Genomic DNA, 72,089 nt, shown 5'->3' with positions numbered 1-72,089 from the left:
CTAAAATTGCTTACAATCTAACGAGACCAAAACAACCCACTAGCTGCAGGATAAAAGTTCAGGAGAGGGTAAGGGGATTGCTAATGATGATGAGAAGGAACTGCTCACAGAAGTGCATATTAAATATGATTTGAAGGACAGAGAGGGTACTTGGGGAATGAGGACAAGTCTGTTCAATGGGTTAGGGCAGTAGGAGAGTAAGCACAAAACTGAGAATGGAAGATGGCAAAGAAGAGAATAAGGAAGACAAGAGGTGATGGAAAAGTGGTGGGATGGGATGGGAAGGGCCAAGGAGAGAAGAGAGGGACATATGAAACATTCCCAAAAGCTATGAACATGGTTCCTTATATCTTTGTCTTGTCAATTTTATGAATGTTTTGTTTTGTAAGACTTATGCATAAAATATCATCATTGTCCATTGGGATTTGGTCCATGAGGTGGGATTTACATTTTCCATGATGGTTAGCACTATTACCCTTCCACTTTTTCTGGAAAAAGTTTGTGATTCGTTTCTCTTTCCCAATTTAGCCTCATTTTTCTTGTTTTCTTTAAGAGGCAGACTGCTATTGCTAGTGCTAACTCCATCCATGAGAGGAAGTTTAATGAGGGTTCAGGGAGTTAAGAGTCTAGTACTGCTGGGTTCTGTTCTTAACAAGGCCATGGACTTGGTCAATCAAGGTCTGATTGTGTGCAATTCACTGACATTTTCCAACTTGCCTTTAATTTTGGCTGTCTCACTTTTTTATATCTAACTTGAAACACGCTGGGCTTGATTTTCAGAGGTGCTGAATAACTGCAGCTCCCATTGACTTCAGTTGAGGTTACTCTAAACTCCTGAAGATGAGGTCCGGCAGCCCAGATCCTACAAAGGTATTTAGGCTCCCAACTTCCACTGAAATCAATGGGAAACAGGTGTCTAGATAAGCTTTGAGGATCTGGGCAATAGTGTCTCTAGTCAGGCCCCAAGAAACTCTGCTGCTCATGAACAGGGATCACTTTTGGAAAACTTGGCCTTAATCTCTCTGTTCTTCAGTTTATTTCTTTGTAGTAGTTTTCTACTGAGTGTTGAGACATTTAATTAATTATTGTGAAGGCTGGAAAACTGTAAGTATGTTCCCCAAAAATAATGTTTACAAATTAATTTTCTCAACAATTTTCATGCAAAAATTCACTTTTTCCAGTATTTTGATAAAAAGAAACCAAATGCTTTGTGATGTTTTCCCCCCACCCTGACCTTTTTACCATTTTTCTATTGTGCCACTGAGAAAAAAGTGGGAAAGGAAAATAGGAAGAGAAAGGAGGAAAAAAGAACAGAAAAAAAACAAAGATCTATTCAAAAATTTTTACAATGTGTACATTTTCAGAAGTCATCACCAAATCTGAAAATTAAAAAATAATAATTATATTCTGCAAAAGTTTTTCATTTGTGAAAAAGGGCATTTTCATCCAAGAAGCAAGTTTTTAATTAAAAATATCAAGCATCTTTAATGATAAAGTACTTTGACATTCTCATGACAAAGCAAATGTTACAAGAACCATTTTAGGAGACCTCTAGATGTAACAGCATGCAGTATGCTAGCTTGAGCTAAATCTCTATAACTAAGGCCTGTAACACTTCATATCCTCTGTGGACCAGTACAGAAGAGGCTGACCTGTAACTCACTCACCAGTAGGTATACAAAGTGTTACTAAGCTCTATTTTCAATTGGTCCTCTGGATCAAGGACAGTGATCAAAACTTCCTGATCTACTATCCCCAAAAGTTCATAAAAATTCAAAAAAACATTTTTTTTTAAATTTATTGTTTTGCTTTAGCTTTGCTATACATGTAATGTTTCTGTTCCCTTATTTGGTGAACAGGTAAGTGTCATCACTATTATCTCGGCTGTCCTTTGAGAATGACCCCAGAACTTCATGCTTCTCGCTAGGCTTGGGAGGAGCCCTTGTAAACAGCCACAAAGCTACCTCCTTATGCTCTTTCGAAATGCTCCTTAAAGCACTCCTTTGCTACCATGACTACCAAAAATGTGACAATTGTTAGGCTGTTGATGCGATGATACCACTGCCTGTCAGTCTCACCAATACTGTTGCACTGTTTCCTTGTACTTCACTGTTTGACTGTATCCATCTGTTGTCTCTTGTCCTATACTTAGACTGTAAACCATTTGGGGTAGGGACCATCTTTTTATACTGTGTTTGTACAGCCCACAGTACAATGGGATTCAGATCCATGAAAAAATGGTATTATGGGCATTATGGTAAATAAGTCATGGTAAATGAATAATAACAACAGTGTGAGTTAAAGGACTAATCCCCAAGTCTGCATAGATCAGGCACAGGATGGATGTGTAACGCACACTGAACAGCTGGCTACATAAGAACTCGGTGTGCAACAACTTGAAATTCACTTTCACCAAATATCTGCGCCCCAAAATTGGATGGCTTGAATATTCACAGGAAGTCAACACAGAAAGGGCACAGACGTGGCTGAAGGGCAATTCATTTATAACTTCAAACAAACGTTTGTGAGAAAACCTCTACATTATTGCCCAGCTCCAGTTAGGAAGTGCAGTGCATCATTTCATTATGTAAATGTATCACTAAATACTGTGAGCACTTTGCAATCCATCTGAGTAATGGAAGCACATAACTGCCCCTGCATTAGGAGCAGGACAGAAAACATACTGGAATTCTGAGTCAAAATGCTCCTCTCTTACTCCACTGGGCAAAAAAGTCTACATTAGCCCTTTTGTGGCATAGCTTAGTTTCCCTTCTGCATGAGCAGGCAGGCCTTAAATTCAGACAGAGCTGTCCTGAGCAGAGCTACAGTAAATATTTTTTAAACCACAGGGCAGAAGCCCTGACTCCCAGCACACCCCATGGAGCTGAAGCCCTGAGCCCTGGTATGCCCTCCTGGGCTGGAGACCCAAGCCCCAGTGCCCTCCAGCCCTACCCCGTAGGACCAAAGCCCCAAGCACCAGCACACACACCCCCACACACCATGGGGCTAATGCCCCGAGACCCCCCCCCACACCAGCTGAAGCCCAGAGCCCCAAATGAGAGTTATGAGGGGGGCTCCAGGAACTATTGTATGAGAATTAAAGTCCTGCTGACAGGAACACTGGGAAAATGGAGACAAAGCTCTATCCATTCCCCTTCCCTACCCTCTCCCCATTCACTTTTGTGAGAAGAGTAACAGCCCAGGAGGCTATGGGTAAGCACCCCTTCAGGGTGCTGCCCAGTCCCTCCTTCCCCCTGCCCGACCATGGGCAGAACAGGGGAAACACCATACTACTGACAGCCGCTCTTCTTCTCTTCTCCCCCCCCTCCCGCCCCCATTCCGCGTGCAGGCTCTGGAGATAGAGGTAGCTCCACAGAGGAATACAGGGGCTCCTTACAGCTGATCAATCCCAAACATACAGTCACTGAGCCTTGACTGTGGAAATACAGAACGACTTTCTAAAACTAATAGCTAGTGCCTTGCACCCAGTCTTGTGAATCATTTTTTATTCTGCTGACTATTTTAGTGACGTTAATTATATATCATTTTCAATTGTTTAAATCACTCTGAAGGCTTGCTTCAACATAGATAAAAGTGTGTCCTGAATTATTAAATGATTTGGTCTTTTTCATGTAGATTAGAAGAAATACAATGACTAGTTAGCAGTACTTGAGAATTGCACTCATGTGGTCTGTCCTGTATTATATAAAGGGTAATCTAGGTGAAAAGAGGGAGACACAAAAAAGGAAATGAAAATAAAAAACAATGGAAATAGTCCATTTGATTTGATTTTCAGGGGTTAGATTAAAATAAATTCCACATAGTTCTTGTCCCACTCAGGCTTCCAAAATAATGATGGGTATCCATGATGGAAAGTTATTGAGCCCAGTAACAAGGTGAAATACTATGGCCTGTGCTATATAGGTCAGAGTAGATGATGAAATGGTCCCTTCATATCTATGAATCTCTTAAAAAAGCATGGAAAATTTTTACTGAGTTTTGCTATTAAGGGTTGTCAGCAATGAGCCCTTCTCCAGTTCAGGCTCCTGGTTGATGTCTCACTATGAAAAAGGTGTGTTCCTAATTTGTGTTAGCTAAAATGTGGTAACTAATAGGAGGTACAATCCTAGAGAAGACAAATTAAGTTCATATTTTCACACGTTAGCAGATAGAGTTAAAGACCTATGGTAGCCCAGGGTTTATTTAATGTAGCATATTTTATATTATGTTTTGACATTATTGAAACAAAACATTTAGATGTGTCCAAATCAAGATGTTTGAAAAATCTGGTAAGCAATGTTAGCAGGATCACACCAAGAGTTCACAATCTTTGTGGATCTTTGGGACTCTGGGTCCAAGCCACCCCTCTCCCTATCAAACTAGCTTCCAGCTGTGTAAGGGAGCAAGCCTCCGCACATAAACACCTTTGGGAAGGCCTGATCAAGATTCAGATCTGAACTTTGTGGGTCATGTCCATCCCTCCTTAAACTTTTTATTTAAAGTGGGATTTATTTAGAGCTTGAATAGTTTGTTCTTCCATGAGTAATTCCACTGACTTTGTCGGGACTACTCATGGTGTTAAGGTACTATTCCAAGTGAGTAACATCGTAAACAGGCCCTCAGTGGAGGTATACAATGTTCAGGAAGGACTAAAGGTGAGAAGATAGAGATTTGGACATTACTATCTCTATAAGAGGTATTGTAAAATCTTACAGCTGAAACAACTGAGTTACATAGATTATTTCATTTTTTGCATGTCATTAAAGTTACATACTAATGTTGTTCAGTGAGTATTTTAGAAAGACTTGCCTTGCCAGCTTTTTTCCCTCTTTCATTATTATAGTTAAACAATATACTTGCATTAATTTTCCTTTCATTTTCTCATGTCATCAATGTTGTGTCAATATTTGTGTGTGCTTGTCTTTACCTTAACTGTACACATGAGATTTAAAGCCCATGACAAGTGACAGCAGCTTCCCAAGCCACCCCACATGAATAGATTTAATTGCTTGTGACTGATGAAGACCCTACACATAAATGTGTTGTAGACCCACAACCAAACCTCACTCTGAAGCCTCCAGAGGATAGGGCATTAGACGGTGAATCAGGAGACCCCTGGGTTTAGATCACTGTTAGAACCAGGAACAAATGTGTGACCTTAGTCACTTCATCTCTCTGGACCTCAGTATCTCCATCTGAGATCTACAGATGAAAAGAGCTAATATTATTATTGCTCTTCATCTCAACCATCCAAGAAAAAGCCTGGGAAAACAGATGTGCCTTGATGCATGTCCTGAGCTCTGCTTAACCATGCAAGGAGTTGACCTCCCTCGTCAGACCCCTCATAGAATATAACCTGCCAGTCGCCTCTTCTCTATTATGCCAACTGAGCTCTAGTGTTAGTGCCTCCAAAGACTAAAATTGCTAAAGCATGATCCGGTGAGAAAAGTGGCAGTCCATTTAATAGGTCCAAACCCAATCCCTTAAACTCAACCTGGAACTGATGCAACAAATATTATACAACTCATTCTTTCTTCTACATCAGTGTGACATAGTGAAGGGGCCCTAGTTGAGCATTGACAGGCAGGAATTTAACTCAAGCATCAGATGTAACAGGATAGTTATAGAACCAGAGCTGGAGAATGGAGGCAAATCTATGGCCATTCTATAGTTACATAAAATCCTTCTGTGCCCACTAAAGCTGTCGAACAAAGCCTGGGAGTAAACCTTCACTTGGTGAGATAACAATTTTGTTGCTGGATTAGGTGGCCCCTCGCCCCGGTTTTAAAGTCATGTTCAGCTATCTTCAGTATTATATTTAATTTTGATTACTTCTTCACTTCCAACTCATCTATGACAGGAGAAAATCTGTGTGAGAGTTGGATGCTGTGGTAACAGTGTCTGTGTCCTTTTCCCTCCCCACCTCTAGCCCCTTTCACTCCATTTTATAATAGGCTCACATTTGTGAAAGCTCAATTTGGATTCAGTGTGCGTATTCACAAGAGTGGGAATGCACCTTGCATAACAGATGGCCAGTGTGTTTGTACTACAACTACAAGGGGAAATCTTTTTCCAGCACTCGGTGCACATCTGGAGAAGCCTTGTGGGTTTATGACCTACATTCTAAGTGAAAACTCGTGAAAGAGGACAGGTCCTTGTTCAGGAACTATAACAGGTAGACTTTATTAACAATACAGCACAAGAATTCTCCCGGTCCTCTTTATTCCCCTTTTTAAATATAGATACTATGTTTGCCCTTCTATGTCCCCTGGGATCTCCCCCAGCCTCTGAGTTTTCAAAGATAATCATTAAGGTTTCCAAGATTGCTTCAGCTAGTTCCTTACGTATTCTTGGGCAAACTTCATCAGACCCTGCCGACTTGAATACATGTAACTTACTTATTATAATCTTTAACCCGTTCTTTCCCTAATTTAGCTTTTAGTGTTAATGTATGACTTATGCTGAGTATCTACTTTCCATTAACCCTTTTAGCAAAGACTGATGCAAAATAGGTCTTAAACGTATTAAACCTGAGTATTATTGATGTAATCTATTATTAGCTTTCCTTCCTTACTAAATAGAGGACGTACACTTTCCTTCATCTTTCTTTTGGTCCTAATGTATTTCTAGAACTTATTGCCTTTTACATCCCTTGCTAGGTGTAACTCATTTGTGCCTCAGCCTTTCTGGTTTTGTCCCTACATGCTTGTGCTATTCTTTTGTGTTCCTCCTTAGTAATCTGTCAATATTTCTACTTTTTATAGCATTCCTTTTTTGATTTTTAGATCATTAAATAGCTCCTGATTGATCCATAATGGACTCTTGCTATTCTTCCTATCTTTCAGTCAGATGGCAATAGTTTGATGTTGCACCTTTAATATTTTCTGTCTGAGAAACTGCCAGCTCACCTCACCTCCTTTATCACTTAGATTTTCTTCCCATGGAATCTTATCCATCAATTATCTGAATTATTAAAGTCAGCTTTTTTAAAATCCATTGTCCTTATTCTACTGCTCTCACTCCTTCCTTTCCTTAGAATCATGAAATCTATCATTGTACGATCATTGTCACTCAAGTTGCCTTCCACTTTCAGATTGAGAAGCAATTCCTCCACATTAGTCAGACTCAAGTCTAAAATGGCTGCTCTCCTGGTTACTTCCTCCACCTTCCAAACCAAAATTGTACATTCCAAGAACTTATTGAACAATTTTGTGTTTTGCCATATTACTTTTCTAATACATCTGGGTAGTTAAAATCTCCATTACCATCACGTCTTGTGTTTTGGATATTTCTGTTATTCGTTCTAGGTGTGTCTCAGCCACCTCCTCATCCTGATTTGGTGGTTTGTAGTAGACCCCTGCTATGACATCACCTCTGTTTTTCCCCCTTTTATCTTCACCAGAAATATTCAACAGGTCTGCCTCTCCCCTTTTTATGGACCTCAGAACGAAAGTGTATGTTCTTGATGTATAACACCTTTTCTCTCAGTCATGAGATGTCTCTCACCCATTCTCTGTGATGCCAATGAAGTCTTAATTTAGCTTATTGCTTATTACTAATACTTCCAGTTTTTCCTGTGTATTTTCATAGCCCTTAATTTTTTGTATAAAGACATCTAAGCTGTTGAGCAGATTTCCCCCACCCCCACAGTTATCCCTCTTTTTGCCCTTTGACTGTAGTGTAATATTCCAACCCCTCCCCCAAAATCTAGTCCTCTATTATGGTCACCATTTTAGTACCTACCTGTGGTCTTTTGTCACATACCCCCTTTGAACCTAGTTTAAAGACTGTCTAGGTTGTAACAGAACCACAATTACCTTTATCATTTAAACTGTTACATTTCCTCCATACACTGTGGATATTGACAGCATTTAGTGATGCAAATACATATTACAAGACTGACAGTAAGCAGCAATATCTAAAGAGAAATGTATGTATAACTGACTATAGAACATTCATTTTGTTGCACAAAATGAATCAGCCAAATCTTTCCTAGAGGGGATATGTACAGAAATGTTTCTTTTTTATGAATTGCACAAAGCAATGCGCTTAGATATTTGTTTATCTTAACTGAATCCTGCCATATTAATTAATTTTAAAATTAAAATTAGGTAGTTACAGTTTTCACATTTCCGAGAAGGCAAAAATCAATCCTTAACATTGAAGCAAGGCACCAAGGCAAGTTCATTCCCTCTAACTTCCACACAGATTCCTTGTCTTCTGTATGCACAATGGCTGAAGCAGAGGACTTCTTTCAAATTAAGATTAACTGAGAGATCCTATAGACTTGAGGTGCCATCACACGTCCTGAATGAAAGATATCAGTCTATCTGCAGGAGTTAATAGAAAACTAGAAATACTTCATTGAATGTGATGAGTCAACAAGATAGATTCTCAGTATTGAGGGCAAAATTCTCCTCAGACATCTGCATGTTGGATCTCATCTTTGATATTCTGTTTCCTCAGAGAATTCAGATTTGGCACATGCAGGAGAGAAGACTTTCAGACATGAGATCCATCACTCGTTGTCTTGAAGCATTTGTGGGCTGGTTAGTGCATCCAGCCTCCTTCCATGGCACCATAGAGGCAGGACAGTATGGGGCGTAGCACATGAAGACACAGGAGGCACATTACTCATTTCTGAAGCCCCCTAAGTTTGACTGCTGGGTGGGCTCCATAAGCCATTCTGCATAGCCATTCTAGCAATCCCTATTCAGTTGTAACTCCCCCATCCAGTGATGCTCCCAAGGGAAGCATATGATTTTGCCCCTGAAATTTTCTCCATATTTGCATGAAGGGCATGATCCCCAATTGCATTACTCTACTGAAATCAATGAAGTTACACCCGCTTTAACTGGAGTGACTCTGGCCCATATGTCCAATTATTTCTGCATGCAAATAATTATTGTGAGTTGTGCATATGTTACAATCCCCACAACTGCTTTCACCTCCACTTCCTCACTAGGCTCTTTTTATTACCCAACCCTCACTTCATCCATATATACTATTTCAAAATTACTCATGGTACTACGATTGCCAGTTTATTTTTGCTGTAATTATGCTAATTTTCACTTCACTATGCTTTCCTAGGCTGAAAGAGGGACAGAGAATAAGGCTTTTTAAACTTAATCAATAAAAGCAATAGTAATGGAAGTCACATAGAGTGCTCCCTTCTGTTACAGCTCCCTTTGAAATATTGACATTGTAGTAGTTGTTTATATCTTTCTCTGCTTTCTGAAAATATAGATAATATAAATTCTCCCATTAGTAAGAAATATGTTACATCAAAATTAATGATATTCAACCAACAACGATGCAACTCTCTCGCTTTCACATTAATTCAATATAAATTTAGCAGGGCCACTCTGTCATCGAAATCACAGCTACAGACAGATGAATGAAGGAGCTTTTCATAGGCTGTATACACATGGAAAATGTGCCCTGGATTTGAACTATAACTTGTGAGTATTTTTGCTTTCTTCCCCCACCTGCACAGTAGGAGGCCAGATTCTGATCTCAGCTACAGCACTGCAAATCTGCAATAACTCTTGAACTCCAGTACAAACTGGAGTAACTGTAATGGAGTTACTCCATATTTGCACGAGTGTAGTTGAGATCAAAGTCTGTCTCACAGTTGTAGGGTCATGAAATCTTGTTGTTAAACTTTCTGCTTGTAATGGTGACGACATCTTCAAAATTGTGCTTGACTCAAGCACTGAGAAACTCACCTCTTCATTGACATATTCAACAGGAAAGCAAAATAGTTGTTGGACCAGATCAGATCAAAAACATTTTTTTGGATTTTTTATAAGTGTTCCTGGCAAAGATTAAAACATGTTTTGGCAGTTTTACCACAGACAAGCTAAAATGCTGATATCTCTGGCAACCCATGAACATAATTATATGTATAGATGAATTAAACCTTTATGACAAAGAAAAAACTATACAGTCCTATTCTCAAAAGCATTTAAGTTATTAAGGCATATAAGTCCCACTAACCAGATTTAAGTGCCTAAAGATGCTGTAGATGCCTACTGGCCCTTGGGTCTGCTGTACATAGGGAATTTTTACCAGCTATGTACATGTAGTTGCACAGGTATAACCCCTCACGAGGGCTCTGTTTTTTGGTATAAAAGTGGCTTTTTTTTTCTTGTTTAGCTTAAACCCTTTCACCAGAGAAAGTATGCCGAAGTCACTCTTATACCAGAATTAGAATGTCCACATGTAGTATTATCCCAGAATAACTATATTGGTTTAAATTCACACCTTAAATTATTGCAGGGGGGGAATAGACAGTGCATACAAGGCCTTAGTCACTTTTGAGCATCGCTCTCTGTGAAGGAAACACTCACAGCCAGTGCCCCATAGTGGTTGGGTAGGGGTATGGCATGTTGTCTTCCGCCAAGACATCCCCCTTTATTACTACTACTCCACCCTGCAGTGGTCTGACCCCTCAGTAACTCACCAGACATCTCATTTTTATACATACACCAAAAGGGGCAGATTTGAAGAGTCCAACTCCTCAGGATTAAACAAGAAATTCAGGGCTTCCCCCTTGGGTTGGAGTATCATGCTCCAAAACCTTGTATCTTCAGGGTCTTCCCTCAACTAGGTTCCCCACCAAGGGAGATTTTGGCAGTTGTCCCCTTTTTAGGGGTTGGGAGAGGAACCCATGTCCACCCTCTCCAACTGGCTCCAATCCAGGGCTCAACAGTAGATAGCTACGTTCTGCACCCTGGAGTACTGTGCAGCTGGCCCCAGCCCCCGATCACCAGGTAAAGAAGTGGACACAAAGATAAAGGCTAACCTCAGAGAGGCACAGGTCTCAGAGAGAAAGAGGTCCTGTGGTGCTCCTCTCTAGGAGCTCAAAGCTACCCTCTACAGCCTGCCAGCTACTGAGCTACTCTACTCCCCTTTTTAACCTCCTCCCCAGCCTGTGCATGCTTTGCAGGTGCAGTGGGGCAGGGGTACCTGGGCCCATCACAGCTCTTTAACACTTTCCTTTCCAATGTGCAGTTTGTACACCCCATCACACTCTCTACTTATCTTCAAAGTTTATTTGCATCTCCATTGTTCCTGGGAACTCTTGATGGCTCCACTGGGTGTTCATTTAGCACCTTCTTCAATGCTTCCATGAGTCAGTTTTAAAAGGTCAGTTGGAACTGAATGACTTGGGATACAATAAAATACCCCATCTGGTGCCCCCAAACAGCAGTTAAGTATATTGATGCTGTAAAGGTGCAAGCAGTCCCTGCCCACCCCCTTGCAGCCCAGCATAGTGCTTCTGGTGTTTCCCCTGGTTGGGACAGCAATAGGTTCGCTTTACCAGCACTGCAGAGAGGAAGGGAAGGAGAAGCCAACACAGGCTAACAAAATAGCATGTTCTCTTTTAATAGGGTTTCAGGACAGGAGTAATTCATATTAACCATTCAGAAAGTCCTCACCTCAGAGTCCAGGTTTAGTCCCTAAACCTAGGGTCTACAAACAAAGCCTCTGGTTAGCCAGCACGTGGGGCACACCTAAGCTACATAACTTCTACTTTCTCCTGGTGACTAGCTCCCTCTTCCTATTTATATAGCAGGGCAAGGCCTCCTTGATTACAGCCCAAGCTATGCCAGCTGTAGGATCCGGCTCGTCCCCTAAAGGGGCAGCACATTCCTTCACAGAGGCCAAGGTTAAACAAAGCTGTTCCTACTTCGTCACCACCTTACATGTTTTTATCCATGTTTAAGAAATGTCAGTAGAAAAAGCTGCAGCAATGTATTTATTTTTTATCTTGAATAACTCTCATTTTTTGTATGTAGTTTACTGAAATAGTGACTATATTCCCTTCCCTGGACATAGATGTTGCTTTTTCTCTACACTGTAACTGTAGGCCCAAGTCAGCTCGATTATTGCAGTGTAAATCTGGAGTGACTTCTTTGAAACCAGTGGAGCTTACTCCAGATTTATGCCAGTGTAACTAAGAACAGCAGCATCTAGTCTTATATAATTAACTTCTGGCTGTCACAAAGCCTGGAAATGAAGTAGAGCTTTTCCCCTGGGCAAAGTGAAAGCCTGGACTCTAAGAAGCAGTGCCATTCAAATCTCTAAGGATAGGGGCTTTTCATAACGAGAATGTCACAAAGAAGAGAGTTAAGAAAGATAAATTTGAAACTAATTAATTAGAAAGTAATAGACAAAATATGTATTGCAGATAATATTTTATAGCCAGAGGAATATGCCTGAGAAGGGCACCATTTATTAATCATAATATAGAAAAGATTAATGGTAGAAAGAGCTATATTCCATCAGTATTATACAGTTACAGTGCAAAGTTTACTTTCTTATCAATAAATACTGAAGAAATGTGTGGCATATTCAGACTTAGGTTCTATAAATGGCTTTCTAAGGGGGGGCCATTATGCTGATAATATGCACATGTAACACGTGGTAATATTAATGAGAATTACATACATCTATTAATGGGAATTACATGCATGGGGTTATGGGGGATTATTGTGGAATTTGCTTGTAACATGCAAAGAAAAGCTGTAAAGTTCAACTCTGCTGAGCAGCTTACACAATTTGGACTTGTCCTGCTCCCGATAAAAATACTCTCAGTGAAATCAGACTTCTCCATGTGAGTAAGAGAAGCAGGATTTGGTCTTTGTGGAGAGAGTTAAAGTGCAACCAGAGGCCTGAACTCAGCAAAGCATTTATAAACCTTTGTAAATGCTTTACTGCTTTGGGGCTAGAATATATTTTTATTATGAATATAAACAGTCATAAGTTTGCATTCTTTTCACTAAAGAACACCAAACAGCCTTTAGCCTGTTTCAAAAGGGAAAGGTGACAAGGGGTGTCAATTGTTGCGCACTCCAAAGTGTTGTGTTCTAACTGCTCCACGTAGACCTTACTGGTGCGCTGTAAAAGGTACCCAGTACACACTGATGTTTGAAACAGTGTTATGTTCATGCACATTAGTGCATCAGCAGGGTCAGAGGGCAACATTTTAGAGTTCACAACAATTTACACCCCTTTAGAATGAATAGATGTGCCCTGTAGACAACCCCTTAGGTAAGCATAAAAAGAGTTTCAAGGCTGTATAAATAAAAGAGTTTCAACAGCTTGGCAATGAGCACTCAGCTTAAACTGCTTTCCACAATAAATAAAAGGAACAGATTCTCTCAAACAATAAGTTTGGCTTTGCTATGGCAGAGGCCCACGTGACCTGAGAAAAATAGTCTTTGGGGCTTCAACAGCACAGAATGCAATATCTATCTGTTAACGACAAAGTCCTTGTCCCATTTAAGTCCATGGCAAAACTCCCGCTGACTTCAATAAAACCCAGAATTTGACAAATTTTAGGGCAGCCACAAGTTGTGTGTCAATGAGATGACAAAGGCAGCTGTGCTGTCCAGGGAAGAAATGCAGAAGCACTGAGCCCCCCCCCCCCACCCCCGCACCACCCCCTGCCCCCACACGCCCCAACCCTCTGCAGTTGGCCCATGATCTTTAGGATTTCTCTGCAATTCTCAGGCTATCCACAGGTTCTGAGGGCCAAATCTCCTGCAGTCTTTACAGCGAAAGAAAACATACACTGCTCATTCCCGCGCACCTCACTAACACACAGAGATCTGTACGAAACAGCATGAAATTTGACATTCCTCCCTAACATGTGGGATTTTCCCCTGGGCTGACCATGTCAAGTGAAAAGGTCTCTCTCTGCAGGTCACTAGGGCCTATAGCATCAGGAGCATCCTTTGTTTCTCCAGCAGTTGGAACCATTCCAATAGTGAAGGCATTTTAAATGAGACGCAGGCAGTAACATGTAGCACTGTGCCTAGTAGCTTAAAGCTAATATTCCTTTAGATCGGCTCCTGCTCCCATTGAATATTCCTATTATGTTCAGTAGTAGCAGGACTGGGCTAAGGACTCGTATAGGAATGGATTTAGTGCTAGACTGTGGCTTTAGGCATGTCCTGAGTCACAATGCCTCCTGTGGAGGGGTCATGTCAGGGGTCACGTGCCCGCCCTCAGATTTGCTACTTGGCTTGTACTGAGCATGCTCACACAGACTGAGCATGCTCAGTAACACTACTGAAGCCGGCTCCCCTCACTCCGCCCCCCAGCACCCACTATTGGCAGCCACAGGTTGTCTCTGGTGGCCAGGCAGCTCTGCTGTCTAGCATGGGAGGCGCAGCTATGGCTCTTGCTACTCCCCATCCACTCCTTGCCCCTTCTCCCTACCCAGCTGCTCTTGGGTAGAGAACATCCCAGATGCAGCCCCGCATTCCCTTAAGTGATGGGAACTATAACTTACCTAACGCTGACTGCAGAAGTGTTGGGGGACGGCGCAGTGAGTGCTTACTCTCTCCTATTCCCCTGCTTGGCCACATAAGGCCAGGGCACAACCTAGTTCTTAAAGACTAGGGGTGGATGACCAGTTTTGGGGAAACACAAGTGCTGACCAAATTGGAACACATTGGGAGAAATCTTAGTCCCATTGAAGTCAAAGGAAATTTGCCATTGACTTCAGTGGGGCCAGGATTTGACCCATTTTGAGGTTAAATACACTATATTTCCTAATTTTTCATGACTCTGCACTTTCTTGTTCCATCCAGAAATGGAACTACAAGAATACCATGAAAAACTTCCTGAGTTATCCAGGACAACTTAGTCAGCTCAAGAGGTTCAGAAATCTTCACTAAGAATCAATCCAAGCCTTCAGTACTGAGGTTCTTATTTGAACGGAACCTCTAGAACTTCCAGGGCTTCCCCATTACTGCTAGTCATGTATCCCACTGTTTTCCTATTTGTTGTGCAACCAACCTCCACCCTCAGCCCCATCCTCCCCCCACACACACACACACCCTAGCTCTGCTGTTCATTACAGATTTGAACAAAACACATCAATGGTTGTCAACTTCAGAAGTTCATTGCATACTGCTAAGAACTTATGAGACCCTAACACAAACAAATAATAAAAGGACCAGAGATCTGTCAACCCACAATGCCTGTTTGGCTTCAGCTAGACACCAGCTGAGGTCCTATAGCAATGGAAATCAAAAGTTAACTAGCACTGATTTTGGTTTTCAAACTTGATGAAAGCTTCATCTTAGACTTTTTTTTTTTAAATCTAAGCTTTACATTAGATCTATTGTCAGCCTTGGTGTACGTGTGTGTTTACTGGGGGTGTGGGTGGGGATATATTTAGGACTAGGTTCTGCCACTCTTGAGTAGCACTTAATTCCATGTGTAGTTCCTCTGCAATCTGCAGAGGTCTGCTGCTGTTCAGATCACATGTTTAATATTTTGTGGAATTCTCAGAAAGATCCATCCTCCCTGCTCCCTTTTACCTCCCTTCCTCCTTTCATTTTTTCTTAAAATAAGCAATACAATTTTTAAAAGAAAGTATATGTCTTTTAACTGCATTATTTCTGTCGGTTGTGAAATGCAGTGGGGCTATTGTGAAATCCTCACTCACGCTGATGAGCACTTCCTGCACTAGTAGTCCAACTAGGCCAGATTTTGATCCTCTTGCTCATGCTGAGTGCCATGTACTTCTTCTACATGGTGACTGCTACAAGCAGGTCAGGTTCTTGTACCGAATATAGACTGGCGACAGAGCTTCTGTTATAGAGAGAGGTACTAGAGATGTGTTTTCAATGAGATCCTTTAATGCACGGCCAGGTATGCCTGTTGTGAGCTTAAGTAAAGTATGTTACACATGGCACCTCCTAGTGGCAGAAGTGTATAAACTAGGTTTGATGAAGGCAGGAGACAAAAGCCCACAGATAAATCAAAAACATGGAGACCTGGGAAAAGAGTTGAAATCTGGGGGGAACATGGGCCATTATAGCAGCGATAAGGGAGAGATGAGAAAACATAGGGGAGAAATCAAATCAGTATCTTAGATGTCTATACACTAACGCAAGGCATATGAGGAATAAGCAGAAAGAACTAGAAATTCTAGTCAATAAAAACAACTATGACATAGTTGGATTCACAGAGACTTGGTGGGATAATACATAACTGGAATATTGTTATGGAAGGATACAGCTTGCTCAGGAAAAAGAGGGATGAGGTGTTGCCTTATATATCAAAAATGTATACACTTGAACTGAGTTTGAAATGGAAATAGGAGACAGGCTTTTTGCAAATCTCTGGGTAAGAATAAAAGGGATAATAAACAAGGGTGATGTCATGGTAGGGATCTATTACAGACCAACTAAACAGGAAGAACAATTGGATGAAGCTTTTTATAAGCAATTAACAAAATTATCCAAAGCACAGGACTTGGTGGTGATGGGGGACTTCAGTTATCCAGGCTTCTGTTGGGAAAATAACACAGCAGGGCACAGAATATTCAACAAGCTATTAGAATGTATTGGAGACAAACAAATTATTTCAGAATGTGGAGAAAGCCACTAAAGGAGAGGGCTGGTCTAGATTTGATTTTGACAAATAGGGAGGAACTGGTTGAGAATTTGAAAGTGGAAGGCAGCTTAGGTAAAAGTGATCATGACATGATAGAGTTCATGATTCTAAGGAATGGTAGGAGGGAAAACATCACAATAAATATATTGGATTTCAAGAAGGGAGAGTTTAGCAAACTCAGGGAGCTGGTAGGTAAGATCCCATGGGAAGCAAGTCTAAGGAGAAAAGAAGCTCAAGAGAGTTGGCAGTTTGTCAAAGAGACATCATTAAGGGTACAAGAGCAAACTATCCCACTGTATAGGAAAGATAGGAAGTATGTCAAGAGACCATCCCAGTTTAACCAGGAGATCTTCAATGATCTGAAAGTCAAAAAAGAGTCCTACAAAAAGTGGAAAATAGGTCAAATTACAAAGGATAAATAAAAACAAATAACATGTAGGGACAAAATTAGAAAGGCCAAGGCACAAAATGAGATTAAACTAGCTAGAGATATAAAGGGTAACAAGAAAACATTCTACAAATACAGTAGGAAAAAAAGGAAGACCAAGGAGAGAGTAGGCTGTTACTCAATGAGGGGGAAAACAATAACAGAAAAAGCATAAATGGCAGAAGTGCTAAATAACTTCTTCGTTTCAGTTTTCACGAAAACGTTTAGTAGCAATTGGACATCTAACTTAATGAATGCCAGTGAAAATGAGGTAGGATCAGAGACTAAAATAGGGAACAAACAAGTTAAAAAGTACTTAGACAAGTTAGCTGACTTCAAGTCACCAGGGCCTGGTGAAATACATCCTAGAATACCCAAATTGCTGACTGAGGAGATAGCTAAGCCATTATTGATTATCTTCGAAAAGTCATGGAAGACAGGAGAGATTCCAGAGAAGTGGAAAATGGCAAATATAGTGCCAATTTATAAAGAGAGGAATAAGGACGACCCTAAGAATTACAGACCAGTCAGCTTAATGTCAGTAATCAGAAAGATAATGGAGTAAATATTTAAGCAATCAGTTTGCAAACACCTAAAAGATAATAAGGTGATAAGTAACAGTTAGCATGGATCTGTCAAGAACAAATCATTTCAAACCAATCTAATACCTTTCTTTGACAGGGAAACAAGCCTTGTGGATAGGGGGAAGTGATAGATGTGGTATATCTTCACTTTAGTAAGGCTTTTGAAACTGCTTCGCATGACCTTCTCATAAACAATCTAGGGAAATACAACCTAGATGGAGCTACTATAAGGTGGGGGAATAACTGGTTGAAAAACCATTCCCAGAGAGTTGTTATCAGTGGTTCACAGTCAAGCTGGAAGGACATATCAAGTGGGGTCCCACAGGGATCAGTTCTGGGTCAGTCCCAGTTCTGTTCAATATCTTCATCAATGATTTAGATAATGACATAAAGAGTAAACTTATAAAGTTTGTGGATACCAAGCTGGGAGGGCTTGCAAGTGCTGTGGAAGATAGGATTAAAATTCAAAATGATCTGGACAAACTGGAGAAATGGTCTGAAGTAAATAGAATGTAAGTACTGGAATAAATTGCCCAGGGAGGTTGTGGAGTCTCCAATATTTTTACTGTCAGCATATGTCCCACTGGGACTATTCACATGAGTATGTGCTCACCGATGTGAGTAAAGGGTGCAGAATCAGGCACACGATAGGGCAATAATGTCCCCAAAACAGCAGGATGGGGGGAGGGCATCCCACACAGCATGATATCCCCAGCTATTGAAACGACCTATACACCAGCTACGCGATGACAGCCTTGGGGCTGGGCAGGGTCTCAGCGGGGGAGAAACTGGGTTGCAGTCACCCTCCACAACATATTCTCCGTTGGAGAGCACAAAGGCATAAGCTACTGCTGCTCAAAGGAGTGCTACTTTTATTTCGGCATCAGCACTCCTCTGGTCAGAGGTTACAGCACTGGTTCTGAGTGAGGAGCTAGCAGCAGTAAGGCTCCTTAGGAAGCAGTGCTGAATGAACACACATAACCCGCAATTGTATAATAAATATTTCTCCTAATGGAAGGTCAGATTGCCCAGGGTTATGTGATCACGCAATCAAAGGCCACATCATGATGCCTACAGGCAAGGAAGCAAAGACAAAGGTAGCCTGGGGAAAGGGAAGAGGGAGCAACAAGGATCATGGAAGGAGGAGAACAGAGAGAACGGACACAAGGGCAGACGAGCAGACAATCAGGCAACTTTCTTTTTTTAGTTACTTTGACTTTGTGGGTTTAAATCTCAAGTTTAATATTCCCTCTCCAGTTTATATTCAACCCAGGGTCTGATTATATATAGCAGGCAGTTCTTAAAAACATGTACGTTCTAATATATAAAATATTTCTACTGTGGCTGTTCCTCTTAAAAAGAAGAGATCTTCATTACCTAAAACAACCTAAATCACTTGCTACTGAACCTCCCCTTCCATCCTCTGACCCAAAACAGACAGAGCTAGATTGAGAGTCCTTGTATTGTCTTCCATCATATTTTACTCCTGGGGGAAATTTCCGCCAAATAACTAAAAATTCTGTGCACAATATTTTAAAATTCTGCAAAAGTCTGCACATTTTATTTGTCAAAATAACACTACATAATCACATCAGTTTCAATTATTTTGGTAATTTATTTCAGAATACCTGTCAGCAAATATGTCTGTAACAATACAAACACATGCAAAAATTCCCCCAGGAGCAGAGAGTTAAAGAAACTCCTAAGACAACCCAGTTCCTGTTTCTCTACCCCTTCCCCCCAACCAGAGCACAGCCAGGGGCCAGACGAGCACAGCCAAGGGGGCAGACACCCACACCCCCTCCATCCCAGAGCCAGACACCAGCCTCCCCTCCCCACAGAGCCAGCCGTGACCCCCCCAGCCCAGACACCAGCCCCTCTCTCTGCCAGGACCCCCCCCAGCTCAGACACCCATCTGCCTCCTGCCCAGAGCCCAGCCATGGCCCTCCCAGCCCAGACACCCATCCCCCTCCCTCCCAGAGTCCAACCATGCCCGTCCCCCAACCCAGACACCCGCCCAGGGATCCAGAGAGAGAAACAGTCTGTTGCTGGGTCCCAGGCTTGTGTGGAGTTTCCTGCAAGCCACCATCTCCTTCCCTCAGGGCAGGCAGGGAACTGCAGCTGCTAGGAACTCTCTAGTCTCTCCCTCTGTCCTCCCGACCCCAGCAGTGTCTTCTATGTGAGAACTGGGCTCTGTCGGGTCCAACTGCCCCTAGTGGCAGCCAGCAGCACTGCAGTCCATTTCTGTGGCGGAAAGGAAATTATGAGCAAAAAACATTAATTTCTGCATTGCGCAGTGGCGCAAAATTCTCCCAGAAGTAATGTTTATGACCTTCCTTTATCCTTCTCTGGTCTAGTCACCTAACCAATTGATTATGGCCACATTGTCAGCATTTCCCAATGGCAAATTACACCATAGGATGCAGATCTGAGAGCTGCAGCTTTAGTATTTTTTCCCCTACAGACTCAAAGCATCTTTTGTTGATGTTCTCCAACTCTGTTGATGCAAGCCAGGAGGTAATTCCATTGAATTGAGCTAACTCTTGGTTTACTCCAGCGTAACGGAGATCAAAATGGTCTCTATAACTTTCCTTTTCATACACACAACACAAGAAAATGCTACTGTTTTATTTAGGAAAAAATTTGCCCCAGCAGGGCATGCGAATGGGAGTGAAAATACTGAAAAGAAATAAGCAATGAGTCACAGTAGGGAAAAAATTAACTAGATGTAGGATATTATTGCAGTCTGCTTTTAAGTTTTTATTGACAACAACCAACAGAGAATAAGAATCTAAAACAATGGAAATACCAGAAAACTCCAAGAGCACTATTTTCCTCTTGTTGAATATTTGGAAAAAGAAAAATACTTTTGATTACTCAGCTCTGTAGGAATCCACATTGTTGGTTTATTCCCCCCTTTCTTTTCTGGTAATACAAATATACTGCATTCAAAGACTGAAAATCCAATCATCCGTGGAACAAGTCCAAATAATAGCATGCGTCAGTGAAATAACCTCAGATGCCAATAGATAACATGAGAGGGATAAATGTATACCGAATACCTACCAGCTCAACACCTGGGGTTCAATATATTGAAAGTCTAAGTGAAATTGAATCATAATTTCATTCAGGTGGGGACACTGAAGGACAACACTGATTTTTACTTAGAAGAGTGCACAAAATAATAAAAGTCAGGCAGATGCTGTGTTTTGTTAGTAATGATCATGGAACAGGAAACAGTGACTCTACACTGCCCTTGGCTAAGCTTTTTTGGCGCCATTTGAGTGCAGATTTCTTTACTGAGTTCATAATTATTCCTTGACCAATTGTTTAATCTTTCTGAATTACTTTGGTGCCTTGCCTTTGCCTCACTAGGAGTCCATAAGTAGTAAAGTCAATGGGACGATTCATGCACTTAAAGTTAGCTATAAGTGTTGAAGGATCAAGGCCATTATACATATTTGGTGCAGTTGACTGTAGGACAGAGGAGTCCTTGACAACCCATCTCCAAGCAAAAATACACAAGAAATGAGATAGACCCATTGAGCTGCATGCTATATAGACATTAGACACAAAAATGGATAGTGTAGTCCAGTGTGTATGAAATTCCATTGCCTGTATTATGCAAGAGGGCAGACTAGATGACCACAATGGTCCCTTCTAGCCTTAATATCTATTCATACATTTTAAAAAGTGATACTTATGGAATAAAGTACTAATATTTCACAAAGTGCCACAATGTACATTTCCTAAAGGATTTTGTTGTCGCCCATTCTCTAATATATGCAACTCCAAAGTTCTTCAAGCTCACACCCCATGAGTACCAAAGACCATAATCCATAGGAGCTATTTTAAAACTTTATTTTTTTCACAAGCTTCCCCCCCACCCATTCCATTAAAATAGCATATTAAAAGCTTAGTCCATCAATATGCCAAGCACTTTGTCCTGAGTGCTGAATGTCCTCATTCACCACTGGCATCAATGAGAACTAAAAGCAGTCCATGCCTTGCATGGCTGGTCCCTCTACAATAAGGGCAAAATATTGACACCATTGAAGTCAATGGGAGTTTTGCCATTGACTTAATAAGGCCAGGATTTCACACTAAGTATTTTAATGCAAAGTTCTCCTTTTTTGACTGTTATATTAAAAGTTCTCTTCATGAGATTTTTCACAATCCAAATACATGCATTTTCCTTCCATTTTCTCATCTTTAGTAATGGTATGTATTAAATTAATAAAATATTTTAGAATCTCTTACATATTTCATGCAAGCCCTTTTTCACTGTCACATTAAATCTTCAGTTATACACCTCTACCCCGATATAATGCGACCCGATATAACACGAATTCGGATATAACGCGGTAAAGCAGCTCTCCGGGAGGGCGGGGCTGCGCACTCTGGCGGATCAAACCAAGTTCAATATAACGCAGTTTCACCTATAACACAGTAAGATTTTTTGGCTCCCAAGGACAGCGTTATATCGAGGTAGAGGTGTATATTCCTATACACCACTGAAAAGAAATGTAAATTGTCATAACCAGTCAAAATCCTCATATAGTGGCCAATACAAAAATTATTCATTTGTTGCAAGAAAATAAATAGATAAAGGAAATTTCTGGGTGGCTAAGGCTAGAGTTACATTGGCATTCCAGCTGCCAGGCTAACCCCTTTTTTTTATTTGCTCTTTGTATTCTCAGACAGAATATTCTCAAGGGGAGAATTAACTAGCTGGCCACTCTTTTGCCTAAAAACCATGTAGTGCTGGGAATTCTGCATCATTTCAATGCAAAAATCCATGAAGGCCAAGGTTCTTTGGAAAGATACTTGAACTTTAGCAAAACCTTTTGATGAGCCTTGGTCTTTGTAACAATGAGGTGAGTGTCAGGTGGACTGAGTTATTGTGTGTGTTTCAAACTGCTTCAGAATTCATCAGTTCCTCTAATGCAGCGGTTCTCAAGCAGGGGTATGCAGAGGTCTTCTAGGGGTACATCAACTCATCTAGATATTTGCTTAGTTTTACAACAGGATACGTAAAAAGTAGGGCTGTCGATTAATCGCAGTTAACTCTCGCTACTAACAAAAAAAATCGTTAATAAAAAAATTAATCACAATTAATCGCAGTTTTAATCACACTGTTAAACAATAGAATACCAATTGAAATTTATTAAATATTTTGGATGTTTTTCTACATTTTCATATATATTGTATTTTGTGTTGTAACTGAAATCATTTTAAGAACACTTTCCCTGCAGATTTCACAAAATGCAAAGAAGGTACCAATGTGAGATTTCTAAAGGTTTAAGAATCTGAAGTGCCTTCCAAAATCTGAGCGGGACGAGGTATGGAGCATGCTTTCAGAAGTCTTAAAAGAGCAACACTCTGATGCGGAAACTACAGAACTCGAACCACCAAAAAAGAAAATCAACCTTCCGGTGGTGGCATCTGACTCAGATAATGAAAATGACAATGCATTGGTCTGCACTGCTTTGGACTTTTATGGAGCAGAACCTGTCATCAGCGTGGACGCATGTCCCCTGGAATGGTGGTTGATGCATGAAGGGACATATGAATCTTTAGCGCATCTGGCACGTAAATATCTTGCAACACCGGCTACAACACTGCTATAAGAACACCTGTTCTCACTTTCAGGTGACATTGTAAACAAGAAGCAGGCAGCATTATCTCCTGCAAATGCAATCAAACTTGTTTGTCTGAATGATTGGCTAAACAAGAAGTAGGACTGAGTGGATTTGCAAGCTCTAAGATTTTACATTATTTTATTTTTGAATGCAGGTTTTTTTGTACATAATTGTACATTAGTAAGTTCAATTTTCATGATAAAGAGATTTCACTACAGTACTTGTATTAGGTTAATTGAAAAATACTATTTCTTTTGTTTTTTTACACTGCAAATACTTGGAATCAAAAATAAATATAAAATGAGCACTGTACACTTCATATTGTGTTGTAATTGAAATCAATATTTCAATTACAAACCATTTAAATAAATCGTATTCTATTATTGTTTAACAGTGTGATTAATCATGATTAATCTTTTTAATTGCACGATTAATCGCAATTCGTTTTTTTAATCGCTTGACAGCCCTAATTTTTTTAAACGCTTGACAGCCCTAATAAAAAGTACTAGCGAAGTCAGTACAAACTAAAATTGCATACAGACAATGATTTGTTTATACTGCTCTGTATACTACACACTGAAAAATAAGTACAATATTTATATTCCAATTGATTTATTTTATAATTATATGGTAAAAATGAGAAAGTGAGCAATTTTTCAGTAATAGTGTGCTGTGACACTTTGGGCTTGTCTATACTTACGCGCTGGTTCGGCGGCAGGCAATCGAACTTCTGGGTTCGATTCATCGCGTCTTGTCTGGACGCGATAAATCGAACTCAGAAGTGCTCCCCGTCGACTCCGGTAATCCTGCTCGCCGCAAGGAGTATGCGGAGTCGACGGGGGAGCCTGCCTGCCGCGTCTGGACCGCGGTAAGTTCGAACTAAGGTACGTCGACTTCAGCTACGTTATTCACGTAGCTGAAGTTGCGTACCTTAGTTCGATTTGGGGGTTTAGTGTAGACCAAGCCTTTGTATTTTTATGTCTGATTTTTGTAAGCAAATAGTTTTTAGGTGAGGTAAAACTTGGGGGTACACAAGACAAATCAGACTCTTGAAAGGGGTACAGTAGTCTGGACAGGCTGAGAGCCACTTCTGTAATGAAGTGTTGGCATCAATGATAACTTTCTTGAATGTAACTCATGTGCTCCTTTAAGTAATATGTATAGTTATGCTGCTGCCATAGTCAAAATCCTGCCTCTATTTACTGTGGTTAGGGAGTTTTAGGGTACAATTGGTGTGGATCCTGCTCCCAACCAATGGAAGAAGGCTTGGGTCCAATATACATCTCATACTAACATTTGCTGTGACATCTTATTGCTGTCATGTAATCTGGAGAAACTATAGTGATATGGGTTTCATATTGTCTTATCAGAAGCAGGTGGTTTACAGTGTCAATCAAAAAAAGATGAGCTTAGAAGTTTACCGCAGACAAAAATGGAATTATTTGATAATATCCTTGCTCTATCTTATACCTATTTTCTTACTGTCAAAGTGTCCTCTTTCCCCCATCATTATCTCAGACATAATTGTAATGTTGTAGACCTGATTAGAGATACAGAAGCTATATAGGTTTTGGCCTGCTTTCCTTGAGTATCAGGCAGAAACAGCCCTCTTTGGGTTTTTACATATTCAAGATAAACTGTTACACAACCACACAAATGTATTTTACCTTAACTGCCACAGCATTTAGCCTTTTACAATGAAAAAACTGTTAGTCACACACTGCATTTTAAAGCTAGATTTTTAAGTAATTTTGCAGATGCTGTGGAAATAATTGGAAACATTATCAGTTTCAAAGTAATATGGCTAGAGAAAAAGTAAATATGACTATGTTATCAGGTAAGAATGTTTTAATGCATGTTGCCACTGTAGCTATCCTTCCTATATTTGTTGTTTATTTTATCATCATGAACAGAATGCCAACACTGTAGTGAAGCTTTACTAAACAGCTTATGCTGGTCCTTATGCAAGGAATTTACCCTCTTAAGAATCCCAAACTTCCCAGAAGGCAGGCCGGGTCAGGATACCAGGAGGTCAGAGTCAGGGAACAGCAGCAGATAATGAAGAGGAGGCAGTCCTAAACAGAGGAAAACCCCCGTTGCACAGCTTCCCATGCCTCTGCTGGGTTTAAACAGAAGCAGGGAACTGTCTGACCCCTGCAATTTCACCACTCAGATTCAAAGACTAGAGTCCTCTGCCAGAGCTGAGCTTTGAGTTCTAGTTACCACCAGGAAGCTTGTCAGAACCTAGTGGCTCCTAAGGCCTGGTCTACACTACGGGTTTAGGTCGACTTTAGCGGCGTTAAACCGAATTAAGCCTGGACACGTCCACACAACGAAGCCCTTTCTTTCGACTTAAAGGGTCCTTTAAACCGGTTTCTTTACACCACCTCTGACGAGGGGATTAGCGATAAAACCGGTCTTTGCGGGTCGGAATTGGGGTAGTGTGGACGGAATTCGACGTTATTGGCCTCCGGGAGCTATCCCACAGTGCTTCATTGTGACCGCTCTGGACAGCACTCTCAACTCAGATGCACTGACCAGGTAGACAGGAAAAGACCCGCGAAGGTTTGAATTTCATTTCCTGTTTGCCCAGCGTGGAGAGCACAGGTGACCCCGCAGAGCTCATCAGCACAGGTAACCGTGATGGAGTCCTCCCAGGATCGCAAAAGAGCTCCAGCATGGACCGAACGGGAGGTACGAGATCTGCTCGCCATATGGGGAGATGAAGCAGTGATAGCTGAACTCCGTAGCAGTAAAAGAAATGGAAAAGTATTAGAAAAGATCTCCAAGGCCATGAAGGACCGAGGCCATAACAGGGACACACAGCAGTGCCGCGTGAAAATTAAGGAGCTACGGCAAGCTTACCACAAAGCCAGAGAAGCAAACGGAAGGTCCGGGGCAGAGCCGCAAACTTGCCGCTACTACGCGGAGCTGCATGCGATCCTAGGGGGTGCAGCCACCACTACCCCAACCGTGTGCTATGACTCTCTCACTGGAGAAACACACAGGGAAGACGGTTCGGGGAACGAGGAGGATGATGACGATGGAGGTACTGTAGGTAGCTCACAGCAGCAAGGAAGCGGAGAAACCGGTTTCCCCAACAGCCAGGATATGTTTGTGACCCTGGACCTGGAACCAGTAACCCCCGAACTCACCCAAGACCCTCAGGGCACACAGGAGACCTCTGGTGAGTGTAACTTTGTAACTATTTGTAAACATTACAAAAAAAAAGCAAGCGTGTTTAATGATTACTTTGCCCTGGCAATCGCGGCCAGTACATCTACTGGAAAAGTCTGTTAACGTGTATGGGGATGGAGCGGAAATCCTCCAGGGACATCTCCAGAAAGCTCTCCTGGTTGAAATGGGGTGATTTTATTAAGGGGACATTCAGAGGCGCCCGTTCCTGCTCTTCTGACCAGAAATGTTCCCCGCTGTTAACCACGCGGTGGGGGGAGGGGTGAAGTGATCATCCCAGAGAATCGTGTGTGTGTGTGGGGCGGGGGGGTTTACTTGTGTTTGTGCCGCATGTTAACCGGGAAACCGCAGCCACTCCTTTTACATTGAAACCCCATTTTAAATGGACAACCCAATTCATCCTTGATATGGGAAATGCGCTGCTGTTTGCAACCTTTCCCGCATGTTAAGAAGGTTAAAAAAGCCAAAACACTGTGGCCTACGATGGCTGCCTGCAAGCCGAAATATGCGACCTTGTAATGAAAGAGTGTACCCATTGTTCTCTAAAATGTGTCTTTTTTAACCACCTCTCCCTTCTCCTCCGCCAGCTGCAAATGTTTCTCCTTCGCAGAGGCTCGTGAACATTAGAAAGAGAAAACGTAGGACGAGGGACGAGATGTTCACGGAGCTGCAGATGTCCGCCCAGGCTGATAGAGCACAGCAGAATGCGTGGAGGCAGTCAATGACGGAGATGAGAAAAGCCCAATATGAACGAGAGGAGAGGTGGCGGGCTGAATCGCGGGAAGAACAGAGCAAGTGGCGGGCTGAAGACGATAGGTGGCGTCAGCTTGCAGACAGACGGCAAGAGGCAATGCTCCGTCTGCTGGAGCATCAAACTGATATGCTCGAGCGTATGGTTGAGTTGCAGGAAAGGCAGCAGGAGCAGAGACCGCCGCTACAGCCCCTGTGTAACCAACAGCCCTCCTCCCCAAGTTCCATAGCCTCCTCACCCAGACGCCCAAGAACACGGTGGGGGGGCCTCCGTCCACCCAGTCACTCCACCCCAGATGATCGCCCAAGCATCAGAAGGCTGGCCTTCAATAAGAGTTAAAGTTTTAAAATGCAGTGTGTCCTTTTCCATCCCTCCTCCCCCACCCATCCCAGGCTACCTTGGCAATTATCCCCCTACCTCTGTAAGGAACTAATAAAGAATGCATGAATGTTAAAAAAAAATGACTTTATTGCCTCTGCAAGCGGGAGGGGAGGGTGGGGTGGGGTGGTTGGTTTACAGGGAAGTAGAGTGAACCGGGTCGGTGGGGGGGGTTTGGAGGGTTCATCAAGGAGAAACAAACAGAAGTTTCACACAGTAGCCTGGCCAGTCACAAAACTCGTTTTCAAAGCTTCTCTGATGCGCACCGCGCCCTGCTGTGCTCCTCTAACCGCCCTGGTGTCTGGCTGCGCGTAATCAGCGGCCAGGCGAGTTGCCTCAACCTCCCACCCCGCCATAAAGGTCTCCCCCTTACTCTCACAGATATTGTGGAGCGCACAGCAAGTAGCAATAACAATGGGGATATTCTTTTCGCTGAGGTCTGAGCGAGTCAGTAAGCTGCGCCAGCGCGCTTTTAAACGTCCAAATGCACATTCCACCACCATTCGGCACTTGCTCAGCCTGTAGTTGAACAGGTCCTGACTCCTGTCCAGGCTGCCTGTGTACGGCTTCATGAGCCATGGCATTAAGGGGTAGGCTGGGTCCCCAAGGATCACGATAGGCATTTCAACATCCCCAATGGTCACTTTCTGGTCCGGGAAGAAAGTCCCTTCCTCCAGCTTTCGAAACAGAGCAGAGTTCCTGAAGACGCGAGCATCATGTACCTTTCCCGGCCATCCCACGTTGATGTTGGTGAAACGTCCCTTGTGATCCACCAGGGCTTGCAGCAGCATTGAAAAGTACCCCTTGCGGTTTATGTAGTCGGTGGCTTGGTGCTCCGGTGACAAGATAGGGATATGGGTTCCGTCTATGGCCCCGCCACAGTTTGGGAATCCCATTTCAGCAAAACCATCCACTATTGACTGCACGTTGCCCAGAGTCACTACCCTTGCTATCACCAGGTCTTTCATTGCCCTGGCAAATTGGATCACAGCAGCCCCCACTGTAGATTTGCCCACTCCAAATTGATTCCCGACTGACCGGTAGCTGTCTGGCGTTGCAAGCTTCCACAGGGCTATCGCCACTCGCTTCTCAACTGTGAGGGCTGCTCTCATCTTGGTATCCTGGCGTTTCAGGGCAGGGGACAGCAAGTCACAAAGTTCCATGAAAGTGCCCTTACGCATGCGAAAGTTTCGCAGCCACTGGGAATCGTCCCATACCTGCAGCACGATGCGGTCCCACCAGTCTGTGCTTGTTTCCCGGGCCCAGAATCGGCGTTCCACGGCATCAACCTGCCCCAGTGACACCATGATTTCCACATTGCTGGTGCCTGTGCCTTGTGAGAGGTCTATGTCCATGTCAATTTCCTCATCACTCTCGTCGCCGCGCTGCAATCGCCTCCTCGCCTGGTCCGGGTTTCGCCTTGGCATGTCCTGGCTCTGCATATACTCCAGGACAATGCGCGTGGTGTTCATAGTGCTCATAATTGCCGCGGTGATCTGAGCGGGCTCCATGATCCCAGTGCTAGCTATGGCGCCTGGTCAGAAAAAAGGCGCGAAAGTAGTATCTGATGGACCAGGAGAAGGAGGGAGGGCGGGAGGGAGGGAGGGCCGAGTGACGACATGGCGTACAGGTACAGGAACAGGGAGAAACACAAACAACTGTCACACAGAATGGTCCCCCCAAAGATTAAAATGAAAACCCTGGGCTTAGCAGGCCATTGATTTCACGGAGGAAGGGGAAGCATATGAATACAGAACAAATCTATTTTTTACATCTTAAGGTGGCAGCCGACGGTGCAGCATGAGTGACAGCCATACCAGTACGACGATGACGGATACCAATCATAAAATACCATCATCTGCCAAAAGGCAAGGGGCTGCTGCTGTGTAGCAATGCAGCCCCACGTCTGCCAGCCCCACGTCCGCCAGCACCCAGCATCGCCCTCGGCCTCTTCTGGGTGCTTAGCAGACAATACTGGGCAATTGGCAGAAAATAGTATATTACGACTGGTAGCCATCATCATCGAAACAGTAGCATGTCTGCCCAGGTGGCCATGATTGACAGCCACACCAATACGATGACGACGGATACCAGTCATAATATACCATCGCCTGGCAAGGGGCTGGTGCAATGCAGCCCTACGGCTGCCAGCCCCATGGCTATCACTCATGCTACACCGTCTACCGCCAAAAGGCAGTTAGCAGCTGCTGCTGTGTAGCAATGCAGTCCCACGTCTGCCAGCACCCAGAGGACATATGGTGACGGTGAGCTCAGCTGAGCTGAGCGGGCTCCATGCTTGCCGTGATATGTTGTCTGCACAGGTAACCCAGGTAAAAAGGCGCGAATCTATTGTCTGCGTTGCTGTGACGAGGGGGGAGGGGCCTGACGACATGTACCCAGAACCGCCCGCGACACTGTTTTGCATCATCCGGGCATTGGGATCTCAACCCAGAATTCAAAGAAAAGGCGCGAACCGCTTCTCGGCTTTCTGAGCTGTGGCGCAAACGTAGTATCTGACGGACTAGGGGAAGGAGGGAGGGGGGCCGAGTGACGACATGGCGTACAGGCACAGGGAATTAAAATCAAGAACGGTGGCTGTGCATCAGGGAGAAACACAAACAACTGTCACACAGAATGTTCCCCCCAAAGATTAAACTGAAAACCCTGGGCTTAGCAGGCCGTTGATTTGACGGAGGGAGGGGGAAGCAAATGAATACAGAGCAAATCTATTTTTTACATCTTAAGACGACGGTGCAGCGTGACTGATAGCCCTCGGCATCTTTCTGGGTGCTTGGCAGCAAATACGGGGCGGCGTATGACGATGGTCTTCAGGCCTATTGCACAATCGGCTGCTCGGGGAAGACTCTGCTAATGTGCGATGACCCGACTTGTAATAGGACGGCTAATAGTCGTAATACACCATTTACTGCCAAAAGGCAAGCCCCACGGCTGCCAGCACCCAGATCGCCGATGAAGGCTACCAGTCTACTGCACCGTCTACCGCCAAAAGGCAGTTAGCAGCTGCTGCTGTGCAGCAATGCAGTCCCACGTCTGCCGACACCCAGAGGACATATGGTGACGGTGAGCTCAGCTGAGCGGGCTCCATGTTGTCTGCACAGGTAACTCAGGTAACCCAGGTAAAGAGGCGCGAATCTATTGTCTGCCGTTGCTGTGACGGGGGAGGGAGGGGCCTGACGACATGTACCCAGAACCGCCCGCGACACTGTTTTGCATCATCCGGGCATTGGGATCTCAACCCAGAATTCAAAGGGGCGGCGGAGACTGCGGGAACTGTGGGATAGCTGTGGGATAGCTACCCATAGTGCAATGCTCTGGAAGTCGACGCTAGCCTTGTACTGTGGACGCGGTCCGCCGACTAGAGCACCTAGAGCATTTTATTGTGTGGACACACACAATCGGCTGTATACAACCGATTTCAATAAAACCGGCTTCTATAAATTCGAACTAATTTCGTAGTGTAGACGTACCCTAAGAGTCCTGTGGTTTTGCTGACATGCTGCAGGTGAATGGTTTGATGGTACTGTAACTCCACTGAATTATTGGAATACTACCTATGAGGATATATGAACAATTTCTTTGAATCTGTAGCAGAAGCTAGCATGGCAGGACCAGTTGGAAGGTTCTAAACAGAAACTCTACATTGAAGCAGAGAGTCAGAGAGTAAATTTTGGGGAAATATTGCTTTTCTTATTCAAATAGAGCTTTTTGTTCAGTGACAGAAGAAAGTAAATCTTTCTCAGATTCTTTATTACCATATGACACTATCTGTGGTTGGTTTGGCTCAATAGGCGTGTTGCCCATACCCACAATGAAGAGGAGAGGATTTAAAAGTCAGAATACACAGCTAAGGAGGAGCAGTTAGTTTAAGGCCAGAGTACATGGGCTATGAATTGTTCAGAAATAATCAATGGGAAATTGTAGTTGAAGAGAAACCAACCAAACCCTAGCTTGTTAAATCAGAGGAATAGAGAAAGAAGGTACAAAATATAGCCAGAAATATGTGCCCAAAAGACTGGGTGTGATTTTTGCGTAACTCCATTCAGTCCATGGTTCATTTGATTTCATCCAAACCTCTCGTATGATATCATTAGTTCTAAATTTCTATCACATGTAATAAACACAGTAAGTAGGCGACAGGGATGATTTCAGCTGCCATTTAAGTAACAGAGAAGGCCAGAATTCTGAATGAGACAGAAGTTACAAAGAGCCTAAAGAAGGCCCATTTGATAACAAATGATAGGAACAACTAAAGTTTGTCTTCATTCAGAAATTTGTTTTACCATCAAATGCCTTGTCAGGTGCTTTATAAGCTGTGATGCACAGGGTGGTGTTCCCCTGATATGGATAAGAAGATCCACTGTTTATGTTTGTCAAAGTAAGAATAATAGACTCAAGGAAATCAACTGCCACTTGTTTGCATTTCTTCTTCAAATGTACACAAATCTAGTCATTTTAAAATAATTTATTTTCTGCAAGTGCTGTCTTCTGGCATCATTCCCTTATCTAAACATTAAACCATATATTTCCTGGTTCGATCAGTACATGCCTAGATTTTAATTTATTGTAGATCATTAAGTCTATGAAGGGAGATACAGGGCCAGATTCTCAGCTGGTGTGAGCTCCATTGAGTTAACGAAGCAATGATGATAATCTACACTGGATGAGGATTTGATCCACTATGAATGGAAAACAAAATGCTCCACATTGTGGAGTTTTTTTGAGGGTACAGGGTCTGTACTTTTTCCTAAGCATGAACAGGTGCTAAAAACCTAATAAAAGAAAATCTTAAGGCATGCTCCGACTTCAGTGACAATGGTGTAAATCAGGGTACCTCCATGGAAGGCAGTGGAGTTATACAAGCATAAAAGCTGTGTAAGATCAGAATCAGGCCCACAGTCCTTAAATAGCTTCCCTGGGAATTATTTCAAATTTCAGTAACAACAAGTTTGTCATTGTAGCGTGTGAAGCAGCCAAACAGAAATTGATCGATCTAATGGGTTGATTATTGTTCCAGCCTATTTGGCAATCTCATTATGAATGGTACTAGAATGAATCAAAACTTGGTACTTTTGCTCCTACTGAGAAATCTATGGAAGGATAAAAAGATTTGGATTCCTTTGCACTGTTTCTTTATCTTCTTTTCAGCTCATTCTAACTCAGTATAAAAGGCCGGGTCTAGGCGAGTAAGAGTTCTCTCTGGTTCAACTTAACTGTATGTTCTTCCCCTCCACATATTCAGTATTTGGCATGAGAGCTTAAAGAAATAGAAAGAAGTCTAACAGTGATTTCATCCCTATCACAGAGGATTTCTCTTTTACAGATAAGGAGCTTAAGTTGACTTTTTTTCCCGTCAAGCCTCTCAAATGCAACTCTCCAAAGAGCATATTAAATCATGGTCTCTTCCATGGGCTTTTTTTTTTTTCCTTTCTTTTTTGCTTTCACTTGGCCCACAACATACTGTAAGCAGGTACAGATAATAAGCTTGGCCTTAAACTTGGAGCATGACTTCCCTCCAATCTATAAATACTGACTGTGCCAATAGCTGGACAAGTTAAAAATAAGTTCAGAAAGAGAATTGGAATGTGCGTATTCTATTGTGGTGGCTGTTTACATGCCATAATTCTAACCATTTCCTTCAGGATTTCTCTCTCTCTCTTTATTCTCCCTGTTTCTTTGTTGGATTGCAAGGCAGAAAATTTATTCATAATTCAGAACTGGAGATAACATCCAGGGGCTGCAGAGGCTAGATAGATGCAAGTGTTTAGACTGAGCATTCTGAGTCTCTTGTGGTTGTGTTTAAGGATCCCCCCAAAATTCCCATCATTCCCATCCTTGCTAAATCCCTTTGTTTCAAGCTCTGGGCATCTTTAGCTTGACTTCTAGAACCTTTTCTATAATTGCCCCTATATTAGGAGTGAGGCTAATCTCAACTTTACATGTGGGAGGGGGAGGAAAACACTTTGTGAGAGGGTGTTTCATAATCTTATGACTAGAGATGGGACCAAACTAGTAAGTATGGAATCTAGTGTGAACTTTCCTAACAGTCTGGGATATCTGGATCCAGAAATTTGGTAGGGGCTACAGTGGTGGAGGCCATATAAGCACCGAGCTACCTAACTGGATAGATAGTAAAAGGCCTGAAGAATCCCACTGTGGTCTGTCAGACAGGAGATAGCTTTGGGAGACAAAAGACCTTTGTTCTACTCCCAGCTCAGCCACTGAATCCCTTTGGGTATGTCTACACAGCAAAGAAAATCTCGTGTCTGGCCTGTGCTCTAGAACCCTGCGGGGTGGGAGGGTCCTGGATCCCAGGCCCCAGCCCAGAAGTCTACACAGCAATAAAACAACCCCACAGCCCAACACCCCCAACCTCGAGTTGGCTGGCTGGGCCAACCGCAGGTGTTTCTCTGCTGTGTACACATACCTTTTGTAAGCTTGGGCAAGTCATTCAACCTCTCTGTGCCACAGTTTTTATCTAGTCGCCGGGCTGCCTAACGAGCACAGCTGGTCTGAAGTAGGCTGCCCAATTGGCTACACTACCTGATTGGTTGGAAGAGTCAGCAGACCTGCTTTTAAGCTCAGATCAGCAGCTGTTGAGTGGCTGCTCAAATCATTTACCTATGGCCTGTGATAGTTCCTGCTGCAGACTCAGCCTTTCCCCACTTTGCCTCCATCCAAGAAACCCAGCTCTCACTTTGCTCTGACCCTCAGCTCTGGCATCTGGTCTCTGACTCTGACCCTGGGCTCTTATTCCTGGCAACTGATTCCTGCTCCAGGCACTAGGCATGACCACTCACATCCCACTCACTGACACTTAACCATACTTTGTAAAGTGTTTTTATATTTACAGATGAATACTGGAATAAGAGTGTCTACACAAGGGGGCTATACTGGTATATCTATAGCTATATACATTCACATTTTAGGTTATACTAAAAAATGTTTCCTGTAAAGACAAGGCCGCCTAAGTGAGGTATGTGAACTGCTGGAATATATCAGATATTATAGTAATGGGAGGAGGAATATAAATAGCTATGTAAATAGATAGATCCATCTCTATGAGAGATACTCGAACTGGTGAAATATATCACATATTACAGTAATTGAGGGTCATATCAGCACCTAGATAGAGATCAATTAGTCTCTACCCAAGAGATATTCATGGACTTAGTGTCTCATTTCCCAATGTTCAAATAGTGACAGTATGATTTTCAAAAGAAATATCCTTACAAATGTGAACACTCAAGGAAAGCCCTGCTGCAAATTTATCATCAGTATTTGATTTGTACTGCACAACAAGGTAATGCTCAAAAGAGAGTTCAACCACTCCTTCCAAATTACAAAGGTTTAGTGTAGTCACAAAAACATTCAAGGGGTAAAGGAACAAGTTGTGTTTGATTCTTTCAATTGGTATAATCATTATTCTGTTGATCTGAAAAATAAGAATATTCAGCTTTGATGTGCTGCAGTGTATATAACAATTCTCCAGTAGAGTCATTGTTCCTCAGTTTTTTTCCAAGTGATTTGATTTTCTGAATGACATTAACTATAAAGAGATATAAAAAAGCTGTAATTAGCATTTAGACGTTATTTAGTGATGTTAAAATATGACAGCTATAAGTGTCAAAAATTAAGTGTCTTGAAATGTAACAAATACAGGATTTACGGATTAAATGGATCTTATCCCTTGTGAATTCACTCCCTTTGCCACTTCAGGAGGACTGAAAAAAGACATTGTTGCTGGCAATTATCCATATTTCTTCTGACATAACATAAGAACGGCCATACTAGGGTCAGACCAAAGATCCATCCAACAATTCAATGGATTTTGTATTGGGCCCTAAATTGGTTGACTGTCAATTAAACAATTCAAGGAAAAGTGTGTGTGTGGGCAGGGCCGGCTTTGGCTTTTTTGCCGCCCCAGGCAAAAAAGCCTCGGGCTGCCCCCCCCCCCGGCGCGGCAAGGGAGGGCGCGGGGTGGGGGAGGGCGGCCGGAGCCCTGGGGGGAGGGCGGCGAGCCCCGGCCGGGGCTCCGCTCTCCCCGGCAGCCAGAGCGCCAGGGGGAGGGCGGCGAGCCCGGCCGTGGCCCCGCTCTCCCCGGAGCCAGAGCGCCGCACCGCGCCGCCCCCCTCCAGGTCCCGCCCCAAGCACAAGCTTGGTGGGCTGGTGCCTGGAGCCGGCCCTGTGGGCTGGGGGGGAGAGTTGGAGGAACTAAAGGAAAAGGGATTTGATAGGGCAGCAATTTTTCCCTTTGACTTCCTTTGGTTTGAAGAACAGTGAAATTTGTGCATGTCCCAGTCCTGCATCAGATATGTGCTGTGATCAGAACTCAGCAGGTAGCATGAACATCCAGTACAACCTGTAATGCACAATGTGCCTCCCCTATTCATTAGGATGAACTCATTTGTGAACACAATTAATATATTATGTTAACAGTTCTGTAAATGGTGGCTAATAAATCTGCCAGTAAAAGTTAAATCCACTTTACCACTCCCTTTCTGTTAAAAATAAATCTATGCCTCCATGCTAATAAACTGCTATGCACACAAGTAATTTTCAGATAAATGGTATTTAGACATAACATCATCCTGTAGGTAGAATGATTTAGGGGTTTAGAAATAAGAGACAGTGAAATAAATTAATCACATTCAAGCAGAACAGTTTATAGTTTTCATGTTCTCTCTTATTAGGCAAATAAGCAAAAGTGTATTCACATTCTAAATCATTCAGCACATTGAAATTCCTTATGCATTACTTTATTCATAGTACCCTTGTTTTTAAATTGGGGTGGATAAATCGGCTTGGTTGAAATAAGAGTTAGCAGCACGTTTGTCAAAACTCAAAGGAACCCAAAAGGAGTCAAAGGAATCAAGGTACTGCAATATATATTCTTGTGGTGGTTTAATGAACATTGTAGTCCTGTCACCAGTGTCATACAGTAAGTGGACTACAACCATCATATCATGATCATACCAGTGATCAAGAAGGATGGCTCAATCCAATTTTGTAGAGATTTCAAAGTGACAATGAACCAAGTTTTATGTGCAGACCAGTATCTGCTACTGCATCTTGAAAATCCGTGGGGGAGAATGTTTCAGTAAATTGGATTTGCTCAGTGTATACCTACAAGTGGAAATTAATCTAGTATATCACAAATATTTCACAATCAACATGCAAACGGGCTTATTTTGTTACAACAGGTTGCTTTTTGGTATCACAGAGACACCTGCACTGTTCCAGAAAGCTACAGATGAGATCCTGAAGAGACTGAATTGAGTCCAGTGCTTTATGGATGACATCCTTGTTACAGGAAAGGAACAAGAGGATCGTCTTCAAAAATTGGACACTGTCTTGCAACATTTGGAAGACCATGGACTGAGAGTATGTTGAGACAAACATGATATTTTTCAAACCTTCAGTTGAATACCTTGGACATGTAATTAATGCCACAGACTTAAGGAAATTGCCAGAGAAAGGTAAGCAGTTCTTCAAGTGCCACCGCCACAGAACGTGTCACAGTTACATTCATTCTTAGGCCTGCTTAACTTTAATGGTAAATTTCTCCTTTATCTGGCAATGGTATTGACACTTTACCTGAACTGTTACAAGCAGGGAAAAAATGGAAATGGACTAAAGAGAGTGAGTGTGCATTTAAGGAGGCAAAGAAACTGTTGACGTCAGTCAAAGTTCTTATGCACTTTCAGTCTCACTACCAATTGCAACTAGCTTATGATGCTTTACCACATGGAGTGGGTGCAGTTCTTTCCCGGGATTTTCCTAATAGCATGGCGAAACCAATTGCCTTTGTTTTACTAATGCTCACCACACCTGAGAATAACTATGCATAAACAGAGTGAGAAGCTGTCAGCATTATCTTTAAAATTTGGAAGTTCCATACCTATCTGTTTGGTATACATTTTACCTTGCTGATGGATCATCGCCTGTTACTCTCAACTTTGGGACAGAAATATGGAACTCCGTCATTAGCTGCTACTTGTATGCAGCACTGGGCATTGCTACTTTCAGTTCATTCCTATAATAATCAATTCTGTAAAGGGATTCAGCACAGCAATGCTGATGGGCTATCATTCCTGCCATGCCCAAGCTCCTGTCAACCCAAAGAAACTTTGGACAAAGTGTTTTATCTCAGTTTGCTGGAGAGGTTACCCATCCCTAGCACAAACATCAAAGAAACCACTAAGGATGATGTGCTTGCTTTTGTGGAGGAAACGGTACTGCAAGGTACAGTGTTTGATCACAAGAATCCCCCCAGTTTACCTAATTCAAGTCACATCAATGTGAATTATCTGTGACTCAAGGTTGCATCTCATGGGGAATGCGAGTGATCATTCCAAAATAACTTCAATCTCAGGGTTTGGCAGCTCTTCACAGAGGTCATTTTGGCATTTTATGGATGAAAACCGTAGCCCAGAGTCATGTCTGGTGTCCGGGGTTTGACAAAATACAGAGAAAGGCGAAGTACTGTACTATGTGTCAGCAAATTCAGCATGATCCTGGCCCAGTTTGTCTACACCATTGCTTGTGGACTTAGACTCCTTGGACACACATTCATGTTGACTTTGCTGGAGCATTACAAGGTTATATGCCTTTCGGTTGTAGTTAATGCCCATTTGAAATGGCCAGAAGTTTGCAGAATGACTTCTCCTGCAGCTACCAAGACCATTGGACATCTTCGTACCTTGTTTAGCCAATTTGGTCTACCATTACAGTTGGTGAGTGACAATAGACTTTAATTCTGTTCTAAAGAATTTCAGAGGTTCCTAGGGAAGTGGCGCGGGCTGAGGGATGTGCTGGCCACCCTTCCCAGAGCCCCCATTGGCCAGGAGTGGCGAACCGCAGCCAGCGGGAGCCGTGATCAGCCAAACCTGTGGATGCGGCAAGTAAACAAACCAGCCCGGCCCGCCAAGGGCTTCCCCTGAACAAGCGGCAGACCGGCTTTCAGAACCACTAGTGTAGACACTTGCTCCCCCTCCCTGCCTTCCCAACTCCAAACACTAGCTAGTTGCTTCTCCTTTTCCCCGGCAGTTTCCAACCTCCTGTCATGAAGTCATATGGGCGACTTTTCACCATGAAAGAACAAAAGAAATTCTGCCTCAATATTCCCATTGCTATAATTTCCCCCTAGAAGTCAGTCATGATGGGGCAACTTTTGGCATGTCCTGCTTTGTGTTATATAGTTACGTGCAGCGTATTCCCCAGTTGGAAAATAATTCATTAAAGAAAAGAGTGAGAGGCTTCAAAATGAACTCTGTGAAGTATAAGGGTCCCCAAATCCTCTGATAATGGATTTTCAGTGCAGAAGCTGGAATGGAAGCAAGAAAGAAGCAGCAAATGGACTTCTTTAAATATTCCAAATATAATCCATCAAGTGTTACCCTAATACCAGGCCTGACTACCAGGTAAATGCAGGTAGATGTGTTATACGTTTCAGAAACCATCAACCCTAATATTGCTATCTTTAATTTGAAATATATTTGCTTGACATTTTTGTTCTGCAAACCCATTTATTTAAGGTGTATCTGATATCACTTGAAATGAAGTGCTTGAAATAGAAATACAATGTCGATTTAAACTGTTCTAAAATGAATCCTTTATTACAGCTTCACTGTGGTTATTCAAATACAGGCTTGAAGGCTTACCAAAATAAAAACCTGCTGACTCCAAAACTGTATTTACTAACCTTTCTTTACTAACATTCTCAGTCAGCAACACTATATCATGTATTGTATGAATGGAGTCTTCTATTAGGTGTTCTTTAACATGTAGAAAGGCCTTATTTTCAGCTCCCAGCCTCTACTTGTGTGAACACAAAATTGCACGCTCACATACACCTTCCCTGTACACGTGCAGACACCTGTGCAGCACTGAACACTCCAAACACCTGAATAAACAATAGTTAGAATTTGCATTTGTGTTTTTGCCAGGTTTGCACCTGCAAAGTCCAATGTGTGCACACATGCAGGTGTTCAAAACCACACACGTGCTTGCACCTGCAAAGTATAGGATACACAATGTAGGGACACATGTAGAGACACAACATTTTGTGCACACACAAGGAGTGGACAAGTAGAGGCCCAGATAAAAATGCATACTGGGGTGGAACTCTACAGGCAATTCTGCAAATGCACATCTTTCACAAAACTAGGGGTGTGCAAAACATTCTCAACAAATCTTGAATCCACATGAAAATCCCACTAGTTTGGTTTACACTACAAATTTGAGGCTCAAACCAGGTGCACTCAAAAGACTTCAGTACGACTCACAAATCTTTTGTGAAAATACCAAGCCTAGTTCTTAGAAAAGCTAACAGATATTTTAGTGTCAAAACGAAGCAAAACTGAAATGCTTTTCCCTGAAATTCACTCAGGAGTTTTCAGTGTCATCTGAACCCAAAATATGTTGCAGCAAAATTTCGGATGTACAAACCGACATTGATTGAAAATGACAAAAACATATGTATGATCCTTTGCAAGGTAAGCTCTCAATGCTGCAAAGTACAGAACACGCAGGCCCCAATCCAGCAAAGCATCTAAGCGCCTGCATAATTAACCACACAAGGAAGCCCACTGAAATCAATGCTTAAGTGATTCACTGGATTGGGGCCAGAGCGTCTATCATCTTCCAGGCTAGAGCCTTAAAAGCACAAGGCGTTCTACAGCAGAGTTGTTATCATCAAAGCAATGTCTGCCTTAACTGTTGACCTTACCTCTTTGGGTTAATCTTGTTGGGCGCACTCTTGGTCCTGAACAGCAAGTGCATTTATAGAAACACAGCAAGGATTAATCACAGCCGCAATGAAGACTGAAGTGTTGCCACATTAGAAAGTAAAATGTCCTTGTTGTAAATTCAGATGCTGCTCAGTGTTTTTGCAATAAGTCATTGCTCAGAGCTTCCTCATTCAAGGTTCCAAATCCACCAAACGTTAACCTCAGCGTTGCAATTAAATTTATTTCATCCAAGTGCCTGTCCTTTCTGTCTTGAAGCACCATATGCAAAGAACTTGTATATAAACCTAAATTCAATCACTGTCTGCAGCAATGATAGAAGCAATATCTAATAGCTGCCACTGCAATATGGTTGTCACGAGGAGCAGAGTAGACCATTATTAGACTGTCAAGAATCTTTGATTCAGGGGCCATAAAAAGCTGACTTTTATCATGGGCTTTGCAAAGCCAAGGTTTTTTAAGCATAAAGCACTTAGGACTAAATTGTTCAAAATGCAAAAAACTCACTTCTCTTTATTGCATTCTCTCATTTACTTACACGTTTTGGCATATACCTTTAGAGTCTGTGCATAATCACTGAATAAAAGAAACAATATTCTGCACATACTCTTAATGCACAGATGCTTCAATTCAGAGCTTGTTTCACACCCACAAAGCTCATTTTCTCAGCGGCTGAAAAATGAAGGCACCTGCTCCTTCAATGGGTAAAATGGTCACGTGATACCTTCAAGATTCTCATGTGTTTACGGGAACAACCCCGCACACAGAGGAAGAGCCTTTCATACTCTCTCCCACAGGAGAGCTATCCCTAGAGGAACTGGCCTGTCTACTAACCTCCACCCACAGAGCTCTTCCACTGAAGGTGCTAGCACACTAAAAACCTGATACTAGAGCCAGGGAGCTCTCTGCACCGCTTCCTTCCCAGAACACTTCCCACAAATAGGCAGAGCAAGACTCCCAGCCTTCTTCCTGAAAACACCCTGCTGCACAAGGGCAGGGATTGGGGCAAACATACTCATGCAAATATGATTGGTACTGGGGTGGGTAACTGGCTGCCTCACCACCCTCTCAGGAGAATTATGCCAACAATTTCCTTCTGGAGAAGATCTTTCACAAAAAATAAATTTCTTCCCTGAGAAGATGCACAGGATGGGGCAAGAGGTTTGCCAAACCTCATCCATTCAAGGGACCAGAGAGGGAAAAGAGACACCCTTCCATGTAGAAGCAAGCTACCCAGTCTCTCTCCCAAAGAGACTACTGAGAGGAGTAATAAGCTAGGAAGACCCAGACCCTCCCGCCACCCCCGCCACTCAAGCAATGTCTCATCAACAGTAGAGGAAACTGAGGCATGTTTAGAGTTGTGCATAGAAGAGAGGTAAAGTCAGGTAGAAAGCTGGCAAAATTTGGATGGAGATGCCAGGAAGATGCTCAGAGGTAACTTCTCTGCCCCCTTTTATCATCCCTCCTATACTGTCAACCCATATTGAAAGATACAGGGGGGGGAGGGGGTCTATGACCTGCCCTCAGCTCATCCTTTGGAGTGGCATGCTGTGCTGGTGGCTCAAAGACTCCTGCTCTACACTGATATTTAGATAGTGCAAGACTAGTCATGTGGCTGCCTTGTCCATAGGCACACAAGAGTCAGCAGCCCTCTGGCCCCCAACCCCTCTGCTTCCCCATCAGTATAGCTGGGATAAGAACTCTAGCTCACAGAGATGTTGTCAGGATCAGTGAGCGTTTGCGTGGAGGACTCTGAAGACTAAACTGCTGGGTATTATTATTTTTAAGGCAAACGTACATTCCTGGGCTGCTGAGGCCTTTCTGCCCCATGGATGCCCCGTTTGAATCGTTACCTCGTGGTTAGAAACCAGGGAGAATAGGGATTTTTAACACAAAGTAGTTATTGTGGAGAATCACCGTTTGTTGCTGTTGTCATTTTGTATCTTTACTGCTTATCTTTATCTTTACTGTACTGTGCTCTGCCTGGGCTTGAAGGGAACAGCTATACCAAAGCTCCAGCTGGCTACATGCAGCCACCTAAGTGGGACAATGCTCAGAGAGCAAATCACGCCAGCATGCAGCAGCCTTCGTGGGCTCCCAATCAATTCCTGGATTCACTTTACGGTATCGAACGCCCCGTCTTTACATCTTCAAATGGGCTACGCCCTGATTATCAGAGTTCTCTCAGCAAACAACATGCTAACAAAGCGTGGAGCGAACCCATGGGGGTGGGAGCTCAGTGGAAGGACTTCACCTATGGAATAGCCATAGTGAGCATGAGGATCCGGCTGAATAAAGCGCTGTAAAACTATGGCCATTCCAGACTGAAATAGGCTGTCCTTTTATTTCAAATATGGTGCTTAGACACTACTGTGATGGGACCGTGATAAATGCTGAGAGACATCTATATTATTATAATAGAGTTGGCAGGAAAATGGAAGAGTGGCAGATAAATTCAATTTTTCAGCAAAAACTTGAATACCAAAGTATTTTGGCTAAACCAAAAAAATTTCAGTTCTGAAATGCTGTTGCTGTGCTTCGTGCTCCCATGCTCCTCTGTAGACTGCAATTTCCTGTCAGACTGCATCTCCCATAATGCCCCCTGCTCTCTTCTCTTAGAGAGGGAAGGTGGTTCATTATGGGAAATGTAATCCAGCCAAGAGAGCCTGACCCGTAGAGGAGAATGAGGACATCAGACAATTAAACTACAATTCCCATGAGGCACTGTGAAATCATATCCAAATCAAAATATTTTGGTTTTGGATGAAATATTGGGGGGAGGGGGTTGGTGTGACACTCTACACCCCAGGGGAGAGCCCCATGACCCCCATATTCCTAATTTATATATAATTGTGATACTGCATATAAAGCAGGCTGTGTGAGGTATCAGGGGAAAGCTTATGATCTGCTGAAAGCCACTGTTCTATCGAAATATATATATCATTAATGCATATGAATTTACGAGAATTGTGTTGTATGGTTGTCACTAAAATATGCTGTGGATTTGGGAAATGCCCAGACACTAGATCTCTAGAGAGAATGCCAAGGAAAGTAACCAATGCCTGGGAGGGTGTCAAACAACCATTAACCGCCATTGTCCAGCAAGAGAGCTACAATTCAATGACTCACCTGCATAAGGCCACACCAGAGGAATTGCTCAACCTTGCCTGGGCACTCAGCAATGCCCACCAGACATGCCTGGAGTTGTGTTCTCCAAGCACATGGGACTGAGCGTATAAAACAGAACATAGTGGCCCTATGCTTGGCCTTTCTCCTGCCCCCACCTATGCTGCAAGTAACAAGAACACTCAGAAGACTGAAGACTCCAACAGAGAAGACTGGCCCAGGTTTAAGGGACAAACCTAAATATTAAGGACTGCAGTATCCAGTGGGGTGAGAAAAACTGCTTGATCTAGATGTCACGCAGTCTAATAGGGTTGAGAGTTTAGACTGCGTGCTTACATTATACTTTATTTTATTTTTGTAACTAACTCTGACTTTTTGCCTATCATTTATAACCACTTAAAATCTATTTTTATAGTCAATAAATTTGTTTTACTGTTTATCTTTACCAGTGAGTTTGCCTGAAGTGTTTGGTAAGGGTGTGTGCTTAGGTTTAAAAAGGCTGATGTATATCCACGTTCCATTGATGAAGTGGTGAACCAATCAGTAAATTTTCACTGCAAGACGGTATATTCCTGAGATACAGTGCTGGGAGCTGGGGGGATTTGGCTGGTGCCTTTCTCTGTGAGATTCATGAGTGGCTCTGGGAGCATTCATGCAATCTAGCTGGTTGTGAAGCTCCACATGCGGTTATGCTGAGTGATAACAGCACCTTGAGGGGCTTGCTGCCTATCACTAGCAAAGCATTGTGAGAGACAACCCAAGCTGGAGAGTTAAGGGGGCACAGCAGGCCCATGGTCCCAGGCTGCACCCCGGGGATCCTGTCACAGTTGGCATTTGGGTTTTGCATGAAAATTAAAATTTTCTACAGAAAGCAGACACATTTGGAGAAGTATTTTCTTTCAGCAAAATCCCAATTTCCTGTTGAAAAACAGTTTTGACAGAAAATGTTTGACCAACCCTCATTATAAACAAGTCATATTTGGTATATTACTGGATTTTCAAACTGGCAATCTGACATGAGAGCAGATTTAACCAGTATAAATGGAGTTTTCTCATCTCACTGTTTTTGGGTCCTGCCCATTACCACAGCCTAGGCTGAAATCAGGGCCCTCTGGGTTGGTAGACAACATTAGTTCTATAGGTAAACCAATACAGACCCTTTTTGCCTGGGTCAGTTGGAGTTCAAGCTAAGCTCGTCTCAGCTGGAAGTCATTCTTTGCATATCTTACAGAAATGACAGACTGCCTTCTCTTTAATGTTTGGTAATGATTTCCCTGAAAGCAACCTACTGCAAAAACAAAAAACGCCACCTTTCAGCAGAGTTGATGATAAGGAAAATTGTGAACAGCACTACCACAATGCACCCTGCTGGAAGAAAAACATACTGGCAAACTGTAAAATACACCTGGGTGACCAGAGGAGACAATTGGATCATATAGTTAAAGTACTGTTTTAATTTGAATGACATCATAAACATTTTATGATCCCTGCTCTCACTAGGTAGACGTTTGTTTGCTTCATCCTTGCAAGCTGGACTGATAAATTGTAAAGCGAAATATTCGGACAGTATAAATCACTAACAGTGAAATTCAGAATCTGATCAGACATTTGAATACTACATGCAATAAACGAAAAGGTTTTTAATTGGGGTGAAAATATTCTTAGAAAAAAATGAAATCAGAGACAAATACTGGGAAAATTGTTTGTAAAATAATATTGCATGTGTTAATTTTATAACATCAGTAAATGAACTCAACACAGGGCATTTCCTGAGGTATCCACAGCTGTACTTTAGACTGTCATGCCCATCCCAGTAGCTCAATCCATACAGTAAAAATTTTGAAGAGAGATTTGATTCATGAATAAACTCAAAGAAATTGCAAGGTGCTTGCAGATATTCCATGAGCCATAAAGGCTACATTCCTTGCATAATCTGCCCAGAGAGAATATTTACTCAGCTTTAAAAATAACCATTTTGCCAATCATCGAAAAAATACTTCAGGCCTGTTAAATTGCCCAGAATAAAATGGTGATTTCTTTTGGTGTGAAATTTAAAAAAAAAAAAAAAAAAAAAGCTTTAATCTCTTTTGCACTGCTGCAGTTTACTAGAAACAGCAAGTCATATGATGATTAGAAATGGTCAACAGCTATTTCATGAATAAAGCTTTTGCTGAATAATGTTACTTGACTAATATTTTAGCTCTAATATTACTAAATTATGCTCTCAATGTTAAATATATTATTTGATGAATAATTGTATCAGGTATTCAACCAGCTCACAGAGGTTATAATGAAGAAGATACAACGTGTTAATATTCCTGTTAGGAACAGCTGGTGAGCATGACTGAAAACCTGTAGGGCAAAGGTCCAACTCTCCTTCAGCTCTAGTGTCTCATAACATCTGTAAATGCTAACACAAAAGCAACCCACCATGATCCTATGCACCTGCTTATCCCACATATTTTGGGCCCAATTCTGTTTGCACTGAAATCAATGGAAATTCAGCCACTGACTTCAATGGGAGCAGAGGCAGGCCCTGGTTCATAGCCAGGCTACAGCTTGACACAGCTATCAAAGGAATGGGACCTGCGGAGATGTTTTCACAACTCTTGGCACTGCATTAGAAAGAATGTATGCATTATATATTTTGCAACCTTGAACATGATACATGAAAACCTTTGGCAATTTAGAGCATACATTTCTGACAAATGAATACAGCTATGGCTGTGTGAAAAAGAAATATAGTAAAGAGATGATTAAAAGCAAGCAAATGAATGTAGCTATCTATTCTACAAAGCTCTCATTGGTTCATCTCCTGCTTCCACCTGAGCAACTGAGTAGCAATATAGTTATCACTGGGAAAATCCTTGGCAAATCCAATGGCAAAGCTCCCATTGACTTCAATGGGGCCAAGAGTTAACTCCACATTTTTTCAGATATGGAAATTCCTGGCTACCAAGATTTAAATAAGGAGAACGAGGAGCTGCCTAATGTAGAGCAAGAGGGTATACTGAGATCCAATAGGATGAAATTTTCCAGAGATAAACTGAATATTTGCAAATCTATCTCAAGTAGGGGTCTAGGATCTATTAGAGTGGAATTTTCGCTCAATCAATTGGCTGAAATGATGAAAACCGCATCACGAATGTTATTTAAACTTTGATAACACACTTAAGGATATTCTGTAAGGAACAATCCTGCTACTATTAATCAAAATTTGTATATAATGAAAAATGGAATTTAATAGCTCAAGGAGATTTGTTGCTCATGACAAAGGTAATTAATGAGTTGGAAAATCCTAGATAAGCAAGGATTAAATAGAACAGATCACACAGAATTTGGTTATCCTTTATCAATATTTAACTCAAGCCCTATGTTTTTAACAAACAAGATTAAATGAAGTGCCTTTAAGAGAAAAAAAACTGTATTTCTGTAACAGTTTTCTCTCTGCTATAGGCATCAGAATGAAAGGGTACGTCTACCCGATCCGGCGGGTAGCGATCTATCTATCAGGGATTGATTTATCGCATGTAGTGTAGACGCAATAAATCAATCCCTGGTCGCTCTCCCATCGACTGCTGAACTCCAGCTCGGAGAGAGGTGGAAGCAAAGTCGACGGGGGAGCGGCAGCCGTCGATCCCGCGCCACGAGGACGCGAAGTAAGTGATTCTAAGTCAATCTAAGATAAGTCAACTTCAGCTATGCTATTCTCGTAGCTGAAGTTGCGTATCTTAGATTGATGCGCCCCCCCCTCCCCCAGTATAGACCAGGCCAAAGAGAATAATGTCTTGTCTGCTGCATGGAGTGCCACAAATGGTTGTGTTATTCACAGCATTAACTAATTGCCAATTTGGGAAGACTTTATGAACTTCTACCTCAAAACTATAGATTCTCTGCTAGGCAGCATCAGTAAGCATCTTCACTTTCTCATACATCAAATCTTGTCACCCACTTGGTGTGTGGTGTATCAATATGAACATTCTAGTGAAATTACATTCACAGAACTCAAAATTGTCTGTGAAAGCGAAGGTGTCCTCTCGTAGTACACCAGCAAAGAAAGGAGCAGATCCTCCTATATGGGGAATAGGGAGTAAGCACTGAAGCAAAGGACTAATAATTTTCACAGGAGGGATAGAGAGATTACTATTGCTACTCCGCTACAATGTCATTCTAAGTAGATATCCCCCTTGCTATTTAGAAGAATAATTCTGCTAACATTGTTTTTAAAACCAAAGAAGAGTGAAGGAAATTAGCCCCCTATGAAGTACATTAAAAGAACATAAAGGCTCCAACAAATATATAACAAAAGAAATTGTACTTACTGCATGTATAATGCATACTAAGCTATAATAGAGCTCCTGCTGTACTACTTTCTTGGTATGCATGTGTTGAAGACCCTTAAGTGTGAATTTCCTAACTTGCGTTTTATTCTCAGACCCCTGATGTTCTTTTAATACACCTCTTATTGGGTAAATATTGTATGAAGTTCCACTCTTCCCAAGCCCCCATAATTACAACCACAAAATCTGTTAATCTACAGTACATGCTGGCAGAGTGGCAATATTTATTTCTATTCTAAAAACCTTCTGCAATAGTGTGTAGGGTGACAGCTGCTATAGAAACATATGCTGCTGGAGTTTCTAGCAGGGAAATGCTGGGAACCTTTTGGAATTGTGGAGTGAAAAGTGGAAGCAAGCAAGCATCTTAAGAAAAATGTTGCCACAATTCACAGTGTGCTCTATGCATAAGTTACTTAGTTTCTTGCATCAGTGCAGTTCCTGCATCTATTAATACTTATTCAGAGCCTTAGGGTAAGGATTTTCAAAAGTGCTCAGTGTTGCCCTAACGCTGCACTTCTTGAACTTAGTGGGAGTTTCACCTTTGGTGTTAATGAGAGCAGAGTTAAGCCAAGACAGAGCGTTTCTGAAAATTCTTCCCTGCAGTTGGATGGTAGGTAGTTACAACATTGCTCCATTTCATTAAGGCATGTATCAAAAGTCTATCTCCTCGCACAGAGCCTGGGTAAACAGCAGTCTCTGACTAATCCTGCACCTCCCATACTGATTCCACTATGTGGTGGGTTTCCCCACTGGGATCCGCCAGGCATGATCTACGCTGCAGAAAACCTTCCTCTATATGATCACAGACGGAACCCTGGCTGAGAATAGCTCCATTGCAAGCAAGAGTGCAGTCACAGGCTCTCTGTGGCCTGCATGTTGCAACTGCAATTGTTCCATTGCTTTTTCCAGCCCTATGGGCCCTCAGGGGCTGTGACAGGATGGGTTCCTTAAAAAAGTAGTAATTGCAATTTACAGTCTAAGCACCCCATAAGCTTCAAAACTCCACTAGTGGGTAATTCTAGAATATATTAAAACTTCAAACCGAATTCTTTCTTTGGTTAGACCTACCCAAAATACGAGATCTAATTCACCAGTTTTACTCTGACTTCAAGGCCTGGTCTACACTGCGGAGGGGGGTTGATGTAAGGTACACAACTTCAACTATGGGAATACCGTAGCTGAAGTCGACGTATCTTATTCCGACTTACCTCCCGTCCTCACGGCATGGGATCAACGGCCGTGGCTCCCCCGTCGACTCCGCTACCGCCGCTCGCTCCGGTGGAGTTTCGGAGTTGATGGGGAGTGTGTTCGGGGATCGGCGGGTAGTCTGGACGTACCCAAGGGAGTTAATCCTGGTTTACACCAGTATAAATAAGAGGAGAATCATGCCAATAGGGTTTTGAGAAGAAAAATTAAAAAAAAATAAAAAAAACATTGAAAATGTCCAGTGTCTTTTGGTTGCCATCTCTAATATTTTAGAAGCATGTTAAAAAAACTGGATGTATGTGATGGTCTCTGTCGCTGGGCAGGATCGGTTCGCCTCCCCTAGTCCCTGCACCCTGTGTTTGGGCTGGCAAAAGAATGGGTCTCAGACATCTCTTGCCAGTGTTTCACCTGTTTTCTTTTATTTACAGTGGCTGTACAGTCCCAATTCCCCGTGCAGCGGTCCCCACTCCGACCCCTCGCTGGGTCCTCTGGCTTTTGAGGCTTGCGTCTGCCAGCAGAGACAGACCCTCACCCTCCTATCCTCCTGCCTGGCTAGCCTCCTGTCTTGAGCTCTTCTCTGGGCTTATATCTCTTCCCAGTTCTCCACCCAGCTGGTTCCTCTTGGCTCTGCAGATTACACTGAGCCTGCCCTCGTTAGGGCCTGCAGATGGGCTCCCAGCTGAGGGTCTTGGCTCATGCACCCGGCATCCCTACAGGGAGGCAGGGGGAAGCCGGACCTCTAGCAGGGCATCCGGAGGTTTTATACCTCTGCCCTGCGACAGTCTCCTCACTATTTTAGGGTGACACTGAGTAGAATAAGCAGTTAAAATGGTCCATTGTTTTTCTATGGATGGAGACAATAGTTTTGCACAGACTGAAGGTAATTGTGGAATTGAAAAAAAAAAGATCTTTCGGAGGAGTATTCCTTCCAGATGTATGGCTAGTGTTTAAAGCCAAATAGGACTTGGAGAATTTCACCTCACTCTCTGTCCAAATGAGGAAGATATCATAAACAGAGTCAAAATGAGACTCCAATTCCTACAGTATACTTGTGATTGCTATGCTTCAAGTGTCAACTTTGGACATGTTTCCTGTTTGTAAGAACCTATTCCCAGTGTACACTGTTACATCCCATAGACATATGGCTTCAATTTTCACTTTAAGATCGGACTGAGCATTTTGCCAGCCCATATTCTTCTCTGTCAAGCATTTCATTTATTCTGTAATCTGCAGAATCTGGAACAGTGCGTCTCATGCCAGCATTAATGCTACAACAGTCGTGAGGTGATCCTATTGTTTTCAAACTGGGTTGAGATTTTTCTTCTTGGGAAAGATGTGTAGGAGATAGTTTGACTGCATAGCTTCAACATCTACCACCAATAGTAGTGGTCAGTATTGCTGTCTCAAACACACAGAAAAGAAAAACCAATCTGCCAGACAGACACAGATCAATGGATAGCAATGTATCAACTGCTTTGCTGTGCCATTGGACCTTACTCAGATTCTCTTGCAAACTATTCCATTGTGTTAGGGTTTTCTTTCACAAAAGCCATTAAAGCTTTCAGATCTTGACATGTGGTGCTTTAGGAGTTGTTCAGTCTGCTTGACTATATATTTAGGATAATTTGGGATTTCTTTGTTCTTGACAGATTAGATAACATGGTCAATGAATTTGAAAAGACTAAATGCATAACTCATTTGCATCAATGCTTTCAATTTGCTCAGAATGTTTTCTCATTTCATTATTAGATAGCCCACAGTAAGCTAGTTATCAATTAATTGTTAGAAAATGGCTATGTGTATATATTATTGCTTAGATCTCTAATTGGATGCACTGTTGCTTTCTTGTTAAATGCTAATTAAAGTTTCAGAACAACTAAACATTAGTTAACTTTAAATGTTTTAACAACATCCATTAAGGTATAAAAAGAAGTTTATATTGAGCATTTTATTTCTTGTCAGCTTAAGGCAAATACATAGCAGATCTGGTAGGTAGTTCCATAGGCCTTTATTTTAGCAAGCCTTAGAAATTTTCTACTGCACTTGGAAATGTCTTCCTTATGCCATTGAAAATAACATGTGGATAAGGGGTTAAATCAAGAGATTGAAAGTGGATTGTTACTGACTAGCAGCTCTGTCATGTCACCTAACAGAAGTACAAGAATTTAAATGTACCTGTAGAGAGAGAATTGCTTTTTCTTGCTGGTTAATTCCCATTCAACCTCCTTCCTACTCTCATGATAGATATATGTTTTTGTCTTCTCTTTATATTATAAGATCGTTGTGGCAGAGACAGTGTCTATTTGTTTGTGAAGCATCTGCTACACTACTGGGCATTGAAAATAATACCTGGGACTGAGACAACAAAAATTAGTCACTGTAAAGTCTGCTCCAGAGCCAATAATTCTTGTTTATATTTATCCCTCTTGCTCAGTCAGGAATTAATTCTAACAGTAAACATTGAAATCAGTGGATTCTGACCCCCTAATTCATTGCATGTGAATTGAACCAGGAAATAAAGTTCAGTTTCTTAGCAGTACTCATCTGTTACACACCCCTACTACACACCCACATCTAGAATCCATGCAAATAAAAGACATTCTTTCTTGTCCATAGATTTTAAATGAGCTAATATAAGAAAGGTCTGCCTGTCTCCTTCATTCTCCCTAAAGTGTCATCAACCTCCATTGGCTTCAAGAGCCTCGGTGAGAGTGGGGTACACGCAGAACATTGCAGGAGGTGCTCTGCACCATATAGAATCACTCTGTAAATATATAGGGCCCGGATTATCAAAAGCATTCAGCACCCACATTTGGTGCCATTGAGCACTTTTTGAAAATCTAATCACTTAATTTAGGTGCCTAAATGGAATCTCATCTCTTTTGAAAATCTGGCCCTGGATGTTTAGGGATTTGTTATTTAATATTATAGACAGAAGTCTGCTAGAGGCTCTACAGAACTAGGACTGCTATAGTCAGTCAATTACATTTTTAAAGCTGCGGAGTAGCTTTGGAGAGCCATTTCATTCATTCTGGGGTATTTTTTTTCCCTTCCTCCTCATTACTGTGTCACTATGGTCTTTTGAGAGAAGTTTGTGTGACTTTCGAAATTCAGCATATCTGGCAACAATTCAGTCACTTTGTATTTCCCTGACACCCAACAAGTCTATAGTAAGACTGCATGCTAACTCTGTGGTAGGCAGCCTGTGAATTCCATTATTCTAAATTAAATGCTTTTGTTAAACATGCACCAACATTACGTAACTCACATAAGCCTGAATTTCATTTAAGTTGAAAAAACAGTGCACCTCAGTTGGGTAATTATCACTGTATTCGCCTGTATTCACAAACATATGTTTCTGGGGGGATATGTCGGAAGGCAGTGGCCCAGCCACGCAGTTAGGTGAAATCAAGTTGAAAGAAAAATGAAGAATAAACAAAAACAATTATACAGGCAAACAACTTAAAATCTTAGACAGTGTCGATTTTGCTCTTTTCTAGATCGCAATCCTTCCAAAACAGAGTCTGTGGGTTGTACAGCACGAGGCACATTGTCAGCATTCAACTAATCAATAATGATTGATAATCAACAATTAAGTCAGGCATGCCAAGAAAATGAGAACCACAAGGTATAAATTGAGCCACCAGAATTCACTTGGGGCCAGATCTTACCAGTAGATAGGTGCCCTCAACTCCCATCACAGTCAACGGGCGTTGAAGTAGCTAACACTTTTCAGGATAGGGCCTATGCTAGGTAATCCAAGATGGCCTCTTTGCTGATAATATGTTCGGTTTGACCCTGTTCCAGGTGCTGTAAGTGGCTTTGATTCTAGCATACTTAGTGGGAACAGGATTGGAACCGCAAAAGGGGCAGAACTGCTCTTACGCTTATTTTCCAATAGGCTTGTTGAAAGTTTTACATCAAAATTACTTTCTGGAAGAAAATGCCTTTTTTTGCAAAGCCAAAATCTTCCAGGGGGAAATCAAAACAACGGCTCCCTGGCTAGCCTCCTGGAAGACACTAATTCACTTTCTGCCATTGAAATTAACAAAAACTTTCCCAATGGGCTGCTGAAGCTCCATGCCCCATCTCTCTGCTTCCCCACCAGCTCCAGGGCCAGAAAGATGGGCCATTCAGCCTCCCCGCAACTAGGGTGTGTGATGTCCTGTCCCTTTAATTGTTGGGCACTCTCCCATCCCCAGTGCAAAGCCTCACTTTCAGGTTAGGTTCAGTTTTGTAGCCACAACAACCACAGCAGAGAGCTGTGTTTCTGTCTCCTTCTCTGCCGGGTCCAATGACAACAGGGTGCTTGGCCTGTTCATCTCCAGAGCTGGGGGGAGGCTGAGCACCCAGTCCTCTAGCCGCTGGAGTTAGGGGGAGCGGGGAGACTGAGTTGCTGGGCTCTCTGCCTCTCCAGTAGCTGAGCCAAAAAGCTCTTGACAATTTCATAAGTGAAATTGATAGGAGCCTTCCAGGCAAGCAATAGGGAAGCCAATTAATTCGGTTTCGGTACTCCCAAAATAGAATTTTTTTGAAAACCCTTCCTGTGAAAAAATTATCATTTGTGATGGTTCAGCCCTTTTTCCAAAGGACAGTTCTATTTTCCATCAATGTTGTGAACCAATAGTTGTATATTTTTCTTTTTCTCCTTGTAATATTTGGTGCCTCCTTGCTTTAAATAGTATAGATTGGAACAGTGAAGAGATGCCTGGCCACAATGTGTTGGCTAAGTAGCATGACGTCCTAATGTAGCTGTTTATCAGTATAAGAACATAAGAATAGCCAGACTGGGTCAGACCGATGGTCTATATAGCCCAGTATCCTAACTTCCAAGAGTGGCCAGTGCTAGATGCTTCAGAGGGAATGAACAGAACAGGGCAATTATCAAGTGATTCATTCCCTGTTGTCCAGTCCCAGCTTCTAGCAGTCAGAAGTTTAGGAACATCCAAAGCATGGTTTTGCACACCTGATCATCTTGACGAATAGCCTTTGATGGACCTGTCCTCCATGAACTTACCAAATTCTTTTTAACCCAGTTATACTTATGCAACAGCATTCACCATCCATTTTACCTCTCTCACCAAACAGCGGTATACTCCTGTAGTGGCCCTAATTTTGTCCCCTTCATCAGCCAGGTGCTAAGATAGAGCATATTAAATCTTTGATTGAATGGTATTGAGGGAAGTGATCTCACTGCCAAGGATTTATAACATTGAATTATGCATTGACTTCCCATTTTAAAGTCCATTATCATCATAGGTAGCCTGTGGGAGTTAGGTACTTCATTAATGGTTTTGACATGCTTTCTGCACCTTAGCAGTGCTAAAAAAATAATTCCTTCAAGGGAAATAATCTCTGGTACTCTGGTCAAACCAAGTGTAATAGATCCTGTTAAAAAAATAGTGAAAAATAGACAGTATCTATAAAGGGTTGGTATTAACTATATTGCTGCTTCAAAATACGTTACGATATTTCAATGCTCAGATTAGCCTCAGTCACACAAAACTGGAAATGCCACTGGTTAAAAATAAGTTTCCTCTTTAAGCATCAGATCCAGTTAAAAGGCACAGTGAAAAAAATAATTCCTCAATAGATCAATGACATCACCACAGTGTGGTTCGCCTCCAGGAAAGGATCATGGTGTTTGTAAACAGATTAGATGCACACTTCAGTAGTTCATGGCCAGGACAAGGATATATTTCTAATGCTTCTGATTTAGAATATTTCAATTATAAATCTGTATTTCAATGGAAAGGTATCAGCATTCATTTTCCAGTTCCAGGACATATGAGATCTGCATACTTAATTAGGCATTGAATGACTCAGATAAACACTCTGATTTGTTTATATTCTGCAGATCCAGCAAGAAATTGAAGAAGGGGGAGAAATGGCAGGAATACTTTAGCAGAGCCTCATATAGGTCTAAAGGTTGAGGGCAAGGTTTTTTGTTTTTTTGTTTTTCAAAAAATGAGGAGCCTAAAGCTAGGCTCCTAAATCCACATTTAGGTTTCTGAATAAGTGTCCTCATTTTCGAGAATGGTGAGCATTTCCCACTGAAGTTAATGGTAGAGGTTTTCAAAAGGTACAAATGGCAGCAAGGTGCCCAATTGCTGCTAGCACCTTTGGGAGCTGCTGGGTGCTCTGCACTTATGAAAAGGAGACACTTGTTCAGGAGCCTAAGGGCGGGATTTTCAAAAGTGTTTCAGTGACTTAGGAGCCCAAGTCCCATTGATTTCAACCAACGATTGAATGACTCAATCAGTTAGTCTCCTGAGTCCCTTAGGCTCCTTTGAAAATCCCCAAACTATTTGTTTTAAATGTTGGGCTTATTGTTTGGGATTTTTTAAAGGCAGTTTTGAAATATACATACCAATTAAGAGACTCTTATTAAGCTATTATCCATTATCATTCCTGTGTGCATTGGGCAAGTCAGGTCCATAATTTAGTCCTCTTCATCCTAGCAGCCTGAGCAAAATGTAGAACAAATATAAAACAACAGTCCACGAAAGCTTATGCTCTAATAAATTTGTTAGTCTCTAAGGTGCCACAAGTACTCCTGTTTTTTTTACTCCTATTTCTGTTTGGGAAGAAATTATTCTTGTATAAATTCCAAACTATTTTTCTCCTTCTAATTTTTTATGTAAGCTGGTTTTTTTGCGGATACAGACTAACACAGCTGCTACTCTGAAACCTGGAAATAGGAGTGAGATTCTGGGTTTGTAAAGTCCATTCTCCCTGGGTTTATGTGACCAGACCCAATTCTTTCCCTTTGTAAGTCAGTAAAGATATAACATTTAATTAGGCTGTGCATGTGAGATTTCTAATATGCTTATCACATTTAACTTCACCAGGGACATTGATCACTCTAGTTGTGCTGAAACCTGGACTTAGTTATGTGGCATTTTGCACTTATTCAGAAATTCAGCAATTACATGAAATCTTGTGACTTAATTTAAACATGGCTCAACCAACTGCATAAACATGACTATATAGACCCTCAAGAAAACATAGCAGCTAAGTTAACTGTACATCCAGGATTATTGTTGTGTAAAAAATAAAGTAGTAGTCATTTAGCAAAAATATATCCTTATCATGGGGTTGTGTACCACCAGATAAACTTCAGAGAGATCCTAGATAAAATGAAGATACTTGCAATGAATATGAATTCTGTGAGAATTCAGATATGATGGGAGGTTTACTTGGCTCACAAGGACATCCCTGGTAATGTGGTTTATGAGTTGCGTTTGAATTGGGAGCTGGGAAAGAGGCAATGCAGAATATTTGGCCTCCAATTCTTCATTTATGACAGTATTATTTCAGTGATCTATGCCTCTATTGGGTAGAATTACCGTGTAATGTAAATTTGCCCCTCTGAATTATGGACCAATCAATTATCTTATTTCGCTTGAGCAGTCCACTGATGAGTAGAGTCCCTTATGGCTCAGAATATGTTAAAAATAATAGCAACCTTTTGCACTGGAATACATTGCAACCCCCTTCCAAGGTTAGAAAGGATTGATTTTCTTCTATCGCTCAACTGTTTGTTTGTTTTTTAAACTGTTGGTCAGGTGCGTCACACTGGATTGTTGTGGTTTTTGTTTTGTTTTTTGTCTCCCTCAAAGCACCAGGGATAGACAGCTGCTAGAGGTTGGATAGACCAACCAATGGTCTAAATCCGAGCATTGCAATTTTGGAGTCCATATTGAGAGCATAATAATTGGTTTCTATCCTGGCTGAGCCTCTATGGGGAAAAAAAGAAAGAAAAAACTGTGAGAAAACATCCTTGTGACCCCATGAAATATGAAGATTGCAAGTGGTCCTGAGGGAGTAGAAGAGAGAGCTGCCAAATAGAACTCTTGCACAGAGCTTGAGACAAGAGCTCGTTTGCTCAAATTTTACAACACCCAGGAAATTTACCAGGAGTCAGAGGCCTCTTTCTATTTTGCATATCTATTTACATATACTTTTCTACCCAAACTAACTGCACAGCCTGTACATGTTTCTTCTTTGAGAAGTGAATAGAAATTTCTTGGTGTTGGATTTCATTAGCAAGGAAATGTACTTAATCAGTTATAGTAGCATTCAGCTCTCATATGGGATGAAATTCACCCTTCATGCAGAGTTCAAGTGGCATAAAGGACTTTGTGAGCTCTCCCTATATGGATGAATTACACTCAGAGACACTCTACTAATATTAATTAATCAATCATCAGTTGTCCACTTGTGAGGACTGTAAATAATTGTATAGATGGGAATGCTATGAGAGAGCAAGGGTCTTGCCCAAAGCCACATACAACAACTCAGTAGCAGTGATGGTATTTGAACTCAGGATTTCCTGACTCCCCAAATCTCTATCCTCATTCTCTGGCTCATGCTGACCTTGTTACCTTCATGCAGTTATATGGCGAAGACGATCTGAGGGAAGTGCTAGGAAATATGACCGAGGAAGCCAACTTATATAGGTAGAAAGATTATTGCAAACACGTGGGGAACGAGTTGTTGGTTGATTTATTTGCCAAAGTAGAAAAAAAAGACAAGTTTTCACTAAAATCAGATACCAAACTATGGTTAGTGAATTTTGAATCCAAGATGAACAGAAGCTCCCTTATAGGTAAGCAAGGTAAGAGGCAACTTGAGGACAAAAGCTTTCGGAAGTATCAAGTATTCTAAAATAGGGGCTTTGTTCACTACTGTAGCGGGGCCGTCACCCTGCTCCGGCCATGAAGGGGTTAAAACAGTCCTGGGAAAGGACTGCCCTGGGTAGGCTGATTGGGAAAGCAGCCACAGCTGGGACCACGCCCAATTAGGAGAAAGCTGGTCCTATAAAAGGGCTGTGAGCCAGGGGCTGAGTCTCTCTCCTGCCTTAGAGGGAGAAGGGTACTAGAAGTAGAGCAGTGCTGGAGAAAAGCAAGAGGAGCTGGAGAGCTCCATCCTGGCAACTCCCCAGGCTGCAGGCCTTGTGCAACGCCTAAAGAAGGTACTGGGGTTGCAGAGGCTGCAGCCCAGGGTTAGGCAGAGGCAGCTGGTCCAACCTCCTTGCCAACGATGAGCCATAACAGACTGCAGTTTGCCCCAGTGACCAGAGGCTAGAGGATGACTGGCAGTAGCCACTGAGGCAAGGTGGTGTAGAGGGTTGGGGTTCCCCTGGGAGGGGAGACCCAGAGTGGGGGTACTGCAGGGGCAGAACCCTGAGGTAAAGGGCACCGGGGTCTGGGCTGGACATGGGGCCTGAGGCAGGTGAACCACCGGCCAGTAGAGGGCGCTCTGGGCTGAAAACGAGCTCATTCCCAAGATGACCAGCAGGAGGTGCCGCACCAGTGAATCTCACTTCGCTACAACTACCTAAAGGCTAGCAAAGAGTGAGTAGTGCATATAAATGTGCATTTGAAAGGAAAAATACAAATCCTCAGGACATTACAAGACAAGTACCCAAACTTCCTTTTTATGCAGGATCATCGTCAAAGAGCCCCGAGAAAAGAAGGCATAAATGACCAAGGAAATTTGAAGCTGACATAAGCAGTTTGTTTATCTACTAATCTTAAATTCTAGCATCAAAATTTGCCTAAGAAATCCACTGAATGAAATCAAGATTTTTTTTTTCAGCTCATAGGAATGATATAGGATCAGTTCAAAACTCTTATGAAAATAATATAATTGGAGTTGTGGCACCTTTAAAAAAAACACTTGGAGAAGCCAGCAGCCAGGCAAACAATGCTGTATCCACCTGCAGCTTGAGGGTCACTCCTCTTGTTGTAAACACAGCTGTGTAACTGAGCCAAAGGAAAATATTCAGTCAGGAAAGCAATTTTCATTCGGTTCCTCCTCTACTAGCCCTGCCTCTGGAGCGGCAGTTAAATGACAGGGCCATTAGAGGATGCAGCAAAGTAAATATACTTCCAATCATGTCTCCACTAACAGATATATTGATTTGATTTAAATCAACATGACACTATGCTTAAATCAGATTTCGTCTGACACACACAAATATTCCAAGTCTAGGAAGCAATTTAGTTAGCAGCTCCCTCTAGCCACCTCGCTGTATGAGCAGCAGAGGGATGGACAGAAAACAATTGCTTACAGTGATGAGAACAATAGAAAACCAGAAATATACCATGACAGGAGCCCCCCTTAGGGCTTGCATTTTCCTCCAATTTGCAATGGAAAAACGCCCACTTCTGGTGGGCAATGGAATCCATGAATCCCCTGAAAGGCTTTAAAACAGCCTTTAAAATGCAGTTATTTTCCAAACTTCCAGCAACAGATTACTCTGAAGTATAGCTATGTGGGAATCAGAATTTCCATTTCACAGGCAAATCTGTGATTTGTACATTTGTTTTTGTTCCAAATCAGAGCAAAATATCAAATTTTGAAATTTCCCGCCAAATGAATTTTTCAGTAAAATATCATTTAGGGTCAATCAACATATTTTGTTTCAGCTATGACTTTACATTTTTTAAATGTACAGAATAAAATAATTTTCAAAGTAAAAAGTCATTTTGAAACAAAACGTTCCATTCTGAAAATGTTGAAACAGAATCTTAGAAAGGGTCAATTTGACTAAACAGATTTGTCTGATGGAAAAATGTTGTTGGAAAATTTTCACCCCACCGTACTCAGAAGGAACATGCACTGAATTCTGTATGTGCCTGAAGTATTCAAAGGATTAAACAAAGTGGAGAATTTTTGTAAGTTCAAAATTTAGTTATATGAATGAGGTCTGAGCATTGTCATAAGTGAAACAAATGCCTTGCAAATGAATCCCAGACAACTTATATCTATCCCACATATCCCAGCTTCGACTTTGATGAACTGGTAACATCATTGCAGTCAGTATTCCCTGTCATAATCAGAGGCAATACGATACTATTTAAATTATCGAAGCAACTGAAAAGTATGTGGGGGTGACCACTGCAATATCATTAATATATTATTACTGTGTTAGGTCTTGATGCTATTGTACAGGTGCCAAGTTACACCTGCCCAGTTGCAGGAGTTAATTAGTAATTATTATTTGTACTGAGGTAGTGGCTAAGAGTCCCAGTCATGTACCAGGATTCCAATATATGGTTTCTGCCCCATGTCTAAACAGACAACAGGTTTGGGGAGGCGGGGAGCAGAGGAACACGGTATATAATATGGGTCAGCATGACAGGCAGCGATCTAAGTCCAGCCACTGCCTAGCCACTGTCAATCCAAATGGCTGGAAGGGTGGGCACAATCTTCTGTGTGCATTGCATTGGAAGCCAAGGTTAGGCCCAGCTGAAAATCAGGACCCACATGCCAGTAGTGGCATTTTTACTTCACTGAAATGGACATTCAAGTTTCAAGACAATGAAACCTTACAAAGCCACTGCTGTGTTAGTATAAGAATGATTCTGCCTTGAGCTCTTTCACAAAATCTGAACTCAAAAGCTCCTGTTTCTGCTCTGACTCACACCAGGTTGACATCACTGTAGCTCCACTGACTTCACTGGAGATACTCCAGGATTTCCACCAGCTTGAGGGCCCAGGTTCAGATGCCAACTTGTAAAATATGAGTCTGATTCCACTGTATGCTCTGTAATGTGTTCATAGTCCCACAGTGGATGGAATATAATTGTCTTCATTCTCACTGTATATTTTAGTAATGGGAATATAATTGTTAGTGCTTATAAGACATATAATCTCATTACAGCCAACCTATTAGTATTCTTTAGCTTCAGCCTATGCCCTATGTTTCCCATTTTACCTCTCATTGAAATACATAAATATTTATCTCTTCTTCTGCATCCAGACATAAGTCTAATTCCTAGCTGGCTGACAGTTATCACAACTCATCAGGGAAACAAAACTGCCTGCCTTGTTTTTAATACATTTAATTTACCACATTTGAAGCACAGCCAAAAAACCAGGAGGTTTATCACTTTGTAATTATATGGTTGTGTTCCCGACACTCTAGTTAAGGAGGGAGGATCCAAGGGGAGGGGCTGGATGAGTGACAAGGTCACGGATTGTCCAAAAACAGAGATCTTGTGCACATGAAACAGAAGAGGTGGAATCTGAATGAATCCAAGGCTGGCACATTTGGATATCCAGAACCGGAGCCCAGAGTCACAAACCACTCCTCTGAAGAGCAAACCCTCCACAAGTGCAAAGACCCTCTCACCCCCACCTCTGTGAGATTCATAAGTGCAAACAGGGGGCCAGATTTGGTGGGTTATCTTGGCTCCGAAAAGTACACCCTTAACACTAGACAAAACTTCTGTTAAAGAAAGAAAACTCCTCGGATTCCATTTGCTGTGAGCCTTGCCATGCGGGTGGTATTTTAAAATATCCAGGACTTGAACTGGGCAGGGAACTGGTTCTCATGGGTCAATAGACTTTGTGAAACAAGGTGGGTGAGGTAATATTGTTATTGGGCCAACTTTCTCTTCAGTAGGTCTATGGATAAGGGGTATTCACAGTAAGATGTGTGGGGCATCATTTAGTCTCTTGTCCCTCCCCTCAGCCTGTGTTTCTCTTCATCAGGCTGTGGTGCCTTGAGAACCACTGTCTCCATGCTCTGTGAGGCTACATGGATCAGGAGAAGAAGACAAGTAAATTCAATGTGTACTTTGGATTTGGCATGCTTATAACTGGCCACTACTGTGGAGATGAAGGGGTGGGGCATTTAAAAACCACATACCCTGGATGTAACTGACTATTTATGTGGTCATAAGGCAATACAACAAAATATTTTTAGAGAAGTAAATACACAGCAAGCCTTTCTCTAGCCCTGGTAGGAAAGAGGGAAGGAGGGAAAGCAAAAGCGGTACATAGGCTAGTCTATTTGAGCTAGCTTGAATCCAGCTAGGGCTGGTAAGAATAGCAGCGAAGACAGTATAGCCTGGGCTTCAGCTCGGATAGTACAAACCCAGCATGGGCCTTACACATGTACTCAGCTTGCTAGCCCACGCTGAAGCCCCTCATGCACTGATTTCACTGTTGTTGTTATGTGTGCTAGCTGGATTCAAGCTAGCTCAGGCAGGTTAACCCATACACACCTTGCCCCATATGAGCTGAACTCATTGGTCCCATCACCACAAGAACACAACTCTAGAGTTGTGCAAATACTGATTTTTCAGTTCACTGGCTGAACCAACATTTTTTTAAAAAATCCAAATGTTGTGATTAACCAAAAAAGGCAAAAACATTTTGTTTCAGGTCAAAAGAAACATTTTGTTCAACCCAAAACAAAAATGTTGCATTTACTTTTTGATGTTTATTTACCTTTTTAAAATAAAATTGAAACCATGTTTGAAATGAAAAGTCATTTCAAATTAAAAACAAAACAAAACATTTCAAAAATGTCAAAATGAAACTTTTATTTTAAGACTTTGTTTTTCTTTTGGAGGGTATTTTTAACTGAAATAATTCAACAAATTTGACGTGAATTTGCAGAATGTTTTCATCAACCTAAATAAGCATTTCTGGTGAAAAAAGTCTTGCCCAAGAACGTTTGCCCAGCTCTACACAATGCTGACCTCTATAGTTCCTGTGACTGAAGCACTGACTGCTGGCATGCCAGTCAGTTTGCATGCCCCAATAGGCTTCAGTCAGTCATGTCATGCCAAGCTTGCACAAGCCAGCTGGTACATAAGGAGGCAAGTCAAATCAAACTTTACCATGTAGGGCTCTAGAGAAAGGGACTAGGGAAGGTAGGGAATAAAAGGATATTAAATATATGTAGTGAGAGAGAGAGAGAGAGAATGGGGATTTTTACATCTTCTTCTGAAGCATTGGTGTTTGCCACTGTTAGAGAGACGATACTGGACTAAACCATTGGTCTGATCGAGTTGTGATGATGTCTACTATTGCACCATGGCACTGGAGTGAGACAAGACAATAGATAGTGAACTAAGCCCAATGCTCTCTGACTCGTAAGTTGTGTGTGTGTGCGTGTACACACACACTAGAGGGCCCCAGAAAGCAAGGGAAGGTATCCTAAACAATGGCAGACGTCAGGTAACATAGAATTACATTTACTGATGTTTTACCACTGAACCAGTGGAGACATCATAGACAATTCCTCCAAGTACTGGACATATGTAAACAAAGGAAAAAGGTGTTAACCATAAGCTTACGTTAATTATAAGGAGGAATAAACCTGGGGGGGAAAAGACTTTTACAATCCTTTATTCGCCATTATTCTTACTTTAGTTCATAGCTGAACCATGCTGCACTTTACAGTGTGGCTTCAAAACACAAAACAGCTGCCTTCTAGAGCTGTACATAAGAGAGAGTAATTTCTTTTTCCATGCAGACCAGAATAGCATAGCGATGTGAGTGACTCTCTAGACCTCAGTGCAGCAAGTGAGGGATTGATTCTCATGGTTATTTACTCCCAGGGGATGGAGAAGTCAGGAGGAGGGTGGAAATTTAAGTGACTTTGCATCATGCAGCTGGCATACTTATCCAAAGTAATGGACAAGCTGAATTGTCTTCTCTGCAGAGAAAGCAACCAATGTGACACTAATACAAGCAAGGAGTGTGTCACTGCTGATTAGAGGGAAGGGAAATGGTAAGACAGAAAAACTGAAATTTAGTGCAGTCACTACTGCAAAGTCTTTTGTATAGCTTTAGTATTCAGCTTACAAAGAAACTGCTAAGTAAGAGTGCTAAGTAATCAAATCTCATTTATTTTAGCTTTAGAAGAAACATTAAAATGCAGGGTGTCTTGTTACTGGAATGAACAGTGGCCTACCCACTATAATTCAGTAAGAGATCAGGAATCCCATTCCACTGGACTAGTGTTTTGACATTTCTATGACAGAAATTTACCATTCGTGCATTATGCATCTCAACTAGAGGCTAATATAATGTTGTTACAATAAAGATAAAGATACAATAAAGTTTAAAAGCTCTCTATGAAGCATAGGTGCTGGAACTAGGGGTGCTGCCGCACGCCCTGGCTTGAAGTGGTTTCCACTATATCCAGGATTTACAGTTTGGTTCAATGGCTCTCAGCACCCCCACTATAAAAATTGCCTCAGCACCCCTGTCTGTGAAGCTTTTCTACATTTTTCACTTTGAGAAGGAGAAGGAGGTAACGTTTGAAGCATAATGAGGAAATCATTTCCACGCCAACAAAGCTTTCAAGCTGGCTCATTCTCACACCTCTCCAAACCCCCAACTTGTAGCAAGTCCTTTCTAACTCTTCAGCCCATGGAAACAGCAGAACATATCTAGTTACAGTCATTTCAGATTAGTGACAAGGGCCCATCTCAGCTCACGTAAACTAGTATAGCTTCACTGAAGTCAATGGAGCTACGTCGATTTACACAAGCTGAGGATCTGACCCAAGGAGTCCAGTTTTCAAATGTCAAGTTTTAAAATTAAAGCGCTACAAACAATCACAATTGTATTTGAAGGAGAAAATGAGCATATGTATAGAGGAGAAAAACATCTGCAGAGTCCCTTCTAAGCAACTCTTCTCTTATTCGGAATCCTTGCCATTTGAGAGATCATCTCTGACCAGTGTTATGACAGTAAAACTGAAGAACAGGGTAGAGTGCAAAGCAGTGGCAGCTTACTAGCTATTGTAATGATGGCTGTGGCAGAAGGGTTATCTACTCACTTAGAAATCTGTTCTCTTCAAAAGTGTGACTTCGTCTCAAGATTAAATGTCTTTGCTGAATACCTTAATTAAAGCAGCTTTAACTAACAAGGTACTGTATAAACACTGCCACAGTGTTTCATACTTGTCCTTCCCAGTTATCTAGAAACTACAAAAAAAAAAAAAGTAAGACTTACAGACTTACTTCCCCACTAACTTACTTCCCCACTGCAGAGTTACTTCCCCACTCACTTAGAACTTTGCTCTTCTGGCACAATGGAACTCTCTATAATAAGGGTCAAGCTCATCTGTGTGGGAGACCGATCTTTCTTGGGGGCTGGTCCAAAACTGTGGAATGAAATCTCCCAGAAACTAAGAATCATCACAAACCTCACCACCTTCCGCTCTGAGTGCAAGGCACAATTCTTTGACAAACACAGAGCAGCATGTATGTTAAAAGAAATAAAACCCAAAATATCCCTAGGAAAACAAAGTCATTCCACTGCACACACTTCTCCCCCTGGAAAGAGAATGAGAGAATGAAGAACATTTGACAGCTGGTAGTCATGTCACTTTATGCACTACTGGAAGGCTCTCAAGCTAATATCCTCAAAAGTGTTTAAGGGCCTAACTCCTGTTGATTCCCTTTGAGGATCAGGATGGCAATGAGCACCGTGTGAGACTCTATATAGAACAGAAAAGAATTACAGATGAAGCTACACTATAAAATTCAGATCCCAGATGGGAAGATCTCCAAAGCATGTATGCCATCTTGTTCAGATCCAGAGTACATGTATATACACGTGTACACGCAAAAAACACATGCACATGCTGGCTGTAAAGTTCAGCTCCAGATCTGAATTTCCACGTGATTTGGGGGCATTTGGACCCAGGGTTTTAGTTTGGGACCATTTATAATGTAAATATGAGTTTCAGAGTAAAGTCCTAGACCTCCCACAGGGATGAAGGCAAACCTAGCATGACCTTCCCCACCAGAGGAAAGATCAACCTGCTCTTAAATTTTAATGGTCAATGTTCAGTACCAATGAAAATAGTGGTATTTTTTTGTAAATGTGAGCTACTGGTGACCAATGAGATGACACCATAGGAAGTGGCATCAGTTGCCCTTGGTGATCTTCATTTTGTTTGTACATATTTGGTTGTATTTCTCTGAAATAAGGGAAAGAATATATGGTAGGCCCAGCTCACCCCATCCTCCCATCCATGGGAAAGCCCACAGAAAGGAGGTTCAGAAGGGAGGGAAATGTCTCAGGGCTTCTTACAAATTATTGCATTAAGGAGGTATTTGCCTCTCCACCTGGTGGAGAGGGCATTGAGTCCATCCCAAACCCCGTAGATCTCAGGAGACAACCAAAGTCATTGGGCGATATACCAGGGGCACAGGGCCATTTGTACAGAGGTGCTATTTACCTAGAACCTGCTTAGGTGCAAAAGTGATGGGCTCTATAGGAAAACTTGAACGAGACAGAGATAGCAAGAGGGAACTCAGACCAGTGTCTTAAGATCAAGAGTTTAGGGTCACTTCTACATGAGGACACTTAGGTGAATCAACAAAGGAGCGAGGCCAATGCACATAAATTAAAGTGTGTTACCTTTGTGTAGATACTCTCATTCAGGAGAGATCTTCCTTCAAGGAGTACGGCCTCTTTAGTCCTGAATGAGAGTATCCACATGGAGTTTTAATGTGTTTTAATTTATTAACATTGACTTACATCTTCAACTGATTCACCTTCTTCTTCGTAGCACATGCACAACGTGTCTCAGGTGTCATGTGACCAAGATTTATCACTGAATTTGGTCCGCCAGTTGGATCATTAGCTTCCCAGACCAGGCCGGGTACTGACAGGGTGTGAGGCCTCCATTGGTTCACCTTAACTTTCCTGAGTAGAGTGTCCCTATGCAGACAAGCCCTAGAAGAGGATTGGAGTTGGTTACACCAACACATGTCCACAAAGTCTACCAAGCCTTTCTAGTCCCTTGATGCAATGTGACTTCTCTTAACATGAATATTTTGGCACTTTTAAGAAGGTGCATTTTTGCTAACTTGATCAATAGTAACAGCTTTTGAAAGAAACTGTTATGGTCTGGTGGGTAAATCCTTTTTTTAATGCAAAGATTGCTCATTTGATAGTCCAGAATGGATCATTCTGAACTAGTACTGTCAATCATTTCAATCTGACTGCTTCCCTTTTACCTTAAACTCATGCGCTTAAAAAAAAAATCCTTAGTACCCTTTTGTTGAAAACCCTTGGGGCGCATTCAAATTGTGCTTACAGCTCAATCACTTTCCCAAGGTTCTATACAAAGAATTCATCGGCTGCCACACGGAAGTTTAAATTATTCTATTTTGTATACAATTATAGGAGCATACAAGTATCTTTAATTTTTTAACTCTAATCAAAAAACAGCCCATATACCACGTAGCAATTTAATTTATGTTATAAAACAAAAGCAAAACAAAAAAAGTGGCTCCCAAGATGAAATCTCTTATGCATCACACACAACCCTGGGAAAACATCATTTGCTTCCAAGGAGTTTTAATGGAAACACCTATGCAATCTGAACTATAGGGATTCAAATGGTTCTGCTATAATTCCCTATTTATCTTGCTAAGCAAACTATTTTAAAAATCAAATCAATCAATCAATAAAAAGCCTAAAAGTGAATATATTAAAACCCCCTTTTCAAGGAGTTCACTCAAGTGCATCATAGAAATATGGAGCAGAGAGTTTATGATTCATGCTAATCACACAGTACATTAGTATAATCCATGTATGGCATTATGTCTATGCATCATTTAGCTTCTAAAATATCCTTTCAGGTCTATACATTTGAGTGTGGATACAAGAGAAGAATTGGCACACACTTTATCAGATTGCAAAGCAGTTTGAGAGAAATGTACAACCAATTGTAAGGGAGAGAAAATATTGTTCTTAGAATCACTTTGTAGTTCACTCTCTCTTCCTTTTGGATGTCTTAATGTGAAAAACAGCTATCAGGGCACTAACTTCTCCCAGCAAAAGACCAAAACAAATTACTAAGAAAAGGCAGCATAAAAAGAATAAATGTAATGAGGTCTGTTCATAAATATAATTTTTTAAATTCTTTTTATATTAAACTCTCATGATTTCTCGACCAGACATCCCAGAATCTTTTCTGTATTAGCCAAAGGTGAAGGCTAAACTCTATTGTTAAAGGGGGAACTGTTTTGAAGAAATGAATGTCTTTGCCTAGTAAACCTGTACTTCATTATCCACTCCGTTTTTCTTCTAAACTTTAGCTGACCATAGTGTATTATCAATAGGCTGAATTTTAGCTGGACCTTAGCGTCTGAGTAAATAATGGTTTGTGTGTCCTTTTTACTCTAAACTATTGATCCTTAGGGAAATGCTAGAAAGGAAGCACTGGTAACCTACATGGGGCAGATGTTTTCTGTAATTAATAGGATAATCATTATTGCAGGGTGTTTTTAGCTCATCAGGAATTACTGTGATGTTATTTGTCATAATAACTTGGTTATAGGTATCTTTTATAATTGATAAAATAGTGGACGGTCTTTAGCTTATCAATTGTGTAAACCGGATACCACGAAAAGACATGCATGGTCAATAGTTCATTTTCTTTGTCTCTTTTCTGTGAACACACATCGTATAAAAAGAGATACCTGTTACAACAGATGTAAGTTGGAATGGACAAATGGGGTAATTGATAAGGAATGCTCAAATGCTCTGTCACTGATAATCTTAGTGATTGGAAAAATGGACAAAGAGCATGTGGTATGATAGGTGTCTTCTATAATCAATGTATCAGCAAAATATTGATGTATGGATTAATGTTTAAGTATTAAGAGCTAAATGTGGTCACAGATAGCCTTAGTAGTGACAGACTAGTTACAAATATCATTAGCTTATTGATTCAAAATCAGAGCAAGCATGAGCAAGGATTTTTCTTTGTTTTGAACAAATATGAGATGAGTCTTAGGGAGTTAGAAGTGAATTCAAGTAGGCTGCCTCACTTCTCCAGTCTCAGATTTGGTATGTATGTTTCCTTTTCTGTATTTTGTATAGTGCTGTATTAAGTATTGCCTTATTTAAATAAAACTTCCACTGAGTTTGTTATTTCACACTATGACTTATTAAATTCGAACACACAACAGGTTCTACAAACACTGTTCAATTTGGTCTAGCTATGATGTGCATATGCATTTCTGTTTGTATACCCACTGAACCAGATCAGCCAGCTGAGGTTCTGGCTCATTATATTTATAGACAGGTCACAGAACAACTTCTGTTTAAATTATAACTCCTCATGATACAATAAAATGTACTGAGATGCTGGAAAAACTTGAGTCTTTCATTCTGCTTCACCATCTACAGAGTTTTGCCATATTCCAGAACACTGTGAGACAGACAGACAGACACACACACACATACACACACTTTCTCTCTTTAAAAAAAATGCATTTACTGAAGGGCTTATAATCACAGTGGAGATAGCTAACACATACACCTCCCAGTATTTCAGTACTGTAGCAGATAGCTGCATCTGTTGCCATTGTTCAAAATAAGGCGCCTTTTCTCAACGAGTAATCTGACTATAAAATCTCCATTAATAAAGTGAATACTGGGAATCATCATATTATTCATGACACTGACGCATTATGAAAATCCACTTTGGCTACGATGGACGTGTGAAAATAATTGGAGATTTGTTGTGGCATTTAGATTATAGCGTGTCCACTGTAATGGCATTTGTCTTATAAATATAAACATAACAATCTACTTATTTAATTTATGTTTCTGGCTGAAGCAAAACACACCACCCAAGTGATGACATTTTTAATATGAAAACTCATTTTCATGTGCATTTCTATACATCTAAAACAGCTTTAACCTTAGGTGGTTTGATTGAATTCATTAGCCACGATATGCAGTGTGTAACACACAATAATCTTCTCTTCAGCCAGCTGCCCTCTCGCAACACTCGGAAAGGTACTTTGTAATGTAATTTTCTTATTGACTATAAATCGGTTCATTTTGACTTGGCCAACAATGCACAAAAGCCACCATTAAAATTAAGTTTATATTTGACCAGTGTCAAATTGCAGTGAGGACTCCTGGTGATCCAGCTTTGTAAACACTCAAGGACCATTCAGGCTACTACTTCCTACTGTCCAAGGTGGTGGGACCTTAGCTGCCCAGGGGAGAATTGCCCTTGTGCAGACATTGTACAGGACAGCTGTAAATTTCACAGGCAGACCCACTTGCAAGCCTTCACTGGAGGTGTGGGGGAGAGGGTGTGCCCAGGGCAGGCCCAGAGTGCTGCTGGGGTTCTGGGTGGTGCCACTGCCCATAGACAGCCATTACTTAGAGCGCTGTCTTGGGTTTCTTAAGTTACATGGGAGGTTGTTTTGGACCCCAGAGAAACCTACTGTCTCCAAGAGGGGTGGTCTGACTCTCATCCTATGTACCTTGTGCCGGTGATAGGTTTGGTTCCAGTAGGGATGAGTATGGTTTGAGCACTTTGTCCTGTTGGGATCCAGGAAGTGGGTGGGCGGAAGACCTTCCCCAGCCTAAGGGGAGGATCCACAAGGTCTGGGATCTCAATTAATTACAGGGAACAACTAAAGAGCACTTTGTGTTGGGACAATACCTGGACCCTGATCCTGCAATGAGCTGCACATGAGCAGACTCCTGTGCCTGCCTGGAGCCCGACTGGCTTCAAAGAAACTCCAATTGGGCACAGAGGGATACCAGTGCATTTGCACAGAACTCATTGTAAACTTATGGCCTAGGATAGTTGGAGTGCTCATGGATAAGGAGCGGTGCTCTGCAAGTCTTGATGAAGTAGTAAGACCACAGCCATCAGCAGAACCAAACCGGTCCCCTACTGAACTTTAGAAACCCAATCAGAGTCCCAAGCCGAGCACACAGAATCGGATGCACCTGACTCAGGAGATGGGTGAAAAGGGGCTGCCTACAGGGAGAACAGGAGAGCCACTATTCATTGGCAGATGTTAGAAACCACCCTTGAGTACAACAAACAAACAAAATCAACCAGCTATCTTAAGGACGGGTCAAATGTATTGGGGGCCTGACTTTGCTCCTAACTACAGCTTTCAGGAAAACAATCTTTCCCTCTCATGAGCTTTTTTGAATATTTGAAAAATCTTTCAGCCTGAGTTGTGATGAAGCATCAAAAATTCAAAATTGTTTACAGGAAGGCAAGAATGAAAAAATCTGTTTCAGAAGAAGCAAAGCAGAATTTTTCAGTATGCTTCCCAGGCTGCCCGACTCTTTGAGCTGCCTGATTCTCCTGCCTGGTTTCTGTTAAAAGTGTTGTTGAGATCAATGAATCAGCATTTTCAGATAGAAAACCTTTCTATCAGAACATTTCCAACCAGTTCTACTCACAATGCAGGATCTGGCCCTACAGGGATAAATCTTGCTTAGAATGACTTAGCTCGTGCACTTGGTAGCCCATCTGTCCTAATATCCGCAACAATTTCGCCATTATGAGTATCATTTTAATCCTTGTATCACTGTTTTCTTGGTAAGATTTTAAACTATTTTGTGTTTTCTCAAAGAGTCACATGAGGCTGTGCTGTCTATTTCACTGGTGATTTGGAATCTCACTTCAGTGACATCTAAGTTTTGGGCTTTGGTTTTTTGTTTGTTTGTTCCCCCATCCCCACCCCACCTCTCCCCTCCTTCTGTAAGGTTTCATAGCCATTATTGGGACATATAAATTATTTTAAAAATAACTCCCCATTGTACTGCCTTTTTATCCCAGAATAAGATTTTTTTTTGCCTTCCAAACTGCCACAATTCTATGAGTACAGCACAATCAGTAAACCTAGTCACATAGCAATAGCCCCACAGCCAAGACTGCAAGAGCAGAGAATATTCTCTTTGTATTTCTTGTATCCTTCTGATCTAATATTTTTCCATTTATAGATACTTATGCTGAAGGCTTTAAAAATCTAATGAGAATGAAGATACATCCATCCCTGGAAGTTTTTACATTAACCATGGTACATAATGTGATACCTCTTTACAGGACTGACAAATAAATTATAACTCATGAATTTGCACACCAAAAGGGTCCCTTTATTCAGGCTCGCTATTTTGATTGCATTCATTTGGTATTTTCTCCTAACATCCTAACAATCAATGCACAATACAGTAGCTAATCACATAGGGGTTACATATTTTTTATTTGCTCACTATGGGCCATAATCTATCATCAGTAGGAGCAGTGTGCATGGGGATCTATGATCAGAATTTGGCCCTTTTTACATCAGTTAAACCTGACTTTCTTAATACATGTCCACAGTGACTTTAATCTATCCACATACATACATCTAAATAAATTTGGTCAGATTGTGTCTCTAAGGCACCAGCTTTAGGGGGATGAAGTCAGAATCTCCCTGTGCCTCAGCTCCCAACCTATAAAATGGGATGGTAGCATTTCCCTATCTCATAGGGGCAGGGGTGCGTGGGGCCTGGGGTGGAAGTGACGAATCCGTCACTTCCGGGACCGACCCAGCACTTCCAGGACTGACCGCGCCGGCCAATCGCGCTGGCCCGCGGGGCCTCCCAAAACGCGGGGCCCGGAGCGGTCACCCCAATTCGCCATGCCCTAGGGACAGCATAA

The 72,089-nt window shown here is 41.9% G+C and overlaps 1 protein-coding gene across 1 annotated transcript; it reads left to right on the top strand.

Annotated features, from left to right (window-relative positions):
- The first annotated feature begins 25,333 nt into the window (after positions 1-25,333).
- On the top strand, positions 25,334-27,482 carry LOC135972835 (uncharacterized). Its single transcript, XM_065552931.1, has 2 exons — positions 25,334-26,262; positions 26,858-27,482. Exons 1-2 carry the CDS (start codon positions 25,719-25,721, stop codon positions 27,358-27,360), a joined length of 1,047 nt encoding a protein of 348 aa, XP_065409003.1. The 5' UTR covers positions 25,334-25,718; the 3' UTR covers positions 27,361-27,482.
- Positions 27,483-72,089: the final 44,607 nt, after the last annotated feature.

Source organism: Chrysemys picta, chromosome 7 (assembly GCF_011386835.1).
Source record: "Chrysemys picta bellii isolate R12L10 chromosome 7, ASM1138683v2, whole genome shotgun sequence".
NCBI lineage: Eukaryota > Metazoa > Chordata > Testudines > Emydidae > Chrysemys > Chrysemys picta.
Note: the sequence above shows the minus strand (reverse complement) of the source record. Positions and strands in the feature narration are given on the sequence as shown.

What these genes read in the sequence shown, in the direction of transcription:
- LOC135972835 (XM_065552931.1), top strand. Translation starts at nt 25,719, where the DNA reads ATGGAGTCCTCCCAGGATCGCAAAAGAGCTCCAGCATGGACCGAACGG. An exon ending in GGGCACACAGGAGACCTCTG is followed by an intron (nt 26,263 to 26,857) that starts GTGAGTGTAACT and finishes CTCCTCCGCCAG; the next exon opens with CTGCAAATGTTTCTCCTTCG.